Source organism: Schistosoma mansoni, chromosome 6 (genome assembly GCF_000237925.1).
Source record: "Schistosoma mansoni strain Puerto Rico chromosome 6, complete genome".
NCBI lineage: Eukaryota > Metazoa > Platyhelminthes > Trematoda > Strigeidida > Schistosomatidae > Schistosoma > Schistosoma mansoni.
In genome coordinates, this window is record NC_031500.1 from 2,257,433 (window position 1) to 2,327,329 (window position 69,897).

The 69,897-nt window shown below is 37.7% G+C and overlaps 3 protein-coding genes across 3 annotated transcripts in view; 1 reads left to right on the top strand and 2 right to left on the bottom strand.

Annotated features, from left to right (window-relative positions):
• Positions 1-3,072: 3,072 nt before the first annotated feature.
• Smp_001950 (hypothetical protein) lies at positions 3,073-19,006 on the bottom strand (the record flags this gene model as incomplete). Its single annotated transcript, XM_018797933.1, has 3 exons — positions 3,073-4,057; positions 4,136-4,309; positions 18,715-19,006. The coding sequence occupies 3 exons, from the start codon at positions 19,004-19,006 to the stop codon at positions 3,858-3,860; spliced, it is 666 nt and encodes a 221-aa protein (XP_018652924.1). The 3' UTR covers positions 3,073-3,857.
• Positions 19,007-24,589: 5,583 nt separating this feature from the next.
• On the bottom strand, positions 24,590-38,696 carry Smp_001960 (putative 50s ribosomal protein L1). The gene is made up of 6 exons (XM_018797934.1): positions 36,444-38,696; positions 33,680-33,799; positions 32,772-32,964; positions 29,253-29,371; positions 28,015-28,099; positions 24,590-24,882 (listed from the first exon to the last, which is right to left on the bottom strand). The coding sequence occupies exons 1-6, from the start codon at positions 36,825-36,827 to the stop codon at positions 24,674-24,676; spliced, it is 1,110 nt and encodes a 369-aa protein (XP_018652925.1). The 5' UTR covers positions 36,828-38,696; the 3' UTR covers positions 24,590-24,673.
• A 3,654-nt stretch (positions 38,697-42,350) lies between these two features.
• Positions 42,351-69,897, top strand: part of Smp_123130 (hypothetical protein) — a gene marked incomplete at its 5' end in the record, with an annotated part of 31,789 nt that continues 4,242 nt past the window's right edge. The window contains 10 exons of the mRNA XM_018797935.1: positions 42,351-42,446; positions 43,258-43,605; positions 45,712-45,951; positions 48,088-48,334; positions 50,101-50,258; positions 53,115-53,305; positions 56,860-57,064; positions 60,638-60,730; positions 63,267-63,472; positions 67,120-67,507. Coding sequence (XP_018652926.1) covers positions 42,351-42,446; positions 43,258-43,605; positions 45,712-45,951; positions 48,088-48,334; positions 50,101-50,258; positions 53,115-53,305; positions 56,860-57,064; positions 60,638-60,730; positions 63,267-63,472; positions 67,120-67,507 — 2,172 coding nt within the window. The remainder of the gene's footprint in view (positions 42,447-43,257; positions 43,606-45,711; positions 45,952-48,087; positions 48,335-50,100; positions 50,259-53,114; positions 53,306-56,859; positions 57,065-60,637; positions 60,731-63,266; positions 63,473-67,119; positions 67,508-69,897) is intronic.

Below are 69,897 nucleotides of genomic sequence, written 5' to 3' on the forward strand. Positions count from 1 at the left end.
TGATATTTATCCTTTTCATTACTTACATTTACAAGTAGCTGATTTCATTGATTTTGTTAATGGCATTATCTGATCATCTTTAGTTCAAACTTAGTTTTCACATACAAAGACCTCTAGTTACCTACTGAAACATTGTAACTCGATGTTTAGACACCAACTTCTTGGTCTCTGGAAGTTGTCTACTATTTAACCTTGAATGGAAGGTGAAAATCATAAAGCAATCTTTGCATTCGAACTGCGATTATCTACAGAAAACAAGGTAACCTTAGAAGTATATAGGACCTTAAGATTCTAGAATCTTCTGAGAGCACAATGAAATTGGTGGTTGTGTAATCAGGATAAGGAAGACACAAGCAATTCTTTACTTTATTATTTTTAAGGTACTTTTCCAAGACCATCAATTGATTAAGGTATTTTCAGCAATCTATTAACTTCCGAAGACATTTTTGAGATTTCCTAACACTTGCTTGAATTCCCAGACACCAATCTTATAACTAGAGGTTAGACTGTCGATTCATTTCTTAGGTCATTTGATTTATTCGTATGAATTGTACTTCACGAATCGTAATCATTATTCATCATAATATAAATTAATTTTCATAGCTGAAAGCGTGAGTCAATTGAAGCTAGACCACCATGGAAAACCTGGAAGCACTGGATGGCCGTTTCGTCCTATTGTGGAACTCTTCAGCAGTGCGCATGCTTGGTGGTCTAGCTTCAATTAACTCACGCTTTCAAATATGAAAAGACTAAATCTCCACAAAAACCCCTTCTGACTATAAACTAATTTGTCATCAGAACAATTATCCTTCTACACGTGAAAATGTATTAAAATTAACTGAGCTACTTGTAAATGATAAGTAGCATAATAATTTGCAAGAAAGTATATGTCATCCGGAGGTTATGGTGTAATTCGTTTACAATCCATTCACATTTTTGTAATGAATCGTTAACACAAATACAACATCGATCATCATGTTTTTCATGATATAATTTCGTTTAATCATAATCAAACAACTTAATGTTTATTAATAGTTGAGATCCTGAGTCCAATGAAGCTAGACAACCATTGACTCATGATCTCAACTATTAAAATTACTATTATATCCACAAAATCCACTTCCGATATTAATCAACATATGCTCACTAGTGACTGTCTTCAAGAGGTATTTCCTGTAGTTCTAATGAGGAGCAGTGACCAGTGGAGTTCAACCATGTCTGTAGTGAGATAGTAACTCACTGAAGACAATAGTGGACGGTTGCTCAATTTCGTGAATCGGTTGAAGTTAAACATTAACACCGTTGAATGCCGGCCAGTTCAGTGGTCTATAGGTTAAGCGCTTATGCCTGAGAGTGATTGGTCCTGGGTTTGAATCTCGCGAGGTGGGATCGTGGATGCGCACTGCTGAGGAGTCCCATAATAGGACGAAACGACCGTTCAATGCTTCCAGGTCTTCCATGGTGGTCTAGCTTCAATTGACTCATGATCTCAACCATTAAAATTATTATAATAAACACAAAAACCACTTCCAAAATTAATTTTTTCTTGAATACAAATTCATTAGAAATTCTTAAGCTGAATAATGAACGTCATGTTTAGAAGGGGTTTTGTGAAGATTTAGTATTTTCTCACGCTTTCAACTATGGAAACGTCATGTTTATCTAGTTCTTGGCATGAGTTCAAAACTTGACAATGAGAAATCAACTTCCACAAGAATGAATAGTATCAACTAGAACGAAGCTTATAACAACGGTTTCTAGGTAGTTATTTATAGCTACTTAACATAATAACTGAAAATATAATATTGGTACATTTCGTCATGGATAAATTTATAACAAATCAACAGGTAGTTGCAAGTTGTCGGTGTACAACACTCAAACTCAAGTTATTTATTCTACAGTCACTGTTCTGTGATTGATAAATCTCGTTCAGTTGAATGGTGAATAAATTTCACTTTGATTAAAGGGTTAATAGTGTTTTAAAGTAACTTACGTCAAGGTGTTCCAGGGGTTCTAGTGAGAAGCTATGACTGATGGAGTTCAGACTTTTTCATAGTGAAACAGTTATCACCAAAGCCATTAAGTGATCGTGATGCTATCCCTGTTGGGATCATAGGTGTACACTAATTAGAAGTCTCACACTACGGCGAAACAACTTTCTAGTGCTCCTTATTTCTCAAGGCTACCCTGACTAAGATTAGAATGTTACGAACACAACCTATAAATTAAACCGACCACCACAAATCCTACTTCAACTAAACTCACATTGAAGATTGATTATTAGTTATAAAGAGTATAATTTAATGGTCATTTGATAGCAGTTAGGAGATGAAAACTAACTTATAACTCTTGAGACAGCTTCCGAGAATTGCGACGGAGCCTTCAGAGGCCCTAAAAAAGCCGAAGAGTTTCCATCCAATCAGAACCTCATAGGGTTTTCTAGAATATCAAAGTGGCATTTTACGATTGGATAGTAGCATAACTTGCCTTTTTGCGCAATGACTGAATTATAATGACGTGCTAACAAACGCTAATATCTATAAATACCCATGATTTTCTGTATACTTTGATTGTTGTAAGTATTAAAAAAATGTTTCTGTTTGGGTGATCCAGAAAACTTCCCGCAATGGACAAAAAGGCTCAGGAAACACTAAGATGCATTCTAACCAATCAGCGTTCAGTAGAAGTTTTGCCATAAACATTACGAAAGTGAAAAGTCACATGTAGAAATTCTGATTGGTTGATTACTACACTGCTACTATATTTAGTAGCATTCCAGAATTTTCAGGAAAGCCCAAGGACTTCTAAAATACTATAAAAACCCTATATTTTCTATACATAAGTGAACCTTTGGAGTAAAGTACTTCTCGGATATTTCGTGCCTTTCCTCTCATGTTCCAGTCGCTGTGTAGTTCTAGCTTGGTTGGGGTTTGAGAGACTGGTTTAGGAACCGAGTATAGCATTCACTTAGCAATACTTATCATTGTCAAACTTTATATGACCCCTCTCCAAATGTTATACTTTTAGAAACAATACATAATACAATACCCTAAAATAATAATAATAATATGGGTTTTCAATGATGATGAAAATGTAGTTTCTTTGACAAAAAAATGAACGAAATGAAGTATATATCTCCCATACACACACACACACACAAGAAGCTTTAAAACTAGATGTTTTGATCCAACTATAATCAAAGCAAGTTAGTTTACGCTCATGCAAGGAAGTAGAAGACACACTAAAGTAACCATCTGCAAAAATGATAGTTCTGCTTGAATGATAACACATAACAAACAATATCGAAGATACTGTGTATAGTTCCCGAGTTCTCTTTGGAAGTAACACATACATACACATTGTGACAATAATGATAAAGGTTTTATCCACAATCTTCAACTTGTGAATATCGACATACACACACACACACATAAGAAGCTTTAAAAATAGATGTTTTGATCAAAGCAAGTTATATCATGTTCATGCAAGGAAGTAGAAGAAGAAGAAGAAGAAGAAGAAGAAGAAGAAGAAGAAGGAGGAGGATACTGAAGTAACCGTCTGCAAAATGTTACAACAGATCACACATATATAATGATAGTTCTGCTTGGATTATAACACATAACGAATAGTATCGGAGATAAATGAAATGAGATTATACAAGAATAGTATCCAGATACTGTGTATAGTTCCCGAGTTCTCTTTGGAAGTAACACATACATTGACACTATGACAATAATGATGATGTTTTATTCAGAATCTTCCACTTTTGAATATCGTCATACACACACAGGCACACAAATAGAAAGAGAGAAAGGGAAAGAAAAGACAGTTAAACTAGTCCATAGTGACTAGTTCATTCAAACACGATTTGTTGTTTCAGCACATTTCATTTGTTTTCTATCTGCTACAGCTTTTTCACATAAACGTACAAAATAAATAAGTACTGCCAAAAAACTTAATAAATAAATAAAATCAGCTGATATTAATAAGAAAAAACTTGATAATGGTGGTGTAAGATACAAGGCAAATTCACCAGTTAAACCTAAACGATCATTATCTGTACTACTACTACTACTACTACTACTAATACTACTAATACTACTACTAGTACTTCTACTACTAAGACCATTGGTACCTTCCAGATTCAGACTGCCAACAGTACTATCTAAATAAAATTGATTTGAATATTGATCATTTGTTTCTATGAGACCATTTGATAGAAGAACTTTGGTTAAAATCATATCACCATGATCATGAATATATTCAATTTCTGTTTCAGCCAAACTTAATCCAATCAATATACATGCAACTATAAGAAAAAAAAATAAGCAAAAAAATAAAATAGAATTAGACAGTATGAATTTGAAGATAAATGGTAAATCTTATCATCGACGCTAGGACTGGTTGGAAAAAGCGTATAGTTGGTCATTGTATGACATGGTGTCGTGGTATGAAAGAAAGCTGCGAAGGGCTGGCTTTTGTTGGTCCTTCACAACTCCCTGGCTGAGGTCCGAGAGATGGTGCAACAAAATGGTTAGAGACGTTATCAGATATGGTTCAGAATAGAAGCCAATGGTGATCCTGCTGTAACCTTCTTTTACTTTCTTCATAAAGAGTGGTCATAACCTCTTTGACTAAAAGAGTTCTTCTGGTTGTATATTTCAGTTTTCCCCATCATTACTCTTATTTTTTTATATATGCATCTTACCCTTATTCTCTTCCCATTCTCATTGTTTTGTGTGGCGCATATATATCTGGTGCCCCCTTGTACCAATATTTATGTGTTTAAATAAACAAATAAGATCTCATCATGAATTGATTGATTGAAGTTAGACTTGTTTATCACTGAATTTTTGTTCAGTGGTCCAGAGGTTAAGTATTCGTGCAAGAAAACGAAGGTTCTAGGTTCACAATCACCTATGGTGGGGTCGTTAGGGTGCACTACTAAAGAGGCCCATACTGAGATGACACATTCATCCAATGCTTTCAAATTTTCAGTGATAATCTAACTAAGATTGTTTTGTGATCATAATAAAACAGATATCTTAGTATTGTTTGTTTGAATCTTCCCATTGATGTTTACGAATGCGATTGATCAGTCTCTTATTGGCAAATGTGCGTACTGTACGTATAGCCTCGATATATCCTTAGTTCACAAGCATTATAAGCAAAGATGGCGTTTGAAGCGAATGGTACTAGGTTCGAGTCTCAGAGTGAACATCAACTTTGAGATGCAGTTACATCCAGCTGACGAGTCCCAAATAGGACGAAATGCGCGTCAAACTTGATTCCACCACTAGCCACTATCCATCTTTGCTTACAATGCTTGTGAATTAAGGTTATATCGAGGCAAATAAGCACAGTATGCACATATGCCAATTAGAGACCGACCAGTTGCAGTCCTAACACATCGATGAAAAACTCAAATGTTTATTCAATATTTTTATTATTATTTGTGTGATAAGTAACTGAAAAAACAATTATTTTCAATAACATATACACACATACATACATACCTGATATCACTGCCCCCTATTTATACTACTTATTAATTTAATTAAATATCCACGTAGTACACATTTTAATAGAAATCAATCATTGTTCATGTTATGTCTCGTAGGTTGAACGCTTTATTCGGATCCTAGCTATTCGGATAACCCCAGGCTAGCACTACTCAGCGACTTGAAAGACCAGAGAGAAGACACGAGTATCAGAGAAGCACTTTACTACAAGGTTCATTATGTACAGAAAAATAGGGGTTTTATAGTAATTAAAAGACCTTGAGATTCCATAGTAGCAGTATGTTAACAGCCAATCAGGACCTTGTTATTTTAGTAGCATTTTAGTAGCATAGCTTCTAACTGATCGCTGATTGGTTGGGCTCTTTATGAGCCTCTCTAGAGTTTGTTGTAAGCCGACCTAACACCTCCCCTTTTTTTGAAGATTCGATTCTGATTTTTTTTTTAAAATTATCTGTAAGTTGAAATTCTCCAACATTTCCTCCCCCACGAAATAATGTTGGATCATCATATCTCCAAAACACAATTAGTATGACTTCATTTAGGACATTTTTCTCGTATTGAACGCAGAATCTACTAGAAATAAATAGATGATGATGAACGATATTTGATTTTAGGTTATCGGAATTCGGATTCTCTGAAATATCTCCATCAAATTCATTAAGATTTTCATTAGAGGATATTAGATAACTAGGAGGATCGGTATCTAATAAAATTGCATCAGATTTTTGATCACCATCTGATTCGACCGGCTTATTTTTCTCATCTTTATACGAAATTACATCAGAATTATGGGCATCATTACGCGAACCCATATTATAAACTTCTGTCTCCCCATGACTTCGAATCACATTTGGCACAATTTGGTTAACTGTATTGTTCCAGTTATTTTCTGGACATGCATTCTTCCAGTTTTCTTGGCCAATATCACGCAAACTGTAGTTCTGTTCTGACGTAAGTTTGTCGTCAGAGATGGGCGGACTTAATGGTGTTTCATCTGATTCTGGACTAAGGGGGTTGTCTGCGGAACCTTCTTTTTCTTGCTCATCTGATACTGTCACAGTTTCATGTGCATTAGGCAAGATATTGTCTTGCTCTGAACCGGCCAACTTACCAATTTTGCATTTTCCATCAGATATAAAGGGAATTGAACCCTCAACTTGGCGTTCTTCTGGGACGGCCATTTTAGCACCATTATTGAAAAACTTGTCCAAGACTGTTTCAATTAGTTGCTGCTGGAAGGCTAGCATCTGTTGTTGCCGGTGCTCTAAGATTATCAGCGCCTGTTCTAGAGAAATCGTCATTTTTTTCTGCTGATAATAATAATAACTCCGAAAATTCACCGGCAATTATTACAGCTTGTTTGATTACCAAATCACGTCTCGGTTGCTGTATTTCTTTTTGCCAGAATCCTCGACGACAATTGTTGTATTTTTTTGTGTACCAAAAACCCCGACAACAATTGTTTTTTTTTTGCCGAAATCCCCGTCGCCACTGATATGGCTCGTAAGTTGTACGCTTTTATTCGGATCCTAGCTATTCGGATAACCCCAGGCTAGCACTACTCAGCGACTTGAAAGACCAGAGAGAAGACACGAGTATCAGAGAAGCACTTTACTACAAGGTTCATTATGTACAGAAAAATAGGGGTTTTATAGTAATTAAAAGACCTTGAGATTCCATAGTAGCAGTATGTTAACAGCCAATCAGGACCTTGTTATTTTAGTAGCATTTTAGAAGCATAGCTTCTAACTGATCGCTGATTGGTTGGGCTCTTTATGAGCCTCTCTAGAGTTTATTGTAAGCCGACCTAACACCTCCCCTTTTTTTTGAAGATTCGATTCTGATTTTTTTTTAAAAATTATCTGTAAGTTGAAATTCTCCAACATTTCCTCCCCCACGAAATAATGTTGGATCATCATATCTCCAAAACACAATTAGTATGACTTCATTTAGGACATTTTTCTCGTATTGAACGCAGAATCTACTAGAAATAAATAGATGATGATGAACGATATTTGATTTTAGGTTATCGGAATTCGGATTCTCTGAAATATCTCCATCAAATTCATTAAGATTTTCATTAGAGGATATTAGATAACTAGGAGGATCGGTATCTAATAAAATTGCATCAGATTTTTGATCACCATCTGATTCGACCGGCTTATTTTTCTCATCTTTATACGAAATTACATCAGAATTATGGGCATCATTACGCGAACCCATATTATAAACTTCTGTCTCCCCATGACTTCGAATCACATTTGGCACAATTTGGTTAACTGTATTGTTCCAGTTATTTTCTGGACATGCATTCTTCCAGTTTTCTTGGCCAATATCACGCAAACTGTAGTTCTGTTCTGACGTAAGTTTGTCGTCAGAAATGGGCGGACTTAATGGTGTTTCATCTGATTCTGGACTAAGGGGGTTGTCTGCGGAACCTTCTTTTTCTTGCTCATCTGATACTGTCACAGTTTCATGTGCATTAGGCAAGATATTGTCTTGCTCTGAACCGGCCAACTTACCAATTTTGCATTTTCCATCAGATATAAAGGGAATTGAACCCTCAACTTGGCGTTCTTCTGGGACGGCCATTTTAGCACCATTATTGAAAAACTTGTCCAAGACTGTTTCAATTAGTTGCTGCTGGAAGGCTAGCATCTGTTGTTGCCGGTGCTCTAAGATTATCAGCGCCTGTTCTAGAGAAATCGTCATTTTTTTCTGCTGATAATAATAATAACTCCGAAAATTCACCGGCAATTATTACAGCTTGTTTGATTACCAAATCACGTCTCGGTTGCTGTATTTCTTTTTGCCAGAATCCTCGACGACAATTGTTGTATTTTTTTGTGTACCAAAAACCCCGACAACAATTGTTTTTTTTTTGCCGAAATCCCCGTCGCCACTGATATGGCTCGTAAGTTGTACGCTTTTATTCGGATCCTAGCTATTCGGATAACCCCAGGCTAGCACTACTCAGCGACTTGAAAGACCAGAGAGAAGACACGAGTATCAGAGAAGCACTTTACTACAAGGTTCATTATGTACAGAAAAATAGGGGTTTTATAGTAATTAAAAGACCTTGAGATTCCATAGTAGCAGTATGTTAACAGCCAATCAGGACCTTGTTATTTTAGTAGCATTTTAGTAGCATAGCTTCTAACTAATCGCTGATTGGTTGGGCTCTTTATGAGCCTCTCTAGAGTTTATTGTAAGCCGACCTAACAGTTCATTTATCAAAACACCTTCGGAAATGTGAACTAGAAAATGAACTACCTGGTTATGTTCATAAATCACTGGTTTCAAGCGAAATCATCAATCGACTACTATATCATCCACAGTTCTTATTGTATGGTTCCCATATACCATTAATAATAGTACTTAATTGAAAGAATTAATTCATGTTGTTTGTGAAAATCAATACAAATTATGTTAGAAACACAGTTAAAGAAAAGAATATTTGGAATGATTTGAAGTGTGATATCTTATGGGGAAGCAGAAGAAGAAGAGTATGTATTTAATTTGACTGCTGTTGTTAAAAATATTTTTGAAGCCTTTTCAAAATGGCCAGAAATTGTTCCCATAACGCTACCAACGACTAGATAGGTGATTCCATTGATTGGACCGGCAAAATCGACATGTATCCTAAACCAGGGATACTCAGGCTGTGACTATGGGACCGGTGGCATTTTCTCATTACAATTCGCTGCTTGTTTACACTGCATACTGATCCATGAGGGTCCAATAAGCATAGCTTCTGGCGATGGATTTCATTCGCTTAATACTAGGATGACCAATATGGAATTGTTTTAGCACCCTTGATAGTAGGAACTCTGACACCACCACTCTACCCAAACGATGAAACTCTTGACGGAAATGCACGTCCGCAACGGATTACCGGATGTAATCGTATCTGACAATGGCTCACAGTTCACCTCAGCTCAGTTCCATGATTTTCGCAAACGGCTATCCATCCAGCGTCTCCACTCCCCGCATTACCACCCACAATCAAACGGTCAAGCTGAAAGAGAGAGAGCTCTGATCAAGTCAAAAGGGGAGGGTGCGCCAGTGGAAACACTGCAGAACTTCTTATTCATCTACCGAATGACACCTAGTGATATGCTACCTGAGCAGAAGTCCCCGGCAGTGATCATCATGGGAAGAAAATTGAGGACGATCCACAATCTGATGCTTCCAAGATAGTTTCCAGACTCGAATAAAAATATCTTTAACAATAGCAGTCAAGTGAAGTACATTCTCTTCTTATTCTTATTCTTTCCCATAAAATATCACAGTTCAAATCATTCCAAATATTCTTCTCTTTAATTGTATTTCTAACATAATTTGTATTGATTTTCACAAACAACATGAATGAATTCTTTTGATTAAGCATTATTATGTTTTATCCCGAGAAAATCGTGCATGGTGACATTTGAGAACTATTTATGGGCCAATATGATGCGTATATTTTCTATTGTATAATTTTTAAATAACAAAAGTATCCATATTCTTGTCCCTCTTATTATAAGCTTCATTTTGATCCATAGACTATTATTATACGACTTACCGTCCTTGAACTATCCTCAGTCTATTAATTACTGTCTAGCCCTATTCACAGCCATATTTGGTTAAATCTTGTACAAATGTTGTTTTCCTATTTTATGGTACGATATGGTCTGTCTGTTTAGTATATAAACCCAGTATGTTTAAGAATAATGGTTCATATTGCAGTGGCTGAGATTGATGTTCTGAACTTAATAGACCAGGCTAGTCAGAAACCAGGACTGATAAGTACTCTAGACTGCTCATACGGTTATTGTGTATCATTGCTCCGATCGATGATTCACTCCTCTCTAATAGGCGGGTCATACTGTGGTGTGGTCTACTTATATCCATATAAGTAGTATATGGTGTGGGTCAGACATAGAATGTATTTTGGCAGAAGACCGATGAGGAAAGAACTGAAATGAAACGCAAACGTCTGGAAAATGCATGAGCAATGGAATAAGAGAAGAAACAGTGAAGATTGAAACAATTGGTTGTTAATTTGCAAATTGACTGTTCATTGTTTGGTAATCAGAATTTATTGAGATAGTCTGTAATCTTTGCATAAATACATTCGATTGTCCCCAGTCGTGTTCTGTTCACTACAATACTACCTCATATATTATAAAACAGGGCACGCACGTAGTAAGTCGATATAACAATTATTAATGGTATATGGGAACCATACAATGAGAACTGAAGATGATGTAGTAGTTGATTGATTATTTTACGTAAAACCATTAATATATGTAGGCAAATAAAGCAAAGCAGTTAGGAGTTCTATACTTGAACACCTAATCGACTGTGATCATTCTACAGATCTACAGTTTGACTTTAACGTTTGTTTATATAATTCGTTCAAATCTACCTAGATTTCTTTGTATCCAACTCTTAAAAATAGCCGAAGCTCTTACTATCCATTAGCTTAAACCAGAACTATGCGTACAAAAAAAGTACATCTTATCATAAATAAATGATTCTTACATTATTTATACATAGAGAAATATGAAAACGACTAATATTAATTCATCATTTTCATACATAACTCCGCCTGTAGCCCCTCCGGAGGCTACTGCTAGTCCCAAGCACGGATAAAGGAGGAGGGTTGGGCATGAGTTTAGCGACCTCATCCCGTAGAAAACTAACTCGCTAAAAAAATGCTAACCAGAAAAATTTATTCAAACCATTTAAACTCTGCCCTGGGAGTTGAAGGAAGAATTATGACGCCTCATGATGAAAGCCGAGTTCCTTCAGAAGTCACGAGGCCGATGCCCCTTCTAAAAACCAAAAGGAAGGCCCAGGACAGAGTGGGTTGGAGAATGTTGGTCGACGGCCAATGCTCCATTGGGAGTAACAGGCTTAAGTAAGTAAGTAAGTAAGTATTTTCATACATATAATATAATCTAAAAATTGAGGATAATGATGACTAATTCAATTATCATATATGACCTTAATATTTTGTAAATTTTTCAACTTGTATAGACATGTTTTATAAAAGTGCAAATGAATGATATTTATCAAAAGGCACTAGTGAGTACTTAACTGGTATTAACATTAGTTTATCTTAAAGAAAGTGTGACTTTAGTTGGACAATCATTGAAAAACTAGGAAACACTAGATAGTGGTTTTTAAAAAGTAATTATAATTTAAACTGTCTTTAACATATTCATTGACTTCATTTTGTATTACTTGTTTGAATCTTCCCATTGATGTTTAAGATTATAACTGAGTCCCGCAGTGAACATCAACTCTGAGATGCAGGTGGTACATCCAGTTGACGAGTCCCAAATAGGACGAAATGCGAGTCATGAATTTCACTAATAGCCACCATCTATCGTATTCACTGACTAAAGGAAACACTAAGAAACATTTTATTCAATCAGCGTTTGACTAGAAGTTTTGCTAAAAACATCATGAAAGTGAGAAGCCTATCCGTAAGTCTAAAATGATTTGAAGGCTAGTAAGCTAATGAAAATCGTTCATAATGTCTAGCAAAACTGGATAACATATGATTTAATAATCATTTGTCGCTAACTTATATTATGTTTTATAATACTTTGGAAAAATTCTTAGGATATTCATTACATATTAATAGCTAGTTATCAACAATAACATATTGAAGGAAATAGCTTTCTTCCGGTGGAATATACGTTTTAATAAGGGTTATCAAAAGTTTGAAGCTGATACAAGAGCAAAACGACCGTTAACTTTCTGTGCTGATGAAAACATCGAACGTATGTGGCCTCTGACTTATTGTTTGCATGATAGGTGAACGACTGAATTTGAAACTACCTATCCTTACGATTCTAGTAACATATCAAATGATGATCCAGCTGAAGAGTTTGACTTTCAATTACTCACATGAATATTTTGGACATTGTAAATGATAAGACAAATGTCTTTCCAAAAACGGATTGCTACTTATATACCCTGAATTTCATAAAATAACATTTTTATAACCGCAGTTTGCATTTTTATTAAGCTCATTATGTATATTGCCCTCTTAAGTAATTTTTCTTAAGTGGACTTTCAATTTGACCCTTCGTTATTTGTATTCATAGCCTATATGACTTCCTGTTCAGGAATTTAGTGAAGGATTACAAAATTCAAATCTGATTGTGTTATAGATACCAATACAAGATACTTTGGAATATGCAGTCAGTCAGTCAGTCAGTCACAACGTAGAACTTCGTACGTACGTACATCAGTTCGAGTTGCCATACCACATTAGCACAGAGATGCAGTTGTCGATTCAAATCCCATAGTGGTAGAAGTAGTAGGAGTATAATCAGAAATCCAAAAGATTAGGGGTTTCAAGAAATTATTGAAGGAGTATAGTACAGTGAAATAAATTTGGAAAGAGAAAAAGATAAAGACATGGGGAATTCAGAAGATTAGAATTTGGTAGAACACAAAGAGTGGATGCATCTTCGCCATTGCAAACGATTTTGAGCCATGTCATTCAAGGTCTCTAACCATCGGTTGCTGTCATCTCGCGAATCCCAACCAGGTAGTCTACACCTACCAACATGGCCCAGTCCACTTGTCAGTGACTTCATTGATTTGTGCCACGTTTTGGTCTGGCCACCCCTAGCTTTCTTCCAACCTACTCCTACACCATGAAACATTGCACGTCGGGGCAGTCGGTGGTCGGGCATACGTAACACATGTCCCAGCCATCTCAACTGATGAAGTTTCACTACTTCATCAATCGATTTGCCATCCCTACCTAGTACTCGTTTCCTAACAACTGCATTACTTACCCGGTGGACCCAGGATATACGAGCAATGCTTCGAAGACACCTATGATCGAACACTAGTAGCCTACGAATATCCTCTACTCTTATTGGCCATGTTTCACTGCCATAGAGTAGGACGGAGCGAACTGCTGCACAGTAAACCCGTCCTTTGGTTGCTAGACGGATATCTCGCCTACGCCATAAATGACGCAAGTTGGCGAAAGCTAGACGAGCCTTCTGTATCCGTGCTGAGATTTCGTCACATACCAGACCACAAGGGCTGATGAGACTTCCAAGATAAGTGAAGTGGTCTACACGCTCAACTACTTCACTCCCTATCATTAGTTCAGGTGTCGATGCAACCCAATCCTGAAGTAACATTTTGCACTTCGAGGGAGAGAATCGCATTCCGAACATGCCTGCATTGTTGCTTATAGTGGTCAGAAGACTCTGCATGTTGTCAGCGTCTTCACCGAGTAAAACTATGTCGTCGGCGTATTCTAAGTCGACAAGTGAGTCTCCTGGTAAAAGTTCAACTCCTGGAGGTTTAGCTGATGAAAGTGCTATCTCTAAAAGTAAGTCAATGACAAAGTTAAACAAGAATGGGGAGAGTGGACAGCCCTGACGAACGCCACTTGTGGTAATCAGTTCTGATGACAGTTCGCCATAGGCTCTAACTCGACCAGTTGTGCTCGAGTAGAGAGCCTTTATGAGGTTAATGTACTTCTTTGGTACTCCTTTCAGTGACAAACATTGCCATAGAACCTCACGATCAACAGAGTCAAATGCCGCCTTAAGGTCAAGAAATACTACTATTGTGGGACGTCTGAATTTGTGTCTATGTTCTAGGACCTGACGTAGGGTGAATATCTGGTCTATGCAACCACGTCCAGGTCGAAAACCAGCTTGGTTTTCTCTAGTCTGCTCTTCACGAGCTTTGGTTAGGCGACCTAGTATTATTGAAGCTAATATTTTAGACACTATATTAGTCAAACTGATCCCTCTGTGATTGTCACAAGAGGACTTTTGTCCTTTCTTATAAACTGGCACAATCAGTGATTGGGACCAGTCAGATGGAATTACGTCCAGTTCCCAGATTCTACCTAAGACCTCAGTCAATCTCACTGCTAGTACTGGACCACCATCCTTAAAAATCTCAGGGGTCAACCTGTCAGGGCCTGCTGCTCTCCCTCGCTTCAGATTTCCTATAGCTTTTTCAACCTCACAGAGGGTTGGAGGACTTACATCAATTTGCCATTCAGGACGACTGGGGATCGTGGGTAATTGAAGTGTGGCTGAAGGCCAGTTGAACTGATCCCTAAAGTGTTCTGCCCATCGATCCAACCTCCTGGATTGAGAATGAATTATATGCCCATCTTTATCTGAGATGGTTTCACTGATATTCGGGTTCCTAATACCGGTTTCTTTAACGAGTCTGAATAGCTGCCTACTGTTACCTATTGCCGCTGCCTTTTCCATCTCTCTTGCTTTCGCTACCCACCACTGTTCACGATCATTACGTAGACTTCTTATAAGCCTGCGCTTAAGTTGACTCCGCTCTTCGTTATGCTCAGAGCCAGGTGGGATGAGTTTACGAGCATCTATCAGTGCGGTAGATGCTGCCGAGATCCATTGTTTCTCCCTAACGTTATGGTTTACCTTATTAGCGGATATCACTGCTGATTCCACAGCTTTTCGGATGTCATTCCACGCTGCCTCGGGGTGGACACAACTTACATGGCTGCCTAACTGTTTTTCTAGTTGTTCCTGAAATATATTCTTAGCTTGCCTACCATTAAGTAGAACCCTTAGAGGCTTCCCTGCAGTGTCTTTCCTACGTCCAGTAAGACGCAGACAAATACGTGCTCGCACTAGAGCATGATCTGAATCTAAGCATGTGCCCCAGAATGAGCGACAGTCTTCTATCGAGCCCCTCCATCGGTGGCTGATAGCGATGTGATCTAATTGGGTCCAACGTTGGGACGAATTCGGGGGTCGCCAGGTCAAAAGATGTTTTTCCTTATGCTTAAAGTTAGTATTTGCAAGAAATAGGCGGTTATCTGAGCATAGCTGCAACAGACGGTCGCCATTATCTGTTCTTTTCGCCATGACACCATAAGATCCACCCAGGTGTCCTTCCCTTTCACTTAGTTTACCTACTTGAGCATTAAAGTCACCTGCTACTATTACTACATCAGAACGCCTAGCTTCTCGGAGAAGGTCAGAAAGTTTCCTGTAGAACTCATCTTTTATATCGTCTGAGCTGCAGTCAGTGGGAGAGTAGGCAGAGACGACGAAGAGGCAACGACGAATTTCCCTATCTTTCCGAGTCCTTACTGATCCGTTTAGTCGAACAGCGCATAGACGACTGTCTACTGGGATCCAGTCTAAAAGAGCTAGTTCTGCCCTAGGACTTAATGCTATACCTACTCCAGCGAGGCCACGGGAAGCAGCGTCAGGGCTTCCAGATACACGGAGCGTGTATCGAGATGAAACTTTATTTTGATTAGGTGCGGTCAAATGAATGACACTACTCGGATCTTGTATGCGCGTTTCGGAGACGCAGCACACATCGATGGTGTAAGATTCTAGAGTTCTAGCTAAGGAAGCCTGTTGTCCTATTTGGCACAATGTTCGGACATTAAAAGTTCCTATATGTAGTTTAGAGCGTGGTTTCAAGAGACCAGGAATAACGTTCTGTGTACTCGAATCGTTTGCCCTAGCGGTGCGACGCGATAAAAGGACGTGGGAAGGGTTAGTCGAGGAGATAACAGAGTTATTAGGTGTAGGAAGGATTTGAAAGCGACCAACTTGGTCTTGTGTGCAGTTAAGGGTATGAGGGCTAGTATCACTTCCCGGCTGCCCACACCGTGGAAGGGTATTTCTTGAGGGACCTGAAAAAGAAGTTGGATTAGTGTTGGTCTTAACGACCTGGGAGCGTGACCGCAGTGCCCAAGGGACATCTGCTTGAGGCCGGTCACGCACGGCCTTTTTGTGGGGGATTTTTGACGTGTTAGCTCCGTTCTTCAAAAGTCCTTACCGCCGGAGACGGAAATCCGTGGGATAAGGCGAGGTGTGCATTTTTAGGGTCGACCTTTTCTAACCCCACCCCTCCTTGTGGGAAGGCAGCATCGCTGTCATGCTGGTTGTCTGAAGGAAACACCTTACTGCTTTCACACCTCTGTACAGTCAGCAGTACGACTTCGCCTTCGGACCTTGGGATTGCTGCTTTTAGTCTCACCGCTCTTCAACCGACCTGTCTGGCATGGTAGGACCTTGAGGAACGATTGTTCCAGCCAGCATAGCTCGATTGGATCATCACGATAGGCAAGCCCGACCACCACGTCAAGGTAGCAGCAACGGTCGGGCTTTGGAATATGCAGAATAATCCAAAGTGATTCTTAAGTTCACTTCGTGGTTGCTATTTTGCAAACCAGTCACCCAAATAGTTTATTGCAAGGCAGTGAATTTGAACTAATCAATGATAGTAAAATGACTGAGTGAATTCTGAGCCAACCCAATTAATTAACCACAGTTAGCCTTAATAAACGAAAAACTTACCCACGTTAGCCCAAGTTACTATTCCACATCAGTACAACGATATTATAGTAACTATCCTACTATTATGGTTAAATTTTGTTAAGCCCTTTTATTAACTTACTTAACAGAGAATGTTATCCGAACAATTACAATTCGCACATTTCTTTGTACTATTATGATCACTATCATATCTGTATAAACGTGTATTCTTGATCATATGACAGACTCTGGCTGAAGTGTTGATAGATAAAATATCGCTCGGTGAATTATTCTCTTTCCCCATGTATATATGTACTCGAATCCTATTATTAGCCTTTACCTTACCTACCTATGCCTTATTCGATTTGACTATAAATTTGCCCCTGTATTTGCTGGCATACTCACATTCGCCTCTCTGCTTCAAATTCGCTCGATGTGTCTACAGCTTCGTTATCTGTACTATCCGCTAATAAACTGTAGTCGCTGCTTCTTATTGCCTTCTGATTTCAAACACAGTTGGGATTTATGTAATAACGGTTATGAAGCCGATTGATCAACGAAGCTAATCCACTACAAGTTGAAATTATCAAGATGGATGGTAATATGAGTCGAGATGATTTCGTAATAATAAGAAATACATAAAATCGAGAATATGATTGGAAAAAACAAAGTGAAAAGACATGTACGAATATAGAAAACGTCTAAAATGATTGGCTTTTTTCAAGAGGAATTTATAACTTGAATTAGCTTTGTGTATAAATTGATGACTTTCTTCCAGGGGATTGTTATATTTTAGTGAAGACATAAGTAAGGGTAATTTCCAGGACCTATTAATGGACGATTATTCTATATATATTCTTATTGTGTAACTACTGAGTAACTACATTATGTATATCTATATTCCTGTTATGACAAGCCTTATTTTGACCTATAAACTATTATGATACGATTTATTATTCCCAAGTTATGTTCAGTTTATTGATTACAGTCTCCCATGTTCACAGACACTTCTTGGTTTGATCTTGTATAGATGTTATTTCCTATTTTATGGTGTGATGTTGTTTGTTTGGTTGGTATATAAACCAAGTATGTTTGAAGCAAATGACTCGCATAGTGGAAGCTGTTATTGGCTTTCTGGATTCAACCAGAAGGGCTAAGAGGAAAAAGGAGCAATAAAGACATTAGGCTGTTCATACCGGTCGGTAGTAATTGGTTTGGGACAGTACTAAGATTGGATAAGTCGCATTTCGATTGAAGGATAAATCACGTGATAATTAACCGGGCTTAAAGTTACAATAGGAATCATCAAGTTATATCAATTGCAAGTATAAAATTAATATATTGAATTCACTTGGTATTGTTTGTTTGAATCTTACCATTGATGTTTAGGACTGCAATTGATCAGTCTCTTATTGGCATATTTGCATACTGTGCTTATTGCCTCGATATAGCCTTAATTCACAAGCATTATAAGCAAAGAGTGAACATCAACTCTGAGATGCAGGTACATCCAGCTGACGAGTCCCAAATAGGACGAAACGCGCGTCAAACTGGATTCCACTACAAGCTACTATCCATCTTTGCTTATAAATATATTGAGTGTTTATAATATAAGCTATTTATAGGTTTATATAAGATATGTAAAATAAAATATTTCATTAAATCTTGATTGAATCAACACAATAATTAGATTACTTAACTAATAAATACTCATGAGTCAATTGAAGCTAGACCACCATGGAAAAACTGGAAGCACTGAACGACCGTTTCATCCTATCATAGGACTCCTCAGAAGTGCGCATCACAAGATTCGAAACCCAGGACCTATCAGCCACGAGCTCGATCGCTTAACCACTAAACCATTGAGCTAGCATTTTATCAAAAAAACTTACCACTTATTTCAAGATTTTGATCTAAAATTGATTTCTCCATAGATAACCAAGTAACATATGTATTAAGTGAAAATAAACCAACTGGTATATGGACATGATGAAATTTTGCTGGATTACGATGATCATAAATATATATATGAAATAATCTTTTTGTTGTTAATCCAATAATTGTAAGGATGATTCCAATAAATAATAATCCTAAACTAATATGATATACAATGAGAGTACATCGTTTAGGATGTTTTCTACGATTATTTGAATGATTAGGATGTATAGCTAGTTTGTGTTTCATGGGAATGATTTTTATAAACTGCGCCTAGTTCACCGGTCCATTTATTCAGACTTCTAATTCTCTTTCCTTGAACGTGATTGGTGCATTGATAAGTAACCAATAGATGGTTGATAAACAAACATTTTCATTTTCCATGACCTTGAAAAATCAATTATATCTAACCAATGAAATGTTTTGTCTTGAAGGTAATTAGAAATCTATTAAATTATGAAATGTTTTTAAATAGTACAAGTCAATTATTCTATCTTCAAGTAAGTTTTAAATCATACATAGCATAAACATTAGGGCCGAAATTGTATACAAACTTTTTATAAACCGTGAATGTATTGTAGGCCCCCAAATGCCCTGGTACGGCAGAGAGTGGAGAGAGTACGCACTCCCTTCCGAAATACTTTCACATGGTCACGCCCATATATCCTCTATCAGGGAAGTCCTACTCACTGCCTTCTCGTGGCATTACTGTTGTTTACGAAATTGAGAGGACGAAAAGTGAATGTCCGGCGCTTTAGTCGGGTTGGTGAACATGGCGAGTCTACCTAGGGGAGTTGGCAGACCCTGATTCCAAACCGATGGTGCATATGAGCTCCAGTATCCTGAGGGAACAAATGGCGTATAAATCAATCGTTGGTCACCAACTACCATGGGACTGAATCTCCGCACGATGCTTCATTGCCTTGTGGATCAGACCTTTAGGTCAAAGGCTGGTGGTGTGGCCCCCTAAGAAAACCACCTGCTTCAGTTTGGGCACCCGGGCAGTACCATAACCCTCACACAAATCAAATGAGAATGGGAATATACTGTATCATATTGTTGTGCCTGAAAGTGGCAAACATCCAATAACAGTTTTTAAGGGTATTTTTTTAAATAGTTTTGGAAATGATTCATTAGCTGTTTATTATTCATGTCCTCTGCAAAATAGCAAGTTTTAGTTCGAATAAGTTATTGTTTACCAGTGACTACCCTGAAAGACAAGTTACTACAGTGAGAACATTATTTTATGGATGACCTTTGGACAACAATTAAGTGACCTTGAGGATGTCCGTCTCTTACTACGGCTAAATGAAGGTTATAAATTAGTGTAGAGAATTAGGTCTGGCACTTACAATTGGACGTTAGGGTTAAGAATTAAAGTTTTTATAACAAACTGATGTCAGCTATAATCCAAAAATGTTTTTTAGCCATATAAATAGGTGAATTTGGCACCAAAATCCAAGACCTGATATCTTAAATCTAATTGAATCGTTCACAAATTATAGTCTCACAATGTTTAGCCTCAGAAAAGCATATGGATTTCAACTTAGTTAAAAGCATATAACGGAAAAATAATTTACAACAACGTTTGTACAAACGAATGATTACTTTGTACATGATTACCCGGTGATTATGTATTCCATATATAATACGTTCATTTGTGCCCATCTAGTTCCATCTGCCTTAGGTTGCACTATATCAGGAGTTCTTAGCAGATTAATCCGAATACTTCTAATTATGATAATAAAACTTGAAAGTAATCTTCAGAAAATATCTGGTAGGATTGTTAGTAACTAATATAACCAATTTTATAAAAATTTTTGTACAAGAGTAGAGGGATCCACTTCAGTCAGTGAGCTTATGAATATTGATGAGAAACGATAGGATTGGAAGCTTCAATAGTTACTCAAAATCTTTCAAGTTTGTAAGTAGTAATTGTATTTTAGGTGAGAAGTTTCATAACTTTTTATTTTTGAAGCGATTACGAGTTCACCTAGTCTGCGAAAGGAACAAAGACTTGTGACTAAAGACCAATAAGTTATCTATTCTGACGCATCCTAGACCCGCTAACCAGAGTGAGAAGTCCAAGTTAAAAGTGTGGAAGATTGATTCCGTAAGCAGCCAGAAGCACAAGCGATCGCAACAGGTAGAAATCAAACGTTTATATACAGCATAAAATTGTCCTTGGGAAGCGTTACAAAATAGCATACTAAAAGATAAGACGGATCAATAGGGTTTAAGATTTTCCGAAGTTGGAAATACGACATGAAGGTGAAGAGAGCGCTTTTGGCGGGAAAACAAAGAAATTCGAAATTTCAAAATAAATTTGCAAAAATAAGTCATTTATCAAGTGAGTTCTGGGGATCTAACATCCCCAACATAACTCTTTTGTAAAAATAAGATTAAAGACAATGGATATTAAGACATGAAGCGCACATATGGTGACATCCTGCACAAGTGTGTGTCTGATGAATCGATTTCTAATATGATCTTATCAACAGTTGAAATACTAGTAAACCATCCAGTTGACATGAGTATATTAAATAAAGTATAATTTTAGCAATGTGATGACATATTGAAGAAAAGTGAGCTGACTAAACCAAAGTCCCATCGACTGCATCTAAGAATTGCATATTGATTGACGAAACTTGATAAGTGCTAAGGACTAGACAAGAATAACGTTACCTACTGAAATGGTGATCAATTCGTATAAACGCCTTAGTCTTACGACAGGTCTGTCGTGGCCCGAATAGTTTAGTTGCAATATGTCTGACTGTTGTATTACGTGATATAAGTCCGAATCCGATAAAGAGTATCGATTTCTTCAAGCCTTTAGAAACACCTTGCTGTCGAATCGTAACTAGTACGAAAGATATGTTCAGGAATTTCGGTCGATTGTCTCCAATCACATAACATCCGTATGAATGTTCAAAATTATAATACATTAGTTTGGCATACATTAAGATTAACTTTAAAGCTGAGTCGAAAACTTAAATCTTTATACTTCAGAATATTTCGTATGATGTGGTTAGGGGTAATTGGCAGAAAACCCGACTTCCTTCGACCACTTAACATCAAAACATGGCGCTCATGACGTTCAGTTAGTTAGACTAGTGACTAAGTTACAAATGAATTGATAAGATTCAATCGGCACCAAGGACTAAACCACTCAGTAATCAAACAACATAAACACTGAAGTTTCTATGATAAGTAAACTTACTGAAAGCTACAAAGCTACACAAAATTGAAATCAGTTTCGAAAAACCGGCAGAGTTGATAAGAGAGTAACCGTGAGAAAACTTGTTTAGCTGGGACAGTCAGTTAATCGTAGATGGGTTATTCAATTTCCCAATAAAATCTATCCTATTTTTTAAGCATGTGAATGTTCCCTCTGTTGCTATTAAGGGCTACAACTAATCAGTCTATTTTAGCACATGTTTATTTCAAGCAGATAGCCTCAATACTATCAACTATTCACAATTATATAGGCAAAAATAGCTAGTGACTGACGGTAGTATCCGGTAAAAGTGTTTCATCCTATTTAAGACTCATCAATGAGATGCACTGCATCTGAACTTTGATACTCACTCCGGAGCTCAAAGCCAGTACCTTTCGCTTCAAACACCTATCACATCATTTACTGATCTATTGAGTTCAGATAACCACTGTTTTGTGCAACAGATATGTATTTTATTTGTAACTGTTTGAATCTTGAAAAAACGTACTGGGTCTAAATCCCGGTATGGACATCAAGATGGTGATGCGGGTACGTTCCGCTCAAGAGTTCCGACTAAGATGAAGCGCATATTCTGTTGGACTAACCAATCTTGGTAAACAGCACTGCCTTATAAATTCATTTATTAAGATTTGTGAAATATAATATAAATAATAATTATCTGGTCTTCTGTTGTTCAAACTGAAGGCTTGAAATTTTCTATGACCCATGGATCGTACAACAAATAATGATAGTATTAAGAAGTATAGAACATATAACAAGCAAAATACTAACAACTTTTAATGCATATTCAGGTTAAATGTTGAGTAATAATTATCATTCAAGCCTGTCTTTCTCTGAAGTCTAGTTAAGAAAGGATAATGTAGAACTTGACTGTAGTTATCCATTTATTTCATCATAACTGAAATCAAATCATTTACTATAGGATCTCTGATATGATAGAATCAAAAGAGAGAAATTTAGTCAATGTGCTAAGTCGATCACTGTGACTATTATTATTATTATTTAAACACATAAATATTGGTACAAAGAAAGCACCAGGTTCATATGCGCCACACAAATTTCATTTCATTTATGTGAGGGCTGTGATACTGCCCAGGTGTCCAAACTGAAGCAGGTAGTTTTCGTACGGAGCCACACCACCAGCCTTTGACCTAAAGATCTGATCCACAAGGCAGTGGAGCATCGTAAGGAGATGCAGTCCCATGGTAGTCGGTCACGAACGATTGATTCATACACCATTTGTTCCTTCAGGATACTAAAGCCCATGTGCACAATTGGTTTGGAATCAGGGTTTTCCAACTCCCCTAGGTGAATTTTCCGTGTTCGCGAACCCGATTAAAGCGCCGGACATTCGCTTTTCATCCTCTCATTTTCATAAACAACACCGGTGCCACGAGAATGCAGTGAGTAGGACTTCCCTGTCAGAGGCTACATACGCGTGGCCATGCGAGAACATCTCGAGAGGGAGAGCGGACTCGCCTCGCTCTCGGCCGTACTAGGGCATTCGGGGTCTCGATCATATGATTTACTTAACTCAATTATCTAACCGTTCAATTAAAAAGTAGGTTACACGAGTAGAATAATTCGTTCGTACAAGTAAAAAGCAGTTAGTAAATGTAATTAATTATACAATGTAAGATATTCTCTTATGCTTAGTGTAGTTGAATATAACTGTCTGTGGTCAGTTCAATTGAATGTATAGGTATCAAATAACTCTACTGAAGTCTCTGTTTATATTATGTAGTAGTACATTGAAGATATATATGCATCATTATTATTCAGTTTGATTGGTTAATTTTATGTAACAAGATACACTTGATAATCAGCCTTTTCATTTGTAACTGTTTATTATATTCACGGATTTATGCGATTGTAAGTGATCTGTTTAACATTCAATAAAACCTGAATAGGTTTAAGTCAAATTTGATCACTCATACTGTAACTCTTAAAAAGTTTGTATGGGTAGCCCTTTCAATGAAAACTTAAACATCTCTAGAAAAATTTCCAGATAATGAAATTTAGTTATTTATTTAAACATATAAATATTGGTACAAACGGGCACCAGATATATATGCGCCACACAAATCTCATTTGATTTGTATGAGAACTGTGATACTGCCCAGGTGTCCAAACTGAAGCAGGTGGTTTTCTTAGGGGGCCACACCCGGAACCTTTGACCTAAAGGTCTGATCCACAAGACAGTGGAGCATCGTGAGAGGATGCGGTCCCATGGTAACCGGTTACCAACGATTGATTCATACGCCATTTATTCCCTCAGGATCCTGGAGTTCATATGCACCATTGGTTTGGAATGAGGGTTTCCCAACTCCCCTGGGTGGACACGGAGAGTGCCCACCAACCCGGTTAAAGCGCCGCACATTCGCTTTTTGTCCTCTCAATTTTGTAAACGACACCCGTGGTGCGAGAAGGCAATGAGTGGGACTTCGCTGGCAGAGGTTATATACGCGTGGCCATGTGAGAGTATTTCTAAAGGGAAAGCGGACTCTACCCTACTCTCGGCCGTACCAGGGCATTCGGGGACATCATGTTGGCTCTTTAAATAGCCTTTAAGAAAAAAGAAACTAAACACAATTGGAAAATAGTTTATTTTAACAATAATATGTACATATACACTAGGTGTTAGTTAGTTAGTTAGTTATAACAAGAGGTCGCATCATTCAAATATGAAGTTCTTCTCTATTTTGTTGTTTTTCCACTTGTGTACTAATCACATCAATCGCATTATCATCTTCGCCCTCATCAACATCTTCATTTACGAGTTGTTGGCTTTTAGATTTGTCATCAAGAGAATAATATTGAGAAATATCTAAAATAAAGCGTTCACCAGTCGGTGGACAATGAATTTCACCTGTTTGGATGAAATCATCTGTAGAAGGGTTTTTTTTCCGTAAAAACAAAAAACACATACAGTAATGATATTAATCTTTCACAGAAACACAAGTGAAGTATATATATATATATACATATATATTTACAAAATTAGGATAGTGTTATTTGCATAGGATTTATGATTCGAATCGATCACTATGCACACGCAGTTATGCACACGAATATTACAAAGAATGTGTCAGACACTTGAATGCCTAAAAGCGGAATAATAGTCAGTCAGTCAGTCACAACGTAGAACTTCGTACGTACGTACACCAGTTCGAGTTGCCATACCGCAATAGCACAGAGATGCAATTGTCGATTCAAATCCCATAGTGGTAGTAGTAAAACTATAAGCAGTAATCCGAAAGATTAGGGTTTGAAGATGTTATTCAAGGAGTATAATCCAGTGAAATAAATTTGAAAAGAGAAAAAAGATAGAGACATGAAGAATTCAGAAGATTAGAATTTGGTAGAACACAATAAGTGGATGCACCTTCGTCATTGCGAACGATTTTGAGCCATGTCATTCAAGGTCTCTAACCATCGATTGCTATCATCTCGGGGATCCCAACCACGTAGTCTACACCTAACAGCTTTTCTCAGTCCACTTGTCAGTAACCTCATGAATTTGTGCCACGTTTTGGTCTGGCCGTCCCTAGCTTTCTTCCAACCTACTCCTACACCATAAAACATTGCACATTGGGGCAGTTGGTGGTTGGCTATACGTAACACGTGTCCCAGCCATCTCAACTGATCAAGTTTCACTACTTCATTATAATTCATGTAAGAAGTTAGAGGTTGTTGTATCTCATAACTTTAAGGCATCATTCGACTCCATTGACCGAGAGGTTTATTGACAATGTTTATGATTGAAAGGAGTATCAAAGAAATACATAAACACTATACAGACTCTTTTACTTGAGAATTAATAATTAGGTTGAAGTTAATATTGAATTGTCACTGGAGTCGTCAACTTTCAATGATGTTCACAGGAAGATAAAGATTACTTGATCGAAATGTCAGCAACGACCGCGATCGGTAGAGTTAAGATTTATGCATTATGGCTTTGGATCAGTCATAACGATACAGACCCATTCACTCCTTATTTTACTCTACATCTTGAATCCCAGTATTCCTACACGTTCAAATTTTTATTCCATCTTCTCCAACCATGTTCTCCCTGTTTAGTCTGTTTTTCCATTATTACTACTTCAATCCCTTGGTTATTCATTTTGTCATGTGGTATGGCGACTGAGCTCAACACACGTTTGTGCCAGGTATTATGTTGATTATATCTAATTGGCTGACAGTTTATAAATGTTTATAAGAGGCTATGTAGATCCAGATAACAATATGTAAATGATGACTCAAAATACCTCATCTACACTTGCATCTCATCCACCATATCATGTAGCCATGACATATCATACAATTTGATTGATTTTATTCAGGATGTATCCACGCGGTTCTGATGTTAAAAACTAAAGTGAAACTGTTGTCGAATACATCTCTAAGGTATCTGGGAAGTTAAATGGCTAATATAATGAATTTTAACGATATTTTCAGGTCAATTATATGGATTGATAATAAATTGTTCATCTCACTTAATATTGGATCTTTTAATGGAAATAGAGAGTTTAGTTAAAACGAAAAATCAAAAGGCAATGTTTACTTTATTGCATTGATTTCATGCTATGGAATAAGTCTTGAAGTAGTCAATCACAAGACAAACTAGAAAGTAGAACGTATATGTAGTGGTTTCTAGCTACTACATCATATATCCGGGAGTTAGACTTAATCCCACAAGACTGGTCGCAATCACGGATTGTCCCAATACATAAGAAAAGGTCAAAATCATCCTGTGATAATCATAGAGGGATTAGTTTGACTAATATAGCATCTAAAATACTAGCCTCAATGATTACCAGGCACCTAACTAAGACTCGTGAACTGCAAACACGAGAAAATCAGGCTGGCTTCAGGCCTGGTCGTGGCTGTATCGACCACATATTCACTATTCGTCAGGTTTTACCTGAACACCGATTACCACGACGTGCTATGTTGACTAGTATTGAGGATGGTTGGAAGAGAGTTAGGGGCGGCCAAGCCAAAACATGGCATCAGTCCTTGAAATCACTAACTTTTAGTCTGAGCCATGTTGGTAGATGCAGACTACTTGGTTGGGGTCCGCGTGACTGTCGTAACCAATGGTTGCAGACTCTGAGTGACATGGTTCAGAATCGATCACAATGGCGTAGGTGTATACACTCTTTATCTTCCCTTAAACCTTGAGATTAAAATTGCTTCATATCTGTCTTTTTTCCTGTACTATATTCTTATATACAATCTTTCTTTTATATGTAATACCACCACTAAATTAACTACTTCTATGAATCCAGTATTCATCTTGTTGTGCTAACGAGGTTTGGCAACTTGGATCGATGCATATGTGTGTCTGGTCCTACGTTGTAGCTGACTGACTGACTGATCACATATCATCCAACGTTTTTAACCATTGGTTACAATAATGGCGCAGAGCCCAACCAGATAGCTTAACTCTGTTCAATTATCAATGATCTCATGGACTGATGTTACATTTTGCTTTACTCGCCTCTAGCCTTCCTTCAACCTACTTTTACACCAGCAAACATACCATATGGAAGTAGGCAGTGGTTGAGGATGCGTAGTATATATGCCAACCATTTCAGTCGATGAAGGTTGATTGCTTACTTCATTAGCCGGAGAAATCTTAAACTAGGCCAAAATAGATGTTTAGTATTTACCAACGTTCATTGTCTTTAGTAAGTAATAATATTATGAGATCTATCAAATGACTAACCAAGCTAGACATTTGAATATGAGAAATATGCATGATACAGATAAATCTCTTGTTGACGAATCCCAACTAATATCAAATATTATAGTTGAAATCATGAATCAGTTGAAGCTAGACCACCATGGAAAACCTGGAAGCACTTGACGGCCACCTCGTCCTATTGTGGAACTCCTCAATATGAAATAATTGAGTATCAAGGAGGGCTCTATAAACTATGAAAATAATTAAATTTATCTTTTTACATTGAATAGAAAACACAAGATAAAACAATCAAGTCTATTCATCCCTTACTTATAACTCTAGATGACTTTTGTGATTCAATACATTCCAAATAACTACGTAAATTCTCTTCTAGTCGATTAAAATCCCATGAGAGCTAGAATAATCAATGAAGGATTTAAAAAGTAGACCGTTGATATTCAAAGAGAAGAAATACATAAAACAATGAAACTCAGTACTCAGAATGTGTAAATCAATAACAGCGAAAACACATTAACCTTCCTGTAAACTCCACGAGAATGTAGAGCAGTGGAGCATTGTGAGGAGATGCAGTCCCATCGTAGCCGGTGACCAATAATTGATTCATACGCCATTTGTTCCTTCAGGATACTGGAGCCCATGTGCACCATTGGTTTGGAATCAGGGTTTTCCAACTCTCCTAGGTGTACTTTCTGTGTCCACCAACCCGGTTGAAGCGCAGGACATTCGATTTTCGTCCTCTCAATTTCGTAAATAACACCCGTGGTGCAAGAAGGCAGTGAGTAGGACTTCCCTGTCAGAGGCTATATACGCGTGGCCATGCGAAAATATTTCGAGAGGGAGAGCGAACTCTGTCCACTCTCGGCCGTACCAGGGCATTTGGGGCCTAATAATTACGCAAACTAAACTTTAACAGTTGTTAGTGGATGCTTGAAACGTACTCAAGAGATTTTCTAAACCTAAAGGTCCTCATTTTGATCCCAGATAGGGTCGTGGATGCCCAGTGCCTAGAAGCCTTGCACTATGATGAAACACATGTGTAGTGCTCTCTGAATTTCAATGGTACTTCATGGTACATTCAAGAAATAAGAAGCGTAGAATAATATTGAAACTCTGGATGGATAGACAAAAAGAGAAAAACGATCTGTTACACAACATGCTACAACTAATATTGAACCAAATCACCTAAGGATTTTCAACTATTTTTCCAATAGACCAGAACCAACATGATTCATATTAGGAGTCAGTGAAGTTCATAGATTGATCACATTAACTTTAGTTTGGCCGCCTCTGTCGTTTTTTCAGCCTATTCACTACAGCACAGTTAACATTATGTATAGATACAGGCTGATATTAGGAAAATGCTACACATATTTTAATTACATCCGTTAATGAAGATTCATAACTTCATTAAAATTAAAATCCATGCAATAGCACACATCCTCGGCTGGTGTTGATCTCATATAATATGACATCATAAGGGATTGTTATGTGAGTTTACAAAAATAGTTTAATAATAATAATATTATGATTATGAAGTAGGTTAATACCTGACCCAAAATTATATCCAGTAATCCGATTTCAGGAACTCCATCAATAGAAGTTGATTCCAGTTGAGTACTACGCGAATGGATTGAAATCAGTTTCATTACATCATCACCTAATCTACCTATATACATATATATACATGAATAAAGATTTTTCTTTAATAAGAAAGTCAACTTATTGGATGCTTGACGACAAATAAAAACTTTTCCTGATTGAAAATGGAAACTGCCTAAATCAAAATGGAGTGAAGTTGGAAATTGAGGACTAATGAGTGAAAGTCAGACATCTTAACTACTGAATCACTGATGTTAAAATTTATTGAGCCGAACAGGTTGCCGTGGTGATCAGTCAATGATCTCGAGTGCTGTTAGGAGTATGAGGGTAAATGTCACTGTCCGGTCGCCCACATGGCAGAAGAATTTATCCTCTTGAGTTACCTTGAAAAGGAAACTGAATTAGTTGTGATCTTGATGATTTAACAGAGTGACTACTAAGCCGAAGAGACAACTGCGTGATGCAGGTCACACATGGACTTTTACGAGCGGTTCATGATGCGTTAGATCAGTGCTTTAAAAGTCTTAAAACAGGCGACGGATATCTGTGAGCCAAGGTGAGATGTGAAAACGATGACCTCTTCTGACTCATTCATTCCATTGTGACAAATTAGTGTTGTTACAGATGCTGATTATATGAAGAAAACATCGTACTGCTGTCACATCGTTGTACAGTCAGCAATAAGACTTCGTCTCTGGACCTAATGCTTAGTACTTTTAGCCTTGACGCTATTCAATCGACCTGTCAGGCATGGTTGGGCCAAACAAATATTCCAACCAATACAACTTGATAGGCTCATCATGATAGGTCAACCCCACTATCTCGTAAATCAAGGTGGCAGCTACGGTGCTGGATACTTCAACAACGTAAATTTATGTCGAAATCTTTTCACTCAATATTCACTAATTTATCACAAAAATCCAACACTAAAGTTTAACGTTCACTCAACGAGCAATTTTCACGTACTACAGTTAAGAAAAGCTAGTACAACTATTCGGTATCTCAGTTCAAATCTAATCAACAAACTGATAGACCATTTTTAGAGGATGTTCATTCCTTTTCTAAAATATTGATGCAAAATCAACATATCACTGGTGATAATGATTCGTAGTATGATAGATTTATTGGCCATAATAAAACAGGTATAGCACAGCTTGCAGCTGACCGACCAATTCAATCCTTTCTGCATGCTATGAGTGAGAAGGTAGTCATCGTAGAGTGAAGAGATAAGCAGGATTTGATGAGTACGTGAAACGAACGAGCGAGTGTTTGATGCAATGGGGTAGAGGGTAAAACTGAAGTGGAATTGACGTGGACTGATTGACTGACTGGACGAAAGGATGGATGGAGGTGGAAACAATTGTGATGCGTGTGTTATATTGGGATAATGGCTGGATTGAGTGTATTAAGGTTGAGCACAGTGTGAATAAATGTATTGTGTGTGTGAGGGAGGGTAGAGAGAATGAGAGAGCAATGAAGAGGGAGCCTCTATTTGCCAGGTTGGCGCTGAGCTACTGTGGTAGCAGTCGACTGGATAGGGCTTGTGGGCTCCCCCACCAGTTAGCTACCAACAAACTCACCTCTGGTGGCCAAACGCGCTACCTACTGCGCCCACAACTATGTTGGCCGGACCCCACACATATACTAACTTATACTGCACATCACCAAACCAAATCTTACATACACCCAACACAAGCAATAATACACAACCGAGATTCGGAACCACTTTAAGCTATCTTATGTTACCGAGATGCTTAGAAATTGTATTGCAGAGGGATTTCCTTCTAATTAATTAAAGACCTCGTGGAATACTACGCTAGGCTTTTCTTTCAGCCTTACCAATCTAACTGCCTTGGTAAATGCACGTAAGCTTATACAAACAGTTGGAAATAATTTCATTGGAATCATGAACTGATCAATGCTAGACCACCACTATAATAGGACGAAACGACCCTCCAGTGCTGTCAGGTTCTCAATGGTTGTCTGACATTGATCGACTCATGATTCCAATGAAATTCAACAGTCTCAACACTGTTATCATGCTGAAAATTGGAAGTAAGATAAGAAAGATGCTCATCGATGTTTAAATGCTCAAAGAAGCATATTGTTATTCACACTACGACTAGTTTGGCTGAAACATACGCTCTCGTTAACGACGCCTATGTTTAGCCTTTTTTTTAACTGTCAATGGAGAATTATACCTTCGTCAACTTGTCATTCTTGTTCTTTTCAGGAAAACAACTGTGGTTTAACTAAATCCACAGATTAATTGAGTAAAGTCGATCGATAAGTTTGTTCCCCAATAGTTACCTGTTTATGATCCTTTACCATCTCCATTCCTTTTGTGTAATAACTATACTACTGATTAATATTCAGTAACTCAGACAATTGTTATTCATTTTTGAACACAGGACGCACCTCTGTTGTTGGATAAGAGTATACTCTGTACTGACAACCTTGAAGTAAGTTACCAGACAATCAGTAAACAGAGTTTATTTATGAAACATCGGCGAAAAGCGATAAAATCACATTGGAATAATACCTTTGACCTAATTAATCGAATTATTCTCTACAGCAAAGGAAAAAAAAGTTAAGTTGGGTTGGTGTAATGGAGTTGGGATTTGGTTGGATAATAGATATTTCTTATCAATTCCAAGCATTTTACGAATTAAATATTGCCAATTTCCACTTTATTCATCGAAAAATAGAAGTTATCCCTCAATGAGCTTTCAACTTCGCGCAAAAATATGTGAGATGTCATCTTAATTCTGATTGGTCCACTGAAGGCCGCCGCTGATATTTCTACTACTAAAATACTACAACTACAATTACCTAATTTGTCGTACGTTTTCTCATAAATAATTGTTACGTAATTACTGCAATAAGTACTCTTTCTCCGATTGCATCTTAACACATATGAATACCTTACAGATCTCATGAATTGAGGTTTGTAAAATATATTTACTCATATTGTCATAAGTAATAGTATCTTATTGTGTTTCGAATTCAGGATTCTAAGAGTTACTCAGTTGTTTGATTGGTAAGACTATGATTTATGGACGAACAAATCAGATTTAAGATAGCACGTCTTTAATTTTGGCGAGAAATTCACCCATCTTTATAGCTAAATAGAATTTTGGAATAATGGCTGACGTCAGTTTGTGACAAAGAACCTAACTCTAATTTTTCACCCTAACGTCCAACTGCAAATCCTAATCTTCACTCCTCAAACTAATTTATAACCCTCGTTTAACATTAGTAAATAGCTGGACATTCCCAAGGTCGCCAGGAAATTATAGTGTCACCTATTATTCTAAGAAATATTATTCAAACAATACTGCTATATATTACATGTTTAACCCACACAGACCTATCAAGAGGCTTGATAATACAATACAACAAACACTGGTAACTGTTTAAACATATCATAGATGAAATTATGTCACAAGAAAGATGAAAACTCTTACCATTTTTTATTGTTGGGAGTCTTTCTCTTAAAATATGTCGCAATTTCGTCACCTGAATTTCCCAACTTTGATGAGCGACAACAGTATCGTATTCATTCCAATGGTAGTGACCTTGACTTATACGTTGGATAAGTGATGATCCACCAGCATCATAAGCGCCAGCAGTTATATATGCTTCATGATCATCTGAATCCTGATAGTAAAAGTAACAGTAATGGTAATAATAATAGATATGCGCCATACAAATGATTCAATTTGTGTGAGGGCTGAGATACTGCCCGGGCGCCCACACCGAAGCAGGTAGTTTCCCTAGGGGGTCACACCCCGAGCCTTTCATCTAGAGGTCTAATCCACAACGTTGCCGAACAACGTTAAGAGATGCAGTCCCATGGTAGCCGGTCATCAACAATAGGTTTATACACCATTCGTTCCCTCAGGATCCTGTAAACTACATACACCACTGGTTTGGAATCAGGGTTTTTTAACTTTCTTAGGTGAATCTTTCATATCCACCAACCTGGTTAAATCGTCGGATATTCGCTTTTCATCTTCTCAATTTTATAGGCAACACCCCTGACGAGAGAAGACAGTGAACAGGACTCCCCTAGAAGTGGCTGTATACGTGTGGCCATGTGAGGGCATTTTGAGAGAAAGAGCTAACTCTCTCCACCCTCGGCCGTACCAGGACATTTAGGGGTTCTATTTGAGATCAAAGACAAGACTTCTACTAGCTGAATGAATAGGTCATTTAACAAATAAACGATTGGAGAGCAAATCAACCATTATTAATTTACTCTCCAATTAAATTAACACCTAACGACCAAACTTTGTTCATGCCCCCTCCCCGGTTTATATCAACACAAAACAGAATAAGTTACTTTTATATGTGAGTTTCTCCTTTAACGTACTTGACATATGGCCAATACTCGATGAGCAGGCATGAAATCCAATAAATTCGGTAGAACGAGGTTACCATTAAATTTCGGAATGAACCTTGTCTTTTTCTTTGTACACATATTGAGCGTAACCTGTGTTTGTGAACCCCATGAAATACAGAAAACAATACAATCACAAGATTCACAATTTTAAACGGGGAAAGCTTATTGGGTTGTTACTGTATAATAAGGAAGTAATGTAACGCAGTTGTCAAGAGTAGGGGTTTCTTACGCGTAGTCAACTTTGAATTATGATATTTACACATGATCGCTTTCACAGTGATATGAACTGATTGCTTAAACACTGATGTATCTGGGATGTAGATTCGCACCTGCCTACTAAAACTGATGTTGATGAGTGATGTGATTTAAGCACTTATCTACCATCATAGTATGAATAATGAGAATACAAATACAACTATATTAAAGGTTTATATATATTTTTAAATTGGGTACGCAGTTTGTACTCATTCGGGATGTTTTAGCAGCAAACCAACCTACAAAGTTTACAAAAGATACTGATTATAGAAAGTGAATTTGATCAAGAAAACATAGTTCATTCTCAAAATCCATTGAGAAAGCGATGATATTCCAGAATACACCTTCCTTGAATTCCAATGATTATTATTGTGAGAACAATGACGGAGTATATAAATGACCAATAAATAAGCGAACGATTCTTATAAGGTTGTTCGTGAAACTAGGGAAAAACGGTCAGGGAATTTATGAAATGTTAACGTTTGTATGTGCAGATAATATGTAGAATAAAACGACTCTCTTCAAGTAAAACTTTGTCAAGGAGACCTAACTGACTGACTTCACGTGGGAGAGAACCATGATTATTATAAACATATTTAGCATGCATTAACCCATTTATTTATTGTTTCCATGGTCTATGATTATTATTACTTCCTGCTTATAATAATAATCCAACAAACAGCTTTTTTGACATTAAAAGTTCTAGTTTGTACAACCTTTTTAAATCCTGAGTAGTCTCATAGGCACTGGGGGTTTGGTGTTTGACGTAATCTTTGCATAGATTCGCCTAGGTGAGATATCCGTATGTAAAACGAAGAATTGGTTTACTATACAGCAGCCCGCTCCGTTCGACTCTATGAGTATGAAACATAACCATTCAAAATGGATGAAATAGTTTATTAGTGTGTGATCATGGGTGCCTTCAAAGCACTGCTCGTGTATTTCGGAAACATCGAGTAAGCAATGTCGGGGTCAGGCATAGAGTACTTACTAGACGAGTATGGTAAATCAGTTGATGATGTAGTGAATCTTCATCAACTGGGGTGGTTAGAACGTTTGTTAAGGATATCAAACCGCCGCCTACATCGACAAGCGATGTTGTCCGGTGTAGGAGCAGGTTGGAAGAAAGCTAAGGGCGGCCAAACCAAGAAGAGACATCAACCCATGAAATCAGTGACTGCTGAACTGAGCCATGTTAGTAGGTACAGACTGCGTGTTTGGGGTCCGCGCTATTATCATTGGGTGATGTTACTCAGAATCGTTAGTAATGAAACAGATACATTAACTCTTTGTCTACGCTGGTTTACTAGGATTGGAAACTTCGAAACAATTTGGAAAATAATCGGCCTCTTATAGAAAAAAACATGACTATAAAAATACATATATCTCACACAAAGACAAAAATTGCATGTACACATATTAGGATGAAAGATTCCTAACACTTCACAATAAAGCCATTAACGTACCCAGATTGGGAAAATATCTATATAATGTATGTGGAAGTTACTAAAGTATAAACCTGATATTATAATGAGAACTAATAACTCCCTTCGTATTTCGCAGATTATGCAAGATATGTGGTGAAATAACTTGTAATGAAAAATTAGGATTCTTTACATGACATGATAACAATGAATATGTGATCACTGCAGTATAAAGGAACAAAATCACCCTCACTAATGGCAAAGTTTGTTTCCGTATAAATTATACAAAAGATTGCAAGTCAATACTTCAGTTTAATCAAATTAAGTTAATTTAAACCCCAAGGACCTCTATATATGGGCTACACTTTACGTGCGAGGGTCAATGATTCTACCCGGTTTCCCAAACAGAAATCGATTGAAGGAGATTTGAACCCATGACTTAGTGACCGACAGTCGAACACCCAAATTACTGAGTCAATATTCAGAATGAACTCGATAGCAGACTTCTTATTAAATACATAGATAGATTCGATTAATATAAAATATAAATCTATATATATTTATTAGTCAGTCAGTTACAGGCAATTTTAAAATTTATTAAGGCTCAATGAAAGGAAATTTATATTCTAAATTACAGTAACATTTATAAGTTATTAAGTTAATAAAGCCTCGCCTAACTACAGACTTTACTGACAAAATAAGAGATGTTGTGTGAAGAGAAGCATTTTTTTTAATGGTTCCCATTATCTTGAAGGCCTGATGAGAACTGAATTTAGGTCCAAAATAGCTTGACCTAGATAGTCTAGTTGGAACATTGGATATACGAAACCAGACAGTTAGTCGGTCTCTACGAATACACTAGCTAGTTAGCATTGTAGGTGAAAATATGGTTTAGATATTGAAATCCAAGCTATGAGAATAGCTTGACATATACTTAGTCCCAAGTTTCAAATAGTTTGTAACACAAATAAGTAGTCTACGCACAATAATATTTATCGCTCTTAAAAGAATTTTGACATAACTTAAAATACAAAAAGGTTGTAAAAATGTCATACCTTAACTCGAACTGGATTATCCATACAATCATACATATCCGGGTGAGCACTTTCACGCAGTAGTTCAACAGCTTCTGACAAACTGTATTTTTTCGGCTCAAATTCAGACATTAAATAAGTATCGGAAGTTGGAATTCGACCTTTCAAAATATTTAATCTAGCCATTTCCTGCTCCCATTTCGTCCTATTTGTTTTCATCAATAGCTCACGAGCAGCATCTCGTCTACTCTTCGACTTTTCATTCACAGTTACTTTAGCCTCACGATATCTTTGCTGCTGGTTTCTGAATAATTGTGATGAAGTCGACAAATTGCGAAATGAACTGGCGACTAGAATCGGTTGAATATGTGCATGACTGTAACAAATTACTTTGCGAATTTGCATTGAACCTTTTCTAGAAAATATACAGTATTAAGGATGATAGTAATTCATAAGAAAATGTTAGCAAGAAGAGACTGTATAACTCAGTAACTTGACAATAATTTTTATTTAGAGCAGTCTAATGTTGGTGGAGTTTCGTTCTCTGTGTTATAAATCACCTTTATATCAAAAGCGGTCTAATCTATTTATGTTATGAATCGCATATATACATTAAGTAATTGCTCAATATATGCTAAGTACTGAATAATCTAATTTATTCAAGTACTACAATTGACAAAATAAGTAAAGCAGACATGAATTCAGTCTACTTTCAATAGTTTTGATTTAATAGTGGTGAACATTATTCTTTCTTTAATTACAACAAGTAACTAGTCCAGTGTTTTATCCTAGTCACAAAAAAAACCAATTCAAATTATCAAGGGTAACTTGAAACAAAAAATTAGTAGTGAGGAAAAAATAGAAGCTTTCAGGATTATGAGGTTAGAAGATGATTCCACACTATTCAATTAACGATAAATAAATTTACCATCTTAAATTTAAGTGACATTCATGATATATGAGAATGACTAATCAAAATTTTCTCACGTTAATATTTAAGAATCATTTTATTGACAGGATAGACTAGAGAGTTACCTTATGGTCCAAATGGCCTTAAATGGACATTCAAACATCTTGATTATTTCACAGAAAGCACGGAATGACAAACTTCGAATAGGCTAAAAAATATCCATATCAAACAATTCTGATGCAACTCCTTTAGTAGGTCAAATTAATAAGATCACTGCTTCACAACGTCAGATTTAGCGTTGGCTCAGACTAACCTTACATCATTATTTCATGCTTAACACGTAAAAGAAGCTCACAGAGATATCCCCGAAAATTTTTGAGAGCGCTCTTTTAGTCCTCTACTCTGACAGAATTGTATTATTAATTAAATGATTTCTAACTAAGAGTACTACTATCGAAAACCAACGGTTGTTATCCACTAAACGTGGAGTTTGATCCTACAACTGCGTGCTTCAATAGAACACCCATTTAATACTATCCTTTAGAAAAAACTGGTAAGAGAATACTAAACTGAGAGCAATTAGAAACAATCTTCAAACCACGGAACATAGACACAATGAAGTGTATTTACTTATTTGAACACACAAATATTGGTACAAGTAATTAAATATATACACTTCATTGTGTAGGTGAGCATCTTTGCTTGAAAATATAGTATGGTTGCCTTCACTAACAGACACTTCCTCGATTAAAATCCGAAACTCTTCTAGTAATTTCTAGGTTATTATTGTTCAGCAATAACTTCTCAGGTCTTAAACAGATTAGTTCAGCCAATAAGGACCAAAGCCTGGAGAATGAGTTACTTTAAGTATTGAGAGCGACTGCGACATACTTACTATACGCCACTGATAATCTAGAACTGTACCTCACCAATAAAATACAAGAACGAAGAAATCAATCTGTTTAAGCTAAATGGATGTCGGATTACAGTAAGACCAGAGCTCCCAACTTCGAGATAACACCGATAAATTTTGGAACATTTAGGGAAGATACAAAATACCCTAGATTTACCCGGAACTGGAATTTTTACCCGGAATTCCTACAAAGAGCAGAATAAGCAGCTTGGGTACACACTACAGACATAATTGTGGCAAAAAGCACGGAACGACTGACTCATTTTTGTTCCTGAAAATCAAAGATCCATTTTATGACGTGCGAAATTGCCGAACATAAGTGACAAGACGAATGAACGGCGGCTGAGGATGATGCTCATGTAAAGAAACGAAATCCAGGAATGATAGGGTGGATTCTATTTTCTGACAAATCAGAGATACATTTAATCAAGTCGATACAATTAAAAACTTAAACTGAACGGCAAAAACAACTAGGGACAGCAGTCCTAAAGAGACAATACACCGTAACGAAGAAGGCAAATTAGCCGCTTCAGTCTTTAGTTACAATAAAAGTAGGTCGGTGGACTTATGTTAATCCTTGAAGCTTATTTTCCTGCAAGGCTTCGATTTCTTCAAGATGATCACTGAGGAGGCCGAAACCAATTGTTTGCGTAATGCGTTTAAGTCACTGGTCACTCGATGAATCTCACACCGAGTGCGAGTGTCCAATATCTTTTTCATGAACTTGCATAAGTAAATTGATTTCTTTGTGCTCGCTTCTTGTTGTTTTGATGCGATTCCAGCTATTTGGTCATGAACAATTGGAGGTAGTCCAGACACTCGACTGTACTAATTTTATTCACTTCAGTTCTTTGTCACTTTGTATACCTTATAGTTTAAGTGAATGCGTTCGTCTCAAGACACTAGGGGTTGTGGATACCAGCAGTTATCATATCGCCACCAAGCAGGAGGTTTGTTGCTTGAAATGAGAAAGTAAGCTGATAATTCTAGTACTAAAAGATGGATTTTTAAGAATAAATAAACAATTTGCTTAGTTGGAATTGTGTGTGAAGACGAAATCGGGAGATTAAAAGGGGGACGGAGATGTTACTATGAAACACAAAAAAGAGTTACTGGTTACTCAGTAGTGATAACCGTCGTAAATCATGAGTCATCCATTGAACACAACTGTTCAGACAGGGGGATGGTAATCCATGAGTGAGTATTTATCAAGCCTGCCCTTAAAGCTATCCACTGGGAGTACTGTGGTCACATCTTCTGGGGAAGTAATCCAAACGAGGGCAACTCCTGATGAAAAGAGGTGAGAGCATACTTGGATATCCGCTCTTTAATGAGCAATATTTCGAGGATTGTCTCGTGGAACGTGGTGATGATGATGATCTGGTAGTATGCTTGAGTTGTGGTGGCTTAACGTACTCAATATGTTGTATGCCATTATCGGCCCACCTTTCATCTTCTTGCAGTTCAGACAGAATGATTTTACGTGCTGAAGTTTTTTCTAGTTAGATTTATGTTTTAGCCATGTCACTCATTTGGTTTTCCCTCTCTACACTTGGTCTATGAGATCTTTTCTGGAGAGAATGGGAGGAACAACGTTATGGACTTAATATGGGGCCATGGGTACGTTTCGAATGGTATTAGGAATAACTCTGTGATGATCGCTCCAAATTTTCTTCGCATAAGATGGAGTGTTGAGTTTGGTTTGGGTTCATCCTCTGTGCAATTCCAACTGGTGTCTAGATTCTCTGTGGTTGTAAGCCCAAGATCACTCTCTGAAGAGACAATCGGAAGCGGATTTCATTGGGGGTGTAAGTGCGTAGTCAAATAAGACAGAATGTTCATGAAATGACACTTCAGCAAGTTAATTTTCAACCCATTGTCTACTGAATATTCCTCAATTTTTGTAAGGTCATTTTGAAGCTCAAGTGTATCATCTTCACTTTATGTGGACCTCCAGATCTTTACATTGACTCCGTATATCAGTGCCGTCGAGCTAATCTTATCTAACGGGTCGTTAGTAAAGATCAAGAACAACAGCTGACCTAATGTTGTTCTTTGTGAAACTCATGATATTGAGACCTTCCAACGCGCTTAAACTCCATTTACTTGATGCGAAACTTCCCATTCTCTAGGTAGCTTACGGGCCTAAACAACAGCAGGTCAGTGAAAGTCGTCTTTGCGACCTTTGCTATGAAGATAATATTAAGTATTGTGTCAAAGGCTTTTGCGAAATCGAGGACTGTCACATGAACCGGTATCTAATGGTACCATCAGGTCGTTTAGCATTACCATGTTATAAGGAGACTGAACAAACAGGACCTGCCTTCCCTTAACCCATGTTGGGTCTCGTGGAAGATATTGTTTTTGTCCAGGTATTCTCTGATTTTTTCATTTACCAGTCCTTCCATTACCTTCGACAGTATTTGGAGTGACGCTACCGGTCTGCGAAAGGTTGGGTGTGAACCTAAGGAGAGCCAGAACAGGTGTCTGTGGCTGCCGCGAACTGTATGGGGACTATAGGTCTGGTGTTGTCACATTCCGGTGACTTTTCTAGGCTCAGACTTTCTAGTCTCTTCAATACAAACCCGGGATTTAGTTGGATATAGCCCAGACCTTCAAATACCATTAGAGTTAAGAGATGTCCCGCGTTTGCAGGCTTCTGGTATTGTTGGTCTTCGAAGATGGAATTAAAGATCTCTCCCATCTCTAATTTAGTGGATCTGTGCCATTTGGCCCTTTGTGACTACAGATCCCTTGGCTTGTAACCTTTCTTTTTCTGAACATGAATCCATAGAGATATTCCAGGTTAGCTTGCATTTTGGTTGCTAGCTTGTTTCGAAAACACCTGCCGCTTCGGTTTTTGGCACTGCACCTGTTTCTAAAAGTCAAGTAAGAGCTGCGATAAGATTCCTTCCAAGTGACTTTACACTTGTGCCTGGCTTTCCGCTTGGCCTGTAGCAAGCGTTTAGCGCCTCTCATAGACCAGGATCTCCTTCCGGGCGTGTAATTACCCTGAGGTGCACTGTGTTGGGTGGCAATCTTAATGATGTATCTCACCATCTCCTAGTAGTCATCCGACATATTACCGCAATCAAGTACTCCATGCCGTTCCAAATGAAGTAACACTAGTCGTCTCAGTCAGTTCAATGCTGAGTGGTGTTACAGATCTGAGATGACTGTCAATGTATTTCATCACTCCACCTCCTGTTTTGTGCACCCCATGGTATCCGAATGTGTCGTGTCTTGCAACTTCACTCCTTCACCCGTGATATCGTGCGATACCATGTTTTGGTGAGGAATGTAATCTTCAAGCATGAATGAAGACACTTGTCTCTCTTAGTTTACTCTTTGTTCCTCTTGCGTCACCGTATAGACGCTTTATAGTTGATCTGATCATCTGGTGCTTCACTGAACCAGCGTCTGTCTTCTGGTTTTTAAGCAGACTGTTTTTAAGGTTTTTCAACTAGTTCCGGACGAACTGGCGGCTGTAGATGTTCCCCCTGTGTAGCCTGTCCCATCAGTGTTTTCGGTCTCTATGTTCTGTATTGCAGCCAACCGACACCAAGGTCTGTCGCATCGGGTCTTTTTGTTGTTACCTTACAAATCTAAGTCGGTTTTCACATCTGACGTGTCTATAAAGGGCGCTTCTCGAGCTGTGTCGACCTCAAAGGACCTCACCTAAGTCTTTTCTGTCCTCTTTCCCACAAAATGTTGTGGGAGCTATTCTGATATTCGGTCCAGAAGGCAGTAGAACTCCATGCTAGAAGCAGCAGTTACAGCACATTACGTCAAAATCTTTTTGAAAAAGGTTCAATGCCTACATAGATTCCACTAGTAAAGAGAAAGATTACTCGAAACACTGCTTCTTGATTAATCTTCATGCTATCGATTTATTCGCGTTAGCTCTTCGATCTCAAACGGAACATAACAAGAATCTTATATTTACGAAATGAAGGACGCCCTCCCACCACTCGGATGAAGATTATAAGTACCAAGAGGTTTTCTGACACTCTCTAAGAAGATTTTAAACGGATATTTAGACAGGAAGACTAACTACTGGACGATATGACCTTTCCAAGGTCAAGTGTTAGGCGGGTTGTATTTAATGTTGGTCTCAGAGTGTGAAAAGTTCCTAACGAAGTTACGGGCCCTTCCACCAACTGCTACTCAAGAGCTATCGGTGTTAGGAGTAATAAATGAGGTATTAAAATGACTGAAAAATTCTGGAGAATTCAGAGTTTTGACGGGTGTTACCATAACAATAAATCATAAAGGATAAATATCATGTCTCACAAAAGTTATTTTAGCTTTTTAAGTCATGGCTATTATATCCGGTGTTCAAGGAACAGTGTACGAAATAAATCACTTCTGATCAATCATGATCTAACAAGCTACAAGTATTAATTCTTGTAGCTTGTGTTAATGAACACATGCCAGCCGGCCTACTGTCCTTATTGTTTAAGACTTAACTCACGATATTTATATCTCACCAACAAACTTCTAGTTTTCGGTGACACAGACCGTCGATTGGGAACAACAACAGTCTTCCACTCCGAACTTGTGAACCCGTCTTGTAAATTTTACACTGCTTAGAATATCAGTAACTTGTGATAACATAATTTTGGTGCGTTATGCACATAAGTAGTCTGCTTTTTGTTTGTAGAAATTAGATGGTTAATATATCCCAACTGCTTACACAATAGAAGTTGATATGTCATAGGAGTATCCATATAGAAATCTTTTTTGATCAACGTCAACATGCAAGGGATATTTAGTGAAGTCCCAGTATTATGACAGCTTTCTACTCAGGTAATATTCGTGCTGCATTCGGTTTTAAATATATGGTTTGAGATGTTTATAAGTGGTCCGTTTCCCTTGGAATCTATATCGACTTATTTGAACACTTGGACCTAGGTAACCAAACATTGTTTATACTTATTGGTAGCATTGTAGAAATGTATCTGTAATATACGTCACAATATACTGTACACCTTTTGTCATCTTTTGAATAGGCATTCGCGTGTCCATCTGCCCACGTACGCTCTGCATGTCTAGACCTTCTATCTGGATGGAACAGTCCACAAATCTGTCTTAGTGCAGGCTCAGCTGGTGAAGTTGTATTGTGGCATACTGCGGATGGTGATCCCAGAGTACGTGATCGTTCTTTCCATTGTCTCCTGACGTGGCTATGTTCACTTAACGCCGTCTTGAAATCTAGTGAGTTTAGTCGTCCAGGGAAAGCAAAGTATTTCAACAACCATAAAGAGTCTGTAAGAAAGGAGTTGACTGGGTGGTTTGAAGCGAATCTGGAGTCTGTTTATTCAGCTGCTTGTCAAGGGCTACTAGATAATGAAGAGTTGGTAAGCTTTTGTGGTTATAATTCCATTATTCTAGTAAATATACAGTATCCTAACTCATTTTGTTAAGAAATAAACTTATCTATGCTTTCCTACTCAAGCTTTATTATACTTTGGACGCGTTTGGTCACAAGCCGATGGCTGCAAGGTCTTTGATTGGTTTTTAAATTGTAGCATAATATTGTTCTAGTGAAGTCAGACTGGTATCCAAACGGTACAGCCTGACAAATATACATGTACTGAAACTTGATCGTGTTTACCGTTTGATTGCTAACTACTCAATTTAAAATCATACTTTGAAGTAGTTAGTATGGTGTAGTACATTATCTATTTTATTATATTCGTTAAGCAATCATAAACTAAACTACTATTATTTTCGTGAAGAACCCGACTGAGAATTTCAAAATATTTCTTAGTAGCCCCGAAAATTCAGCCTTTCTCAATATATTTCACGAGTCTATAGACTAAGTCAATCTCAAGATTTAGTCTATTTCTCAAGTTCATGTCTGATAAATGTTCATTGTGCTTATAAGCCAAATCAATAGTCATGATAATGGATTATGAAGGAAAGTTGTTGAATTGACTTTGTGACAGTTGAGCATTTCCGAATTGGGGCTTGTGCATCGGTCGTAGGTTTCGGTTGCAGACATTTGAGTGATATGGCATGATCTCAGGTCAGGTCCGATTAATTTGCGACGTCCCTCCAAATTCGAAGTTAAGTGTCATTCCAAGATTTTCATTTCTCCATCTCATCTATTCCTTTTGAACTATATTTGTTATGAATCAGCTCCTCATGATTTGTAATGATAAAACACTTAGGATCGTTTAATTAATGTATAAAATGTACCGATCAACTAATAATATGCAATGATGCAGTGGGACCGATTGTTGGCTGCTCATGAGACTGGATAATTTACATAAGCTCTCAGATGGTTTAACATCGAAGGCAAGATCACTTATCAGAAGAATAAGTCTTCTCTCCTAACGGAATATATATACAAACTATTGGACACAAGAATAAAGATTATCAGAAGTAATTTAACAAGTAAACGTTTTGAGGACATGGCGACCATAAGTCATTCACTCTCCAGTGAACTGAATGCCTAAATATTAGGTTTAATTCCTGTTCTTTCATTTCAATATTCGTAATGCTTGGATTTTCATTGAGATTGATATAATTTCCATCCAATGATTGATTCATACGCCGTTTGTTCCCTCAGGATACTGGATCCCATGTGCACCATTGGTTTGGAATCAGGGTTTCCCAACTCCCCTAGATGAACTCTCCGTGTCCACCAACCCGGTTGAAGCGCCGGACATTTGCTTTTCGTCCTCTCACTTTCGTGAACAACACCCGTGGTGCGAGCAGGCAGTGAGTAGGACTTCCCTGGCAGTGGCTATAAACGTGTGGCCATGTGAGGGCATTTGGAGAGGGAGAGCGGACTCTCCCCACTCTCTGCCGTACCAGGGCATTTGGGGGCCGTACTGAGTGTATTGGCTCTAGAGGGTTAAAATTTATTGTGTTGGGTTATTGGAGTCTCTTCAGGATCGTTAGCGTTGTAAAAATGCACTTAGTTATTCGAACTGGTATGATGTTAAGTAATACCAAGTTCAACGACAAACACCAGTATAACGGTCTCACTGCCTGGTATTATTTTGTGATTTTGTAAGCTGTTAGCGAATTAAATATGATTCATATCTAACAGTACATCGTAATCTATTTGGTACAAAATGAATAACTCATAATGTTTAATATACCTATAAAACTCGTGATCACTAACAATCATGGTTTTTTATTTATTTAAACTCATAAATATTGGTACTTCCTTGGATGTATTTTGTCTGGTTGTTTATTATGGTTCAAATTTTTCTACTGTTCTAATATTATTGTTTTTCAAATGATTTTGAGGATCTATATCCTAATTCTAAATTTTTCTACTGAGTCCACATGGTAGCATCGATTTGTTTATGGATGCTTTAGTGATACAATATATATATATATATATATATATATATATATATATATATATATATAGTGCTTGAAAGTTTTATTCAGATTAAGATCATTTGATTTTTATCTGGAGAATTTATTATAATTTCATCCTACAGGTCCGTCGAACTAGTTTACATGTTCTTGGAAAGTTGAGTACTATTTGGCCGCATCATAGTTTGACAGATGTTCCTGTCTTCAGTTTGAATTCTTTAGTATCATCAAAAATATGTTTGGACTCTGATTTGGAAGAAACTCAATTAGTTGATGATGCTTTTATTCGTGTGTGTTGTCGGCTTCAAGATCCTAGTCGAAGTGTTAGACAGTTGGCTGCTCACATAATGGCTGACCTGGCTAAAGTAAGTTGTTAGTCATATGTAGAGAGTTACGTGTTTGGTTGTCAATGAAGTAGTGAATCTTCATCAACTGAGGTGGTTAGGACATTTATTATGTATGCACAACCACTGCCTATCTCGACCAGTGGTTTACTGGTAGAGAAATACGTTGAAAGAAATCTAACGAGGACCAAACCTTAAGGGGCATCAATCCATGAAGCCATTGACTGTTGATCTGAGGCATGTAGGTGGGTACAGACTAACTGGTTAGGGTCTGCGCTATAACCTCAGTCGGTGGTTAGAGATTATCTAACAGGACCCAGAATAGTTCACAGTGGTGCAGGTCAACTCTTTATCGTCCTATGAATGTTGAATCCCACTATTCCTTCATGCATTTCTTTCCAGCGTGATAACTATGCTGCCTTCCCAAAAAGAAAGGGTGGGGCCAGAAAAAGTTGACCCTAAAAATGCACACCTCTCCTAATCCCATGGATTTCCGTCTCTGGCGGTAAGGTCTCAAAAGGTACGGAGCTAACACAAAAAGGTCGTATGTGACCGGCCTTTATCTGTTGTCCCTTGGTCACTGTGGTCACGCTTTCAGGTCAATAAAACCAACTCTTACCCAATTTCCTTTTCAGGTACCTTTAGAAGAACCCTTCCACGTTGTGGGCAACCGGGAAATGAAAACCGCCTTCATACCTCTAACAGCACTCAAGACTACTGTATTCATAATCAGTTTCCCTCTTCGATTCCTATTATTCCTCCTACCTCGAATATCAACTATAGACTTCCTCCTCAAGTATCACCATAGCCCACGACACCAGTGCGCGAAACACTGCTCTAGGTCTAACAAAACCTCGCTCCAAACTGCACATTGGAGCCTCCAATGTACGTACCTTATGTCAAATCGGCCAGCTGGCCTCCTTGGCTAAGACCCTAAAATCTCGTATCATCGATGTATGCTGTGTCTCCGAAACAGACATACAGGACCCTAGTGTGATCATTCATTTGACCTTACCTAGCCAAAATGGGGAGCCGATGACATACACCCTCCGTTTATCTGGCAACCGGGACGGGAAATCCTTGCAGACTGGTGGATGTAGGCATAGCACTAAGTATGAGGGCAGAACAAGAGCTATTACAATGGATCCCTGTTAGCAGCCGTCTATGTGCTGTTTGGTCAAACGGTCCTGTAAGAACTCGGAAGGATAAGGACACACGCCGTCACCTTTTCGTCATTTCCGCCTACTCTTCTATTGACTGCAGTCCGGATGAAGTGAAAAATAAATTTTACCGAAAGCTTTATGAACTTCAAGAAGCTAAACACTCAGACTTAGTACTCGTAGCAGGTGTTACTGTTTAGTTATTGGTTCGGAATTCAACAAGTCACCACTTTCTCAACTCCATCTAATTTGTAATCCTATATTTAACCATTCTCCAGTATCATCTAAACTTATCCATTCGTTTCCCTTGTTTGTTTTCCTGGCTTAACCAACCTACCATTTTGTATTTTCCTGATAGAATGTTGTAAATCTATTGACCATGAAATAGGTTGACTGTTGGGTTTTTTTCACGAAGCATGGAGATTTCATATTTGATTCCGAAAATGGGGCTGAAAGTTTGTACTTCTGAATTTGTGATTAGTGAAAAGCGGTGACGTTTCATTGTGACAGTAAAATCCTAACAACCATTTCCTTCTGAGTGTACAGTTCAAGCTACACTCATTTGTCAACTGTAACTCTGAATAAAATTCACTGAAACACAAACGTTCTGATACTTATACTCAACAATTCGCATGAACACCATCGTCTGCGTTCTCACAATATCCTTTCGTCCTCCTATACATTTGAATTGGTGAATGAAGTTTATAAGTGGACGTATTACCTAACTCTAAGCGAGGCTACCTTATGAAGGACACTTGTGTTGTTCTGTGTTTAGTTCTAATACTGTGATACACAGGCTTCCTATATACAAGCCCTACCGGCTACTTAAGAGAAGCTGTGCTGGATGAGCCTAATCGATATATATATATATATATATATATATATATATATATATATATATATATATATATATGACCCACTGTACCAGACATTGTTAACATTTATCCTAACATTATCATGTTATTCTACTTGTACCCTTCGTTTTGTTTTTGGAAAGTTTGTTACAGAAAATTGTTTATTACAAACATTGGAGAAAACAGTCATGTCCGATCGGCAAGTACGCCGATCTATGATAGAAAGTGACAATAAGTCGAAGAACAAAAAGAACAAAAGTAACAACAATAATCTACGCTCCACAATGGATAACCATTCACAAACTAAAAATCTTACTTCAGATTCCATTAATTTAATGTCGACTGGCTGTAATGGAGCTATCATTAGCGGATTGGAAGATGATTATTTTGGTAAATTGTTTTTGATATACATATATATGTGCGTGATATCGTAAAATATCTGATCAACTATACTATTAGCCCCAAATCCCTTGGTATGGCCGACTCTGGGGAGAGTGTACTCTGGCCCTCAAAATGCTCTCATATGGCCACACCTATATAGCCACTCCTAGGGAAGTCTTATTCATTGTCCTCTCGCTACAAAAGTGTTCCTTGAGAAATTGTGATAACGAAAGCGAATATCCAGCTCTTAGACCGGGTCGGTAGGTACGCAACGCTCACTTAGGGGAGTTGTAAAACTCCGAGTCTGAACCAATGGCACATATAGGCTTCAGCATCCTGAGGGGACATACGCGTAGGAACGTATTCTTAACTTCTTAACGACCGAATACTCTGAGACCGCATCTCCTAACGTTGCTTCACTGCCTTGTGGACTAGACTTCTAGGTGAAGGTCTCGGGGGTGGCCCCCTGAAGGAATCGCCTGTTTCGGTTTTGGCACCCAAGGAGCATCCCAGTCCACATACAAGTTTGATGATAATTTGCGTGGTGCACATATATTTTGGGACCCCTTCGTACAAATGTTTATGTGTTTAACTAGATAAATAAACATTAAAATGTCAATAATCATGGCTTTACTTCCAAACAAAACAGTAAGTTAAACCGAATTCGTTCAGTAAGAAAATGTCGGTGTATTTATAATTTTTACACAGGAAGATTCTAGAGTCTTCTCTTGCCTACTAGCCCTGGTTGGTCAAAAATAGGTCAATCAGTGTGCTTCTGTCTGGAATATGATTTAATCAAATAACTGTCTTGCTAACAAAGTTAAATACCTATTTGAACTGTTTTATTATTTATAAAACTTAAACTGTTAAATAGATGTCTTTTAGACAGATTGAGTTTAGCAATCGAATCCAGAACGCACAGTTCTTCCTGTTTTGTACTCGCCGGCTGAATATACCTGCATCTTAATGTTGATGTCCATATTGAGACTCCATCTGTATTAGAAGTCTCGTGACATAATGGCTGTATCTAGGCAATGTATTCCGGAAATACAAATCCAAAAGTGCTTGACCTGTAATCCTTTCCTGAATATCAACAATCGGGTATTTCGAACTCATACTAATAGTGTTAAATAAGTGCTCTTATTTATTTAAACACATAAACATTGGTACAAGGAGGCACCAAACATGTATGCACCATACAAATGATTCAATTTATGTGAGGGCTGGGATACTGCCCGGGCGCCCACACCGAAGCAGGTAGTTTCCCTAGGGGGTCACACCCCGAGCCTTTCATCTAGAGGTCTAATCCACAACGTTGTCGAACAACGTTAAGAGATTCAGTCCCATGGTAACCGGTCACCAACAATAAGTTCATACACCATTCGTTCCCTCAGGATCCTGTAAACCATGTACACCACTAGTTTGGAATCAGGGTTTTCTAACTCTCCTAGGTGAATCTTCCATATCCACCAACCTGGTTAAATCGTCGGATATTCGCTTCTCATCCTCTCGATTTCGTAAACTACACCAAAACTACGAGAACGCAGTGAGTAGAACTTCACTGAGAGTGGCTGTATACGCGTGGCCATGTGAGGGCATTTTGAGAGAAAGAGCTAACTCTCTCCACCCTCGGCCGTACCAGAGCATTTGGGGGACGAATAGCTTTCAGTTCTTCAAACTTGTTTTACATCCCTGCTGAAAATTGTTTTGCAAGATAAAGTAATGCGTAATCATATTTATCGTTTCTATTTAATTTTCTTTATTTTGCCAAACAGAAATACGATGTACTACGTTGGCTACAGTTACGCATATTGCATCCCTCAATACTCGATTCGCATTAAATTGTCAAGATCTCTTAGTTGATATGTTAACTGATGATATACAAGATGTACGATTGGCAGCTGTTCGAGCCTTAAGTGCTGTTGGTGACAAGGTTAGTTTGAACGAGATAATTTCTTTATTACTTCTTCCTACATAAACTACTACTATTACCACTTATATAGAACCTCTTCGGGAGTCTCCACTAATGGCCAAACCAGTGGTAGGACCTTGGACCTTCATGCATCGTGATGAACACTTAACCACTAGAACCATTAGGTCGGCATTAAATGGTTCAGTGTGCAATGTAGCCCAACGATTGCCATTCTTTCATCTAAATTGTGAAAGTCAGCTCGCTAGTGACCTACCTCAAGTTACTCCTAAATCTCTAGTGGGAAGTCCTGATTGCTGGTGTTTTGACGTGGCAGAATAAAACAGTCTTCATGAATGGGAATAGATAATCATCATACCATATCACAAATTGATTTGAGCTGTTGGACGTCAACTCAATAGTTAAGTAATCTCTGGGAGGCTCAGAAATCCTGCGTCAGTTCCCTAGTGAGGTCGTAACCGGACCTTTCTGAGGAGTCTCGCATTAGGATGGAACAGCTATCCTATGCTCCTTTGTTTTCAGTATTACCCTAACGGAGATCAATCTGTAATGGTAAATACAACCTACTAATTAAGTCGATCTCCATGAAATCTCTCAAATACACTACTAGTATTTAAGTTACATGTGTATAAAGTGTATCAGTTAAATAAATACTAAATGTAATGTGTTTGATTCAAAGATGTATAAAAATTAGGTTACAGTTGAATGTCATCATTTTTTCGAGTAGTAGTGAAGGAACTGCTGTTTGACAGACAAATATCTCGCCTACGCTACAAGTGACGCAGGTTGACAGAAGCCAACCTGGCTTTCCGCGTCCCTGCCGAGATTTCGCCACATAACAGCCCATCAGAACTGATGGGACTCGCAAAACAAGTAATCGACGTGATCAACTACTTCACTGTTTATGACGAACCCAGGCTTTCAGCCAAACCAGTTGTAAAGCAACATTTCAAATTTAGATGAAGAGAAACGCATTTTGAAACATGCTAGGATTGTTGGTCAAGGTGTTGAGAAGACTGTATTTTGTCAGTGATTTGATGAAACAGGACTGCATGATATTCTTATTTAAGTCCCGAAGTGAATTCTTTGGTAGAAGACTAACTGCTGAAAATTTAGGTGATGTGGGTGTATACAACACCAAGTGAAGATGTGAGCGTTGTCTTTTAATTAATTTTTATGACAGAGATAAAGATGTGGGGGAAGCCGATAACCCTGACGTTGCTACTGATTGACTAATTGAACTGTTGAAAGCCATTAGAAGTCTTCAGATAACTATTTCATCCTCTTGAAGGATTCATATTTTAAAAAGAAATATGTTTTGGTATTGTTGTTTTGAAAATGGAAAATAAAAAACGTACGATTTAACCGTCCATCTAACTTACAGAATACAACACTTTCAAATTGTTGTTATGACCAACCTTACTCTGTCGTCTCAGTTTATACATAAATCGTAGTTAGACGGTCTGTGGTGATTTATATATGAACATGAATTATCGTCATATACTATCCTAAACATCATTTCTCTTAAATAAATTTGAATCTGACGACCAATTGATTAATTCATTAGTTTGGAAGTATAACATCAAAACTAGAAAGTCGTTGAAAAAAAACAAGGGGCACTAGGCCACTGCCTTTTTCTGAGCTTTTCAGCGGTACAGTGCATCAACGCAATCCTATACAACATGATTTTACTCAAGACGTTCAGATATGTTAGTTCTAACTGGAAATTTAAGAAATCCATGTCAACATTAAAAGTGTCATTGAATTTGAATCTAAGGCCATACATTAATCATTTTGTTGTCTCTGGTTTCCTACCGTTATCCTATTCACCGCAAGTCTACCATTTTAGAACTGCGGACGAAAATCGAAAGGTGGCATTTATAGAAAAACTCCACCTTTAAGGTTGGTTTATATATAGAAAAAGAGTATGTTAATAGGCTGGTGATTACCTTGGAATTCTGGATACTTCGAAAAAAGAAGCTACATTTTGCAATTCTGTACTCAGAATAGGGAAAGTTTAACCACTCGTAGTTGAGTGCACTGATCACTTCTCTTATCTAGAAAGTTTCAGTCGTAATAGCTGACAAACTGTTGCTTTGCTTTTGGGGGCTTGCACCATTTGTGAGGTGAGGAAGATGTCTCTCAATCAAAAGACGAGTATATTATGCAACATTCTACGCTGTGACTGATTGACCGACTGACTGTGACCGTGAAACACGGCTTTCGAGAGCAGAGAACATGCTTCATGTTTTCAGGGCATTGCTAGCGTACCATGGAAACACAGAGTATGAAATGCTGAAGTCAAATGCAGAATACTAATTAGAGATGGTGAGTTAATTAGTGAAGCTCTGGATCTCTACCGACTGAGTTAGTTGGAATATGTAGTGCGTCTGCTCAACCACCCCCTACTTAGGCGTACAATATTGGCTAGGGTAGGTATAAATAGTACGGACACCAATGGATGTTTCATACAAGTTTGTCTTAGTAAGATATTTTAAGTGTCAGGGTTTGGTGATTTTGTTGAATTTCATTGGAATAGCGAAGCTAAGCCGTGTCAAATGTTAGAAAGATACTGACTGAAGATAATGTGAGACGGTCACGTAGCATCTTGGATTGATTTAAGCCATACTTGCGCACCACTGGTTACCAGCTCATTTGTCTAGAGATTAAGTATTCGTACGCGAGACCGAAGGTTCTCAGTCCAATCTTCGGTTTCAGAGTCGTGGATGCACCCTGTTGAGAGGTCCCATACTAGGACGAAACAACCGTCTAATGCTTCGCGGTCTTCTATGGTTGTCTAACTTAGATCGCTTCGTGATTTCAACACGATATTTTAATGATGTTATTTGCATTTTACAGGTGCCTGTAAAAAGTGAACAAGTATCCATTATTACATCAGCTCTTGCTGAAGGATCTGGTCGTATTCGACGAAGACTGCATCATTTATTATCACAGTGTCGTTTAGCTTCAGCTCCTTGTTTAATTAGTTTACTGGATGGGCTTTTACAAAATTTAAGAAGATATCCAGAAGATAGAGATAATTTGTGGAGGTAAGCGAAGTTTTTTGGCATATTCTGTATTTAGAACAACACATGTAAGTGAACAATTGTTTTCAATTAGATCGTCATCAGGCTCTACTCTAATATACATGAATATTTATACGAAAATGTTAAACCAATCAAGGCAATTTGAGTCAATAATTACAATGAATTAGATTACGTCACCGCATATAATATGTAAAAGTGCAAGTTGATAGTGGGAAGACAGGTCTACTGATAGTAGTAAGAATAATAAATTACGATAGCTGTTCTAGAAGTTTATCAACAGTGTAAACCCAGCGGTTAGTTTCACCGGTGAAGGCGAGTGTGACAAAAGCTGAATTTGCTTGACGTCACACTCAGCAGGCTATGTGATGGCTCGTTAAGTAGAAGTGTGTTTAGAAAAAGTCCCTCTACTTGCCAATATACTCACTTCTATAGTTTTACACCTATCCAATATAAGAGAAATTTGATTAGATGCCTCACTAGTAGAGTAAAAAAGATCTGTTCAGTAGATACTTTAAGTCAGGAGCTGGAATTTATCAATAACTCACTGACCGAGATCGGCTACCATAGTGCGTTCATTAGGAAATACACGTGTGATACAAGAAAGAAGTCTGAGATTTCAACGGTTCGATAGAAACTTTTATACATGAAACTACAATTCAACGGGGATGTGGCTAGCGATACTCTGAAAGATAGGTTAACGAAAGTAATTAGCGAGACATTCTACGCAGTCAATCTTGCGTTGACTTTCTAGAGTCGACCAGCGATGTCTACTCAAACGAAGGAAAAGTTATCTGAGTTTGCCTCCTCTATGTGCATTTACAAGTTCAGCTGCTCCTGTGGAGATAGCTATATAGGGCGTACTACCAGGCAACTTAACCAACGAATGAGTGAACATCTACCAGCATGGTTTGTGAAGGGCCAGATAAAAACAAACGTAGTTCTATCTTGGCACATCTAATTGATAGTGGTCATAATGTGGATAAATCGAAATCATTTCATTTGATCTATTCTATACCTCCATCATTTTCCAACGGAGTTCGTTCCCGTCTTCTTCATATAGCTGAAGCCATAGGAATTCGTACATTTCACCCCAATTTATGTGTACAGAAGAAATTTGTAACCCCCTATCCCTTCCATGGCCGGATATAACTTAACATTATTTTCACTTCCGGCATTTGTTTGTAATTTTCCGCCTCTTTCCGATCTAATTGGAAACAATTGTTCGCTTACGTATGTTGTTCGAATTTTCACAATGGGAATCTTTAATATTCTGTATTTAGTAAAATTAGTTAATTTCTTTCTCATATCTAGTATAATAACAGAATGCTTACTTCTGCGTTATCATTGATGGGTTTTAATACAGTACCGTACAGTACAATAAGATGACTTGTCAGGTTAATTGTTTAGCATATTTTCTGTGGTTTATCGCTCGATAGTTCTTTCATATTTGTTGACTTTGGCAGTGGCTTGATGATTAATGAACTTGACTTCCAACTTGTAGTGCGTGGGTTCGTACCTCACACCATGTACCTCAGTTTACACAGCCGTATTTTGTCACTATCTCCTTGGTTAGGAAATGTATTCTGTATGCCTAACACCCGCTTGCCCTGACACTCATTGTTGGATGGGGTAGGAATGTGTTGCACAAGGGCTAAAAGCAGTCAAGGTAAGATGTGACATCTCTTTATAAGTCAACTATTAAATTGAGCCATGTGGATAACCCCGCAATACGTGGTTGGAGTCTACACAATTGTTGCAACCGAAGGTTATAGACCTTTAATGATAGCTACAGATTGTATGCAATCATGCTAATGTATTCAGTTTTTATTTCCTCTTAAAATCTTAAGCTTCAATATTATTTCGTACGTTTCGTTCCTTAAGCTCTCCTGTCTTTTCGGACGGTATTTCCTAATGTTTAATCTTTCTCACTATCACTGATACTACTACTATTTCGACTTGTTTGCCACTCGTTTTACTGATTTCATCTCGTCTTCGTAATGTGACATGACAATTTAGGCCAACATACATTTGTTCAAGACTGACTAACCCTAACTAAAGTGTAGCTTCAACTACATAAAATGTGTATTCAATAAATGACATCAACTTAGCCATTCACTTAAGCTGTACATTTGTATTTATTGTTGTTTGATAAATATATAAATCTAGAGAAAAGTAGAAGAGATTGCAGCATAAAGTGATCTGAAATTGCGAATATCAAAGGGGGTTGTCTTTTCAAGCCGGCCTACCATTTACCGATGTATTGAAGATAACATTTCGCTTTGGACCGCATCGATATGCTCCAGTACATTTACTTGTTCTTGTGGGGTAGATTACATTGACCTCACAAAGTGATCACTTTTCAAATGCTTCTCAGGACTTTACTCTTTGTGTCTTTTAAAAGGGGAATGCAAAATTATCACTAGCTCAATACAGTAGCACCCAATCAATTCTGATCACATTACTCCAAAAGAGTCATGCTTTAAAAGTAATCTATTAAATCAAAAGGTTGAATCGAAAACTTATGCACTGTTGAGGTGTTGACAATCCATCAATTCAAGCCTGGACTGTGCGTGGAAAACAATACTTACTACCTCTTATCTTTCCATGACCTTAATATCCTTTTCCAGTAGGTTTTGGTCTTTGTGTTTGTTTCTTTGTTTCTGTTATTACTTTGTACTTCTTTTAAACCATAACCAGTTTTTGTTATCCTTTAACAATTTCTCATGGCTATTCAATTATGATGATTATAGTCTTGACGTTGTTCATTTATTCTTCATATCTGTCAAGTGAACGATTATCTGTTGTATTTCCAACCCGTAAATTATTTTCATCCCCCTATTCATCTCTAACCACTTGATTATTACCCAACCTTCTTTTGATATTTGCAATCTCAGGTCATTTTATGATATATTCTCCTCTTAGTCTTCTATACTTGCTTACGCCTGCTGCCCCTCATGGAGGAGCACAGGCTCCCCACTAGCATTCTCTATCCAACTCTGTCTTGATCAATCCTTTCCAGTTGCTATTCATCCTTTTCATGTCAGCTTGTGTTTCTTGGTCTTTGTATTTTCAGTTTCCTTTCAGGATTCCAAGTCAGGGATTGTTTCGTGATGCAGTTTGATGATTTTCACAATGTATGTTCTATCCACTTTCAACATCTTTTCCTAATTTCCTCTTCAGTTAGAAGTTGGTTTGTTTTCTCCCACAGTATGTTGTTGATGATGGTATCCGACCGACGGACATTGATTATCTTGCACAGAAAATTGTTTATAAATACTTGTACCTTTTTGACGATAGTTGTAGTAGTTCTTCAAGTTTCATCTTCATATAGTAGGGATGTCTTGACGTTCCCATTGAAGATTCTCAATTTAATGTTGACTTGCAAACAGTTGTTTTTGAGTTCCATATTTTCTTCAACTGTAGAAATGTTTCCCTTGTATTCTATGCATTTATCAAATGTATAGTTGAAGTAAATGATTCTCTTTATTATTTTTACTCAATAACACAATAGATTACTTTACTTAACTTGATTCTTAACACTTGTCTTATTTTTATAGATGCGCTGCTTCTGTGGGTAGAAATCATCCAATATTTGTTGAAACTTGTTTATCCAGTTTATTACGAACACATTCATGGTTGAGTGGTCCGGAACCAGTGAAAGAAGATCCAGCTTATCTTACAGTTTTATTGCTTGTTTTAAATGCTGAACCTAGTATACCTGGTATGCTGGCTAAATTCCCTAGACATGTAGCATCAACTAAGGTAATTCATAGCTTTGAGTAAGGGTGATATGATATATTTATTTTTACACTGTTACTGACATGAATCCTTTTAAACATGTTTATCGGTTCATAATTTCAATGAGATCTAACAATCTCTATAACCATTAGACTGAAAATTATCATGTACTCACTAGTGACTAGCTTCGAGAGGAAATTTAAGGGATTCTAGTGAGAAGCTATGACCGGTTGAGCTAATCTGTGTCGCTTGTGAAACAGTTACCCACCGAAGACAATGGAGTATGATCGTGTAATATTGTTGATCAATGGAAGTTAGATATGAACACCTTTAGATTTCGTTCTAGTGATCTAGAGATTGAGTGTTCACGCACGAGACTGGTGATTCTGGGTTCGACTCCCACATCTGGAATCGTGGGTGCTCACTGATGAGGAGTCTCATACTTTGACAAATTGGGCGTTCAGTGCTTGCATGTTTTCAATGGTGGTCTAACTTAGATCGGTTCATGATTTCAATGAGACTTACAGTATAAACGTGTCGAGAGATTGTTCGATTCTCATAGGCTACGTCACATACTGATCTTAGTTATACTACCACTGAAAACCAGGAACCATTGGACAGCTGTTTTGTTCTATTATGGGACTTACCTGCAGTGCCTATACAACGCGTGAGTAGTAGAGCTTAACCATGTTGGATATGAGACGGTTATGGACGGCGATGGAAGATGGTCGCGCAACATCGTGAATCGATTAGGGTTAGACATATACACCGTTGGATTCTGGTTCAGTGGTCTAAAGGCTAAGCGTTCGATTCCTGGTGTGTCCGTGGATGCCCGCTGCTGTTGAGTCTCATATCAGTTCGAAACAGCTTTTCAGTGCTTCCTGGATTTCACTGGTGATCTGATTATTTTCAGTTCATGATTTAATGTATGAAGATTTATTAATGTCAAATGACTATAGGTTGGATGTCAAAAGTAGTGTTTCAATGAATTGAAAATATTATTACCATAGTCATGTACTTCCTAAAATTTCATTTATAAAATAAGTACGTTACTCAGTTTGTCTTCAATTAATGCTTGTAAAAAGTCAATATGAATGTGCCAACGTAATAGATACAGTCTAATGGCTACAATTTTAATACGAAAATTAGGTATTTAAGAAGGTTGGGATTAATTTTAGTAGTAACATTATTATTATCAGAAGGGATTTTGTGGAGATGGCCGATAGCCCACTGAGCCGGCATCCGATGGGTGTTTAGTCTACTCCCAACCAATCCACGAAGTTGAGCGACTATTGGAGTTAAACATAAACCACCGTCGGATCCGGCTAAGTGCTCTGGCGCGAGACTGGTAGGTCCTGGGTTCGAATCTCGCGAGGCGAGGTCGTGGATGCACACTGCTGAAGAGTCCCACAATAGGACGAAACGACCGTCCAGTGCCTCCAGGTTTCCCTTGGTGGTCTAGCTTCAATTGACTCACGCTTGCAATTATGAAAGCAACATTATTATTAAATGCTTCAAGGAAAAATTAGCCTTCCCGAATCCCACAAAAAATTAAATCACTTTTTTAAAAAAACTATCTCATCCACTATGTCGCATACTAATTGAGATCATCTTATCCTGGTGAAGAACCTATTCCATAAGTGTTCACTTCAACATGAGACCTAATTAGAATACATATTATTCCAAGTTGTCCTACTGCATATCGTGACATCAACAGGAGTTTACAAAGTGACGAGCAAAGAGATGGAAATTATATCAATCTCAATGAAAATCCAAACACTACGAATATTGAAATGAAAGGACAGGAATTAAACCTAATATTTAGGCATTCAGTTCACTGAAGAGTGAATGAATTATGGTCGCCATGTCCTCAAAACGTTTACTTGTTAAATTACTTCTGATAATCTTTATTCTTGTGTCCAATAGTTTGTATATATATTCCGTTAGGAGAGAAGACTTATTCTTCTGATAAGTGATCTTGCCTTCGATGTTAAACCATCTGAGAGCTTATGTAAATTATCCAGTCTCATGAGCAGCCAACAATCGGTCCCACTGCATCATTGCATATTATTAGTTGATCGGCACATTTTATACATTAATTAAACGATCCTAAGTGTTTTATCATTACAAATCATGAGGAGCTGATTCATAACAAATATAGTACAAAAGGAATAGATGAGATGGAGAAATGAAAATCTTGGAATGACACTTAACTTCGAATTTGGAGGGACGTCGCAAATTAATCGGACCTGACCTGAGATCATGCCATATCACTCAAATGTCTGCAACCGAAACCTACGACCGATGCACAAGCCCCAATTCGGAAATGCTCAACTGTCACAAAGTCAATTCAACAACTTTCCTTCATAATCCATTATCATGACTATTGATTTGGCTTATAAATACAATAAACAGTTATCAAACATGAACTTGAGAAATAGACTAAATCTTGAGATTAATTTAGTCTATAGACTCGTGAAATATATTGAGAAAGGCTGAATTTTCGGGGCTACTAAGAAATATTTTGAAATTCTCAGTCGGGTTCTTCACGACAATAATAGTAGCTTGATTTAGCGATAAGTTGACTTCTGGATTCGAGTCTCAATTTGTGTATATATCATCACAATTCTGGAGACAGGTACATCTGGCTGCCGAGTTGTAATTTTCGTTTTGAGTTATCGCTTCAAAACGTCTAGAATCACTCCGTTTGATCATCGTTGTGACTTCAACTGAAGAGTCATGATGAACCGAGTGATGCCGGTCTTATACATCCATCTTTCATACTATGAAACCATATCATAAACTGACCACCTTCTCTCTTTTCTCACTCACTCTCATCACTACCCAAATAATACACAATGGGGGAGTCGCTATGTTGGTAATTGTAAAATATGTACAATCCACCAAAGTTGGTGTTTTAATACAATATAATGATTTTTGATGCATTGTATAAAACGTCACAGCTACAATTGGATGTTCATCATTCAGTAAAAATATTTATATTATGTTGTTCTGGTTTCCAAAAACCATCACATCAGGGATTACGCAATCCCGTTTTATAATTCTTGAAAGTTCTCGATTAGAATATATCAGTAACCTAACAATATCTTCATTTCATACTAATCTATCATATGGAAAAAGCATTTCTGGTTATTGAAAAGAATTCAGGAAATGTGATTAGTGCTTCATAGGGAATTATCTGTAATCACCCCGGTAGGACGATGACAAGCTTCTGGTTTTAAATGTTTAGTAGATTGCTTGCACTAGTAGAATATCAGCAGGCGAATGATCTTTTTTTACAGTTACAACTATTCCATAGATTGGAGAAGTGGCTAAGTATTTATGGCGTTCAACTTTCAATCACTTAGTCTCAGGTTTCACCTCTTCTCCGTTTAATGTGGTTTGACCAACCGGGTAGTATTATTAGCTCCTCATATTTAGAGTGCAGCTCACAGTCAACTGTATGAATGGTTTAAGAGAAGTATACAGTTATTGTGTAAGGAAGGGTGTTTTCAAATAAATTCTTGACTAGCAAAATGATTATTTATGCTGATAAGAATATTTTGCATACTACTTACTCTTCATTAATCTTTTCAGATTTATCTGCAAGAATTGTTACCATCTTTATTGCCAAAAACTGTTGTAAATGACGAGTTTCAAAATGTTTCTCCACTGGATTTACCAAATAAGGTATGTTTTTTTCGGTCGGCTACTGCCAACCCCCTAACATCTCAAGATGGTTTGCTCTATGTCGTCACTTAGACTAGTGGCTAGATTTCAACCTAATCGGTAGAATTCAATCACCACTAAGGATTAGACAAGCATGACATTGTTTGGCCACTTCTCAATGACCAATCATTAGTAAATGCTTCAGCCACACACATAGATCAGTTGAGGCCCTAATAGCTAAATGGTGACATCTTGCTATGTAAAACTAAGCAATCTGGGTTTGAATCACACAGGGAGCATCGATTCCCTCATGATTACATACATACCTTGATGAGAGGTGCCATAAAACACAAAAATGTGGTTTAGGGTTTTCTTTAAAATTCCCTGTCCACGACCTCCAACCACCCGACATCTAGTTATTTTCGATATGGGAAAAATAACTAATGTTTTATTCTTTGTTCTCTTATCTTCTTCGGAAGAAAAATACTCATTACACAAGTTTTGTTTTTACCGCATTTACTCCAACGTGGAAAACGGATTGAACTGCTGTGCAGTAAACTCGCCCTTTAGTTGACACCCAGGTACTTCGCCTACTCCACAAGTGACGTAATTTGGCAAAAGGCCGATCGGACTTTCTAAATCCGTGCCAAAATTTTATCTCATAACCGCCCATCAGAATTTATAAAATCTTCAAGATAAGTTAAGTAATCGACACACTCAATCACTTCATGTTGAATGCAGGCTTTGAAACAGACCAGTCATAAAGGAACATTTTACATTTGGAGAGAGAAAAGCGCATCTGAAACATACTAGGATTGTTGGTCAAGGTGATGAGAAGACCGTATTTCGTCAGTGACTTGATGAAACAGGACTACATGATATTCTTATTTTAAGTCCCGAAGTGAATTCTTTGTTAGAAGACTAACTGTTATCAGTTGTTGATATTAGAACTATGACTCATATCAGTCTAAGCCTATAGTGTTGTTTACCTCGTTGTGCAATATTGATGGATGTAGGAGAATAGACTAGAAGAAAGTTATGGGCGGCGATCACTAGTCCATAAAGTCATTGACTGTTGGATTGAGCTATATAGGCCCCCAAATGTCCTTGTTTGGTCGAGAGTGGGGAGAGTCTTCTCTCTTTTTCGGAATGCTCTCACATGACCACGCTTATACAGCCACTTTCATTGAAGTCCTACCCACTGCCTTCTTACTGCGGGGGTGTTTCTTACGAAATTTTGTTGACGGGAATCGAATGTCTGGCTCCTAAACTGAGGTCGTCGATACAGAGCACTCACGAAGAAGAGTTAGGAAACCCCAAGTCCAAACCAACGGTGCACATAAGCTTCAGGATCCTGAAGGAACAAATAGCGTACAAACGTATTCTTAACCACCGAATACTTTGAGACTGCATCTCCTAACGTTGCTTCACTACCTTTTGGATTAGACTTCTAGGTTAAAGGCTCGGGGAGTGACTGCTTAAGGTAACCACCTACTTCGGTTTGGGTACCCGAACAGCATCACAGCCCTCACACAAGTTGAGTCATTCATGTGGCGCGTATATATTTGGTGCCTCCTTGTACAATGTTTATGTGTTTAAATAAATTTAAAAAAAAACAGAGGTAGGCAAACACACATTAACTGGTTGAGGTTCACGCGGTTATTGTAATCATTGGTTATGGACATTGGGTAATCTGGCTCGGATTTTGAGTTTCAAATTTAATTGATAACTTATATTCCCTTAATTCATTCTGTCTTCGTGAATCATATTCTCTATGCCTAATGTTTTTTTCTACTATCACTGATACTGGCAATACTTCTACATTGATATTCATCTTTCTATACCAATACTGTATGGCATAAATGGGCTGATCTCTACTTTACTTGTAACTAACTAATATGTACTACCATTATTTCACGAATTCCAACCAGGAAATCTTCATTTCCCAAATACACAAGCCTGTATTTGGTAAATAAGCTACACTCGTTTTATTATAAGTGATAAAGGTAATTTATTTATCAAGTAGAGATTAATAAACTCAGCTTAGAACTATAGTGTTTGTTTGATAACTTACAATACTACTATCCGACTGTATAAACTGAATTAAGTATCATGTCATATGTGATGTGAAACCTGACACATGTGTGCATCCAGACTGCAGCTACTATCTTGATGTCGTAGTCGAGCTTGTCGATTTTTATGACTCAATCAAGACTGTATGACATTCCGTTAGGTCGTACCGTGCCAGACAGTCGCCGGTTGGAGAACAACATTTGGGATCGAAGGACAATGTTGTACTGCTGACTTCAGAGAGTTGTAACAGTAGGAAAGTGTTTCCCTTGGACAACCAACATCTCTAGTGATGTTTCCTTCTCACAACAGAAGGAAAGAGTTTAAAAGATTAAACCTAACAATGTCATACCTTATCCTACATCACAGATATCCGTCTCCGGCTGTAAGGCCTCCTGAAGTAAGGAGCCAGCACACTTAAAACATCCTATAGAAAAGTCGTAATGTATAGTTAACCTTTGGAATTCTACTTTAAATTTTTTTTCAGAAATTATGTTTAACTACTGATGCTGATGATGATGGTACATTGAATGGATCATCTATCATGGAACATTGTAGTTTATATAAGTTTATTGCTTCAACAATATGTCGTATATGTAAATTATTTCTAATGGTTTATGATGAATTATCTAGTTATTGTTTATCATTAAAACAAGATCATTCAGAAGAAAAATGTAATAATCTACATAGAAGGTAAGTAAATCATGCTGTTGTTGTTGTTGTTTGATTATCATAAGACAAGATTACCAATTAGAATACCCTTGTGCTGAACTAATTGGATACGTTAACTAGCGATAACAAGCTTCGAGTCAACTCTGAATCTTTATTAGTTCTTCTTGTCTAGGCCTTCCCCCCCCTAAGTTCAGAACATAATCTCAGCTCCCATTGTATGAATCTTGTATTGCAGTTATATACAGTTTATATACAAGCAAACTAAACTGCATTATACCATAAAAAAGAATAGAAAATAACAATTATACAAGATCAAGCCAAAAGTGGCTGTGAGTATAAGGAGTTGTAGCTAATAAATTGGGAATAACTTAGAAGAATAGTAATTCGTATGATAGTAGTCAATAGGTCAAATAAAAGCTTATGATAAAAGGAATACGAATATATGTATAATCTAGTTAGTTGGTAGTTGTCATGAAACAGTTAAAGTTAGATATTAACACCATTAGATGTGGACTCAGTGGTCTAGAGGTTAAGTGTTCGCGCGTAAGACTGAAAGTCCTAGGTCCGGGTCTCGCGTGCGCGATCATGGATGCGCACTGCTGAGGAGTCTTGTCCTAGGATGAAACGACCGTCCAATGTTCCCAGGTTTTCAATGATGTTCTAGCGTAGATCGACTCGTGAATTCAACCATTATAATTACTACAATCTCCACAAATACCAATACTGGTTAGATATTCTGTTAAGATTTCTCTGTATATAACCTAGGTACGCTTATTACGTAGTATTTTTCGGATACCACTTCAGTTAACTAGTCCACAAATTAGAGCACGGTTGAACAATAACGAAATTATATTCCAACTAACAAAGATGAACAATTTCGATAAGAAGAAACGTTAGTATTTTCATAATTTTACGTGAGAAAATTCTAGAGTCTTCTTCAATTATCCGCTAGCACTGATTGGCTAAGAAAATAGGTCAATCAGCATACCTTAACATCATCCCGCATGAAACATACATGGATTCAATCTATGGCTTGCCAACACATTCAAATTGTAGTTTGAGAAAACTGAATGAAAAGCTATATTTGAAGTAATATTGGGACTATAGATCTAGTGGAAGGTAACGGACATACATTTACGCCACTCTGACTGACTTTTAACCATCTTACCTAATATCTCCAACCACTGATCACGGTTATTGTATGGACCTTAATCAGGTAGTCTGGATCTACCAATAATCAATGACTGTACGGATTTATGCTACGTTTTTGGTTTGCCATTCCATCCCCCCCCCAATATTATCCAGTTTAGTAGTTCATGATTTTATGAAATATTACCGCACTAGTTCAATCTATTTCTACCCCACCTAACATTACGCGTCGAGTTAGACTAGTTGGGCATAAGTAATTCATACTCCCAGACCACCTTAGTCGATAAAGATTCGCGGTCCTTTAAGACTAGTACCTTAAATCTAACCTCAGGACTGCTTATTTGTTTTCACTACCATACACTAACAGTGCTTTGTAGACATCTATGATCAAATACTAGTAATTAACAAATGTCCTTCGCTTCCATAGACTATATTTCACAACCGTAGAGTAAAAATACAACACGAATAGTCGCTTAATATACTCATTCCTTGTTTATCAGACGGATATCTCACCTACTCAACGAATGATACAGGTTGCCAAAACTCAAACGAGATTCATCAGGCACCAACCTAGCAAAGTGATTTAGATTTCTGAGATAAGTAACACAGTCGACGAGGTCAACAACTTTCAATTTTTTATAATAAACTTTTGTATAAATTTTTTAGTATTACTATTAACTCATTTACTAGGTAAATATTCGTATATTTGACTTCGAAGCACCCTTAAAATGTATTATTAATGAGTCACTGAGTACTAACCATTTTCATGTGAGTCAGGTCCTTCGTAATCCCAAAAGAATTCCGTCGATCAAGTTACAATGTGTTCACTAGTTTGAGTGATTAAACTTGACATCGCATACATTATTTTGAGATGTAAGGTGGTGACTGGATGTAGTCGATAGGAAACTCTGTCTGACCTAGGTTTCATGCTACTTGGTACTCGTCAGCAAGGTGTACCTGTCATCTCAAGGGAACTGGTGCTCTCTGGTGAATTTGAACTACTTGACATTGGTAAGATTGTTCACTACTCAGTGGTTAATCAATTTTAATTACATCTCAGTCTTAAAGAAGATTAGTTATGGCCCGAATAACTCAGTGGTAACGTTTATGACTGTGAAGTTGATTGACACGGAGTCAAATCCGTCAGGAAGAATCAGTTCCCTGTAAATTATATGCACACTTCGCTGATGAGTGTTACATACCATGGAACCTACGTGAAACAGAGTTTCATATCAACTACCTCTAACCAACATCCCATACTCCAAGTGTTAGAGATAACGATATTATCCGGTTGCCTAAACCGAAGGCTATTGGTAAACGAGGTTTAAGTCTGTGACTTATTAGCTAAAAGTCGAACACCTTAACCATCCAATTCCTGGTGTAACCAGCCTCCAAATGCTCTGGTACGGTCGAGGATAGGGAGAGTCAGCTCTCCCTTTCGAAATGCTCTCACATGGCCACGCGTATACAGTCACTGACAGGGAAGTCCTACTCTAGGTGGTGGTGGTGTTTACGAAAATCGAATATCCGGCTCTTTAACCAGGCTAGTGGAAATGGAAGATCCACCTACAATAGTTAGAAAACCCTAATTCCAAACCAATGATGTACATGGTTTACAGGATCCTGAGAGAACAAATGGTGTATGAATCTATTGTTGGTGACTGGCGACCATGACACTACATCTCCTAACGTTGTTCGATAACGTTGTGGATTAGACCTCTAGGTGGAAGGTTCGGGAAGTGCTCCCCTAAGAAAACCACATATTTCGATCTGGGCACCCAGACAATATCCTAGCCTTCACATAAATTGAATCATTTGTATATTTATTTATTTAAACACGTAAATATTGGTACAAGGGGGCACCAGATATATATGCGCCACACAAATCTCATTTGATTTGTGTGAGGGCTGTGATACTGCCCAGGTGCCCAAATTGAAGCAGGTGGTTTTCTTAGGGGGCCACACCACCAGCCTTTGACCTGAAGGTCTAGTCCACAAGGCAGTGGAGCATCGTGAGGAGATGCAGTCCCATGGTAACCGGTGACCAACGATTGATTCATATTCCATTTGTTCCCTCAGGATACTGGAGCCCATGTTCACCAATGGTTTGGAATGAGGGTTTTCCAACTCCCCTAGGTGGACTTTCTGTGTCCACCAACCTGGTTAAAGCGCCGGATATTTGATTTTCGTCAACACAATTTTGTAAACAACACCCACACGTAGAGTAGGACTTCCCTGGCTATCGCTGTAAACGCGTAGCCATGTGAGAGCATTTCGAGAGAGAGAGAGTTGACTTTCTCTATCCTCGATCGTACCAAAGCATTTGAAAGCTGGTTTGACGTCAGGGTTTTCCAACTCTCTTTGGTGTGAACTTTCCGTGTCCACCAACCCGGTTAAAGCGCCGGACACCCCCGCCACGAGAGAAAACAGTGAGTAGGACTTCCTTGGCAACCTCATTGTATCAATGTTTATTTGTTTAAATTCATTCATAATTTCTTTTTTTTTATTTCATTTATTAGAATCCCATGTTATAAATATCAATCACATCGTAATACTTTATTATCTCATCTTATATTTAATGATTTAATGAATTGTATTAAAAAATTAAATCATAATAAAAAATTAAAAAATTTATTATATTGGTTAATATTAATATCAACAATTGGTTGGTATTTAATATCAGCTAATATAATTTATCATTATAATTCAATGAATTCATTGTCATCATCGTCATCGACGACGACGACGACATCATCATCGACAATATCAAGAACATCATCATCACCAACTTCATTATCTATTAATAACCATTTACAATTGAATCCTAATTTTAAAGAGAAATCCATTCATCCAATTTATGAACGTATTATTAAATTATTAAATAAAGCAATACGTAATTCACTTAAGGTTAGTTCATTTATATCTATATGTATATAGTACATTGTTATGATGAATCGATCTCCTCCTGTAGTTCTTTTAGAGTTACTGCCCGTCTCAAGCTTTGAGTAAAGGAAGTGGATTAGATATGGGGTTGGCAACTTCATCCCGTAGACAAAAATCGTGCTAAAAAAAAAGAAAAAGAAATGCCAACCAGATTAAACAAATTAAACCATTTCTATTATTCAAATTGGTATATAAAAGTAATTTGAGGCCACGCGTATATAGCCTCTGACAGGGAAGTCCTACTCACTGCCTTCTCGCACCACGGGTGTTGTTTACGAAATTGAGAGGACGAAAAGCGAGTGTCCGGCGCTCCAACCCGGTCGGTGGACACTCTCCGTGTTCACCTAGAAGAGTTGGAAAACCCTCATTCCAAAAACAATGTTGTACATGGTCTCCAGTATCCTAAGAGAACAAATGGCGTATGAATCAATCGTTGGTGACCGGCTACCATGGAGCTGCTTCTCCCTACGATGCTCCACTGCCTTGTGGATCAGATCTTTAGGTCGAGGGCTCCGGGTGTGACCCCCTAAGAAAACCACCTGCTTCAGTTTGGGCACCTGTTTGGTATCACAGCCATCACACAAACCAAATGAGATTTGTATGGCGCATATATGTCTGGTGCCCCCTTGTACTAATATATTATGTGTTTAAATAAATAAATAAATTTGAGGTTATAGGAAGCAACTAGTAATTTTGTTATAGGTGTACCATTAGAAGATTTATCAGTTTAACTGAAAAAAGATGATATTTTAGTCATAGATTGGTATTATCTTAGGAACAATATTGGACTGTTGGATGACAAGACAAGTGGCTACAAGTAATGACAGTATAAGCTGAGGTTTACGTTTGTATGATCTTTTAATTTCTATTAGCCAGAATTTATTCAAATGATCATTTTCGAGTCACTTAAGCTAGTGATCACATTATAACCGCATTGATGGAATTCGATTATCCTTAAGAACTAAACAAATATAACGTTGATTACGACTTAGCAAATAACTGATGTAAATATATCAGTCCTATAGGAGATTAGATGGAGCCTGAATATCTTATTGGTAATGTCCTAGAGAGTAAACGTCACAGATTTAAGCCTTGAATCATCTGCTTACAGTTTGTTCTCAAAATGACCTTGTACAACGAAAATCTTAAAAGTTTGCTCTCTCTATCTAAATGCTCTTACACCACACGTTTTTAACTTCATTGACGTGTTTTTACGAGAGTAATAAGACAAAAATTGGTCATCCAGCTCTTAAACCAGGTTAATAGATTCTGAAAAAGTACCTAGGAGACTTGGATTATTATGATTTCAAACTAGTAGTGTACGTGAGTTTCATGATCGTGAAAAAGCGAGTTGCATACAAACCTATTATGGTTACCAGTTACCATGAAAATGTATCTCTTAACTGTTTGTTCGTTACCTTATGGATTGAACCTTTATGTCAAGGACTCGAGGAATGACTCTGTAAGTAAAACCATCTTCGTTTTGAGGATCCTATTCTAGCTCACATACAATTATAACGATAAAAATTACTGTTCAAGAAAATATTCTCTCTTCACTATTCATGCCTAACGAGTACTTTTCTTTGACTCAATGGTGAAAACATAAACCATGTTAACTCTTGTCAGCTGTTTATTTATTGTTTTCTACTATCAGTAATATTATAAACAGATGGATAGTGACTAGCGATGGAATCCGGGACTCACGTTTTGTCCCACATGGGACTTGCCAACTGCAGTTTTAAACATCAGTGGGAAGCTTCAAACAAACAATACAAAAATGAATTGTAACTTCGTCCCGTTGCACAAGCTAGTGGCCATCAGGACTCAGTAACTAAGATGTGGATAACGCGATCGCGTTTGTAACAAACAGTACTAGATTCAAGTCCCTTAGTGAACATCAACTCTGGGATACAGGTACATCCAGCTGACGAGTCCTAAATTCAACTGCTAACCACCATCCATCTCTGCTTATAATGCTTGTGATTTAAGGTAATATCCAGGCAATCCACACTGGATTCACATATCCCATAAGAAAGAGATTGATCAATGAGAGTCCTAAACATCAATGGAATGATTCAACCAACCAATATGAAAATAAGCATCAGTAATATTATATAGTTACGATCATTAGTCAATTGAAGCTAGACCACCGTGGAAAACCTGGAAGCACTGGACGACCGTTTCGTCCCATTGCGGGACTCCTCAGCAGTGCGCATCCACGATCCCATCTCGCGGGATTCGAACCCAGGACCTACCAGTCTTGCGCCAGAGTACTTAACCGACTAACCACTTAGCCGGCATCCAGCGGTGCTAATGTCTAACCTCAATCAATCCACGAAATTGAGCGACCAGCT

Excerpts from the sequence above, each read along its gene's own strand:
- Smp_001960 (XM_018797934.1), bottom strand. The coding sequence starts at position 36,827 with ATGCAAATTCGCAAAGTAATTTGTTACAGTCATGCACATATTCAACCG. Across the intron at positions 32,965-33,679 it reads GAGTATTGGCCATATGTCAA|GATTCAGATGATCATGAAGC; the intron begins GTACGTTAAAGG and ends TTTTACTATCAG. Across the intron at positions 28,100-29,252 it reads TGGATATAATTTTGGGTCAG|CTCTCATGGGATTTTAATCG; the intron begins GTATTAACCTAC and ends TGATTATTCTAG.